We start from the raw sequence: 69,587 nt of genomic DNA, 5'->3' as shown, positions 1-69,587 counted from the left end.
GGTACAACAAAGAAAAGTTCACGACCGCCGGCTGTCCGCCTCTAACAACAACACACAAAGAAACATTTCGTCTTTAGCTGGCGGCACACAAATGGGACATTAAATGAGCTGGCTTTCCTGACGATGGCTAATTGTAGCATATTTTATATGCTCACGTGTAATAAATAAAAAGATGGCCATTGGGTGCACTGGAATATTGACATATTTAAAAACGGAGTGGTTTGTGGGTTCAATTTTTGAGAAATGTTGATTTATCTAAAATGGTGGGGGGAAAAAATGTGACAGCGCTGACATTTCAAAATGACGAGCGTACTCTACATAAGCAAACACACCAACACAAACTGTCCATAATTGTTCCCTCGGGTCACGCGGCTACCCAGACGTTGATTGACACCTGTCAATCTGGGAGATGAGGGTTGACTGAGGGGGTCAGCCATTGTCTCAGGGGCCCTCATGTGTCATCAAATAGGGCTAAGGCTGGAAGGGGATAGAAATAGACAAGGTCTGCTGTGGTCCACTGAGCTTTGTCACCGCACCCAGCGAGTGGAAGGGAGGGATAAGGAGAGATGGAGGAAAATGGAAAAAGTCCCCGGGGGATGTTAAGGAACTATTTAACTTTGTGACAGCAGGAAAGGCGTCTGTGAGGGATGTGTATGTTTAGATTCATAATAGTGGACTGCAATACTACATATTCAACTGTGTAGTGTGAATGAAAAACAAAAGAGATCTTTAAAAGCAACTAAATAAATAGAAGATGCCAATTTTAGTTTGACGATGTCCCTGATTAGATTGAAACAGATGCACCTCATGGACTGAAGGCGAGGCAGATGTGACGAGCAACTGTACATGAACAAATTACTAAATAGACAAATACATAAATAAATACTAAATAAAAAAATTAACAACCTGATGAATAAAGAAATAGATAGATAGATAGATAGATAGATAGATAGATAGATAGATAGATAGATAGATAGATAGATAGATAGATAGATAGATAGATAGATAGATAGATAGATAGATAGATAGATAGATAGATAGATAGATAGATAGATAGATAGATAGATAAGACTGTATGGGTGGGGATTGCTGGATCAATATGAGATATCGTGTTATTCTGCCTGGGGGCTTAAATGAGGGAATGTCAACTCACACACACCCACAGACCAGTCCCAGCACGGCATCACCTTCTCACCAATTCATTAAAAATAAGCTCACCGGGCGTCATTAACAGCATAGCACGCAATGTTGCATTCAAAACCACCACCCAAAGCCCCCCCATCCACTATCTTTAAATAATCGTAAAACCTTGAAGGGTAAAACAATGTCAGGAGGAAAAAAAAACAACAAAATGGCTAAAACAGTAGTGATGCCCCACTTCTTGCCTGACTGTTTTAGGTCTCTGCAGACTGAATGGATATGAGAGAGTTGTGTGGTGCGTTCAAATCCCTCCCTTGCACCCCAACCCTGCAGTGAGAGTATATGCTTGGCTTCTCCTAGTTCCTTAACATTCCTCGCCATCCTCCTCTAAATCCTGGGAGACGACTGAGGCAGACAGCAGCACTTGTTTTAGTCACAGGCCTCAATCCACTGTGTGTGTGTGTGTTTCCACGCGAATAGAAATTGTGGAAAATAAATTTCTATTTAACCAATTAATTTGGGTGTAACTCCCAAGATATCAGCTAACGTCGTGTTTTAAATAGTAATATTGATATGTAAATTTTTGTGGGTAATATTCCAAACAAGTTTTCATGGATCGATAAATGGATGGAAGGAGTACCTTAACTCATTAATTGCCATTCACGAATTTATTCGGGAATTCAAAATATGACGTAGAGTGGCATTCCTGAATTTGTTCGGGTTTTGGTTTATTCATGCTTGCTAAATGCTAAATTCACATTAAGTGGATACTATTAAATGGCAATGAATGTACATCAAGATATGAGTTTAGTCATCCTCAGGGTATACTGGAGTGATGTGTTCACTGTCAGTGAGAATGAACTGGAGGGCTTAACTGGTAGGCAATATTGGCAGAAAGGCTCCAGCGAATCAAGAAAGCTTAAAAAGTCTCACCTCGGACCTCCGTTGAACGCATGCAGGCTCTCCCGACAGTCGCCTATAAATTATTCACCAGGTCTCCTTAATGGGACAGACATTGTAATGAGAGAAACGTTACAGGGAGGCTCATCCGTGTCTGCGCACATGCAGTAAGTGTAAAACAGGCATCACGCGATAAGGCATACGAGGAGGGTGTTTGCTTGGTGTTTGCGTGCGCGCAGTTTGTACAAAAATGCTAATTGGGTTGAGGGTTGCAAGACATGATGAACAATTAGGTCTTGTGTTATCAAGTCTTCGTAGGAAAATTAAAAAAACACATAGATTTCACTGAGGTACAATTAAAAGGTAATCAAAATTGTTTCAACCGAGCTAATAGCTGTACAAGTACATAGATCAAGGTTGTCAAACTGATTTTTTGGCGCAGGCCACATTGTCGTTACGGTTACCTCTCGGGAGCCGTTATGAATTTGGGGAAGCCATGAGAATGTTCCAACCTCCACATATGACTTATAGAGTGCACAACAAACGAATGAATACAGTATTTTCCGGTGTACAGGGCGCACCCAAAAGTCTTCATTTTCAAGATGACTTATACGCAGGTGTACCTTATATATGAAGTCATATTGAGCCACAACAGGTCTCGCAAATACTGTCTGCAACCAAGACTCAAGACATTTTAAAAGTAGCCGTGCAAAACCGCAGCCTCTACTGTAGCACCTCATAATGTGGTGCGGCTTATAATTGGGAAAACACACACACACATGGGACAATTTGAAATTTTGGCTCGGACCTTAGCAAGCATTATGGAATTTGATTTGCTTTCGCGGGCCAAATAAAATGATGTGGCGGGCCAGATTTGGCCCCCAGGCCTTGAGTTTGACATCTGTGAAGTAGATAATCAACACATAGTTTTCCTTTACAGTATAAGTGAATTTTTTTTTTATAAGTGACAACTGCTTCTATTAAGTTCTTAGATTTACCACAAATGCTTTTTTGTGGCGCACAATCCTGAATCAAAACTAACAGTAGATCAATGTAAACATATTTTAGATAGAAAGAAATCCATCCCCTTATGATCTGTTTATAAAGTGAAGGAAAGTAGTTCCAATTATCTTAAAACATGCTCGGAGAACAACATGCGTTTTTTTAAAACACTATGATTGATGCCACCCTCTTTGCACGCGGCCGGTTTGCAGCGGGAAACAACGACACAACGAAGCAACCACATAGACGCGCAGATGACACAAATATGCTCCCATCTCCCTTTCCTGTCGACTTTTTGCTGCTCCTGCTAACAAGCCCCCAGCCCCCAGCCCCGAGCACCTCACGCTGTCTCCCTCTCTGTTACCTTCGAGTCTGGCCGTCATGCTCCTGTGGCTCCACTCGAAAGGTTACGCTGTGTACCCACCGTCACTGCCTGTCACCCCATCACCATCAGCCATACCCACACTGCAAACACACACAGAAACACACGTATGTAAACAATCACACAATGCTCCATCAGTCCCAGCGCCTGTAAACAACATAGTTAACGTTAAGGCTTTATAAAGACAAAAGTCGAATTGGATCTAAAAATCTCTTTTCAAATACACCTATTTAAAAAAAAAACTACCTTATGTAGTAGCAGTGGTACTCGCCCTGGCCGATTAACAAATTCAGCTTTTTACGTTTGACAATATTTTTCTTTTTTTCCCTTTTTCATGAGAGTCCAAACTTTATTTAAATGGTCGTTTCAACAACAAGCTCTGAATAATCTTGATCAAATTTCTGATCATTTGAAACACTTGGAGTAGGGAGACATATAAAACCGGCAGGAGAGCGGCACTCGAGGACTGGAATTGGATACCCCGGCGTTCGAGCGAGGAGCTCGAACGCAGAGGAGCTCAATGGCGGAGGAGACACTCCGCCATTGAGAGCGCTATTCGAGCACAATAAAAAAAAAACATGAGGAGAAAGCAGTTTTGGCCCGTCAGGGCCTGCTAGGCCTTCTCTGCTGGCCTAAAAATATCTGAATCACAGACGGATGTTAATCATATTTTGTCCATAAATTCTTATGAAATAATTCCAAATTGTCTTTCAGCTTTCTTTCATTGCTTTTTCCCTGTTATGCGGCATTCAGATGTGTGTTTTCGTATTTAAGCATTGAACCAATCACATTTCAGCCATCATTTGTTACCAGGGTAAGAAATCTACCTGGTCTCCTTCACAATTCGTTCTGCAGGCCCTGAGGCATTAAATGTGGTGTCGATGACTCTGTTGCTTTAACCAATCAGATTTCGAGTTGTATACGCGCATGGCCTGCTCACAGAGTTTTCGCAAACTATGATTGGCAAGTCACCAGTCAATCATATGATCACTTGCCGCTAGTGCCAGAGCATACTGGCCAGAGATAGCACATTGTATCTGGAGCAAGCTGCATAAGCAAATACATGTGTTGATTTAATTGTGGTTTTGTCAACCCAGAATGACTGAAGAAGATGAAATGGATTTGGTTTCAGATTTACTGTTGAAGTCATTTTCAAGATGGACTTTTCAAGATAAAAATGGACATAATTAACAAAGTTCGGCCAGCTCCGAATATGTCACATTTACAGTTGCACATTGATTCAGACGTAGCACTACTGAAGGCCCAGGGGTAATATGCACAAACTGCCACTGGGATAAAACGACGGAGAAAATTGACTGATGGGAAAAGCTTCATCAAGTATGGCTGCACTAAAAATGAATTGCATACAAATAAGATGCCCTTGTTCCTAATTTCTAATAAAAATCACATTCTTCTGCTTCTGCGGGCACACAATTTCAGCCCATTCTGTGTTTTTGCATTAATTGGACAAATTCATACATTTATTAAATCTCTTTTTCTCTTAAACTCTGGTGCGAACCCTCAGCAGAGTTTGATATTCAAGTAATGTTAAATGCAAAACATTGTTCCTTCACTCATCTTCTTCGTCTTATTCCTGCGCCGTCTTCTGTCTTTCCTGTTCTGTCCTGTTCTCTGCGGGCCGTCTGTGAAGTGTTCAAGCACTCTGACGGCACGCATCACCGACTCCTCAACATCTTGTCTCGTCATGGCAATTACACACAGGCAGGCGCTCACATACATAGCATTGAACTCCCCAAAATATTAGTAACACATATCTACTCCCCGGTATGTGGTTACAAGTTACGCGATTTAAATCTTGTAAAATAGTTCAAGTGGGTTTACCAAAGGTCTTTTCAGCTGGATTGACCTTGCCCGCTTAAAGCCAACAAACACTCACACGGACACCTCCTGCCCCTGTAGCAAACACGCGAGCTGAGACGCCAAAGACTGAAAGAGTGAGCAGCTGGTTGGAAGCCTCGGGGCACGGACCAGTCACCGACCCCATCCACATGACAGCAAGAGGATAAGGGTTAATTAACAGTCAACTTTAAGAGTTTAATAGTTTAATGAATGATTCATAGCTTGCCGATCTATACCCGGTCTTGAAAACACATGGACAGACTCAGAGCCTGCATGAATTATTCACTTAGTGTGATACTCACCATTTCACTCACACCGAGAGCCAAGATCAAAATCAAATTTTAACCGGTGCTCAACTGAAAATGTGGCAAAGAAACGACTTCAACAGGAAATCATGATTCCAAGTCTCCTTAAGTGACAAAATGAAATAAAGATACATTGGACCCTCCAAGATTGAACACAGAGTGTTCTTGCATATAAAAACAACCTTAGCCATCCATTCCAAAAATCATATACGCTAACTTTAGAGTCATCTGTAAAATAAAAATTCAACACACTACTATAGTGTAGCTCAAAGTAACAGCATAAAATTAATGTATCTTCTGAACAAGAATTCTCGAATGAAAGTAAACAGTATGATTGATTTCTTTCGCATACCCTGGTCCATGTTTTGTGTGATACACACCATGTAATCAAACAGCAAAGTGACTACTAGCATGTTGTTTGACCCCCAAAAATTATTTATTGCTGCTAACCAGGTAACCCCTACTAGCCAAAGACATCTGTGATAGTCTGCAACGCCCTCCTGGACCACTTTTTATTGTTGATTTTTGTTCCACTGTGCATCACAGTACTACCCATCTCTGATCCACAGACTACAAGAGCAGTCAGCTCCCCATTTTGTTCTGATGTTAAAACTTGGTACGTTTGTACGATTGTTTCGTCACTCATCTACAGCGACTCTACGTTCCGTACACCGTCTTGTTTCTCAGTGTCCAGAATGTATTGTCGACACATTGTGTAATCTTCTGTGGATTAGTCATGTCGGCTAAATTGCCACTCCATATGATATGTATGGTTATAATATACAGTAAAGTCTCGTTATATCGATATTCAAGGGAGTCCGAAAAAATATCGATATAACCGGGACTATCGATATATCCGACCCTGTTTGCATGTAATTTTCTCCGTGCGTGCATAGAAATAGTATCGATATAACCGGGACTATCGATATATCCGATATCGATATAACGAGACTTTACTGTATGTCCAATTTCACATGGCCACAACGTTTTCCTTTTTTACGAAGGGCTAAATCTGAAATAAGAGTACAACCCCTGAACACAAGACGTTCAAGGTGACGTCACCAGACCTTATTTCAAGCCTGCATCAGAAGAGAGTCTTCTAATCACATTGAGGCTTCTGTGCAGTATGCCTCTATGTTTATCAGCCACTACTGTCCAGTATATCAGACAGCTGCTGTCATGTTCATGTCGCAGCAGGGCCGCTATAGGCCGTCTTCTTGTCTTTTGAGTGATGCCATGGCATGAACAGCATGGTTTAAGAGCGAAAAGAAGGTCATCGATGTCTCGCTTCACGATCGCTCACTTCTTATCTCGTCTCTCTCTGTTGCTCCTGTCATCCCGACTAGACGTTCTCTCTCTCTCTCTCTCTCTCTCTCTCTCTCTCTCTCTCTCTCTCTTACTTGCACACTCATCACTGGACAACAACTAAACAACTAAATAAATAATAATTTCTTTAAATAGAAGATTTATCAGTTTTAGTGGGATATTTTGTCACTGTCACTCTATGCTTTGACAAGAATGTCATAAAATATTCACAAATGTGCACTTTGAGACCTGTTTTCAAATTTGGGCATTTTTATGATCCCAAACAAAATGTTTTTAAAACACTGCTGTAAAGGACACCTCACAAACGCTACACATTAAAACATTTCCTGCACACAATACAGCACACGATGATGTGACAGTGATAGTTTGACACGCTGTCAATTTGCAAAAGGAGTGAGACAAATGGGCCGCATGCAAACTGAAGCAACATGGGAGTAGATTTAAGTACGGAACCATGACACCATATGGGTAGGAAAAGAGACAAAATGGAAAATAATGTCTGGACTGTTGCCACGCTTGCTCTCCTAAATGTGACATCACCACGGTCAGACATGAAATTGAAGGAAATTGAACAGGTCTGGGTAAGCATAATGACAGTTTTAAATTTCGTCATGCTGTGACCGGAGGATATGGTGTTGAGAAGACCATGAAGATTTAACGAATCTTCAGCACAACAGGTGTAAAATGAGCAAGTCCAGGACAGGTTCGTGCATGGTGATACCGGTTGGAATAGTAGACGCTGGCGTTCTTATCTCGGGTGACACAAATCTCCTGCTTGCGAATGAGAGTCTGATTAAATCCCATATCAGCCAGCCAGATCTGATTACAAATATCTCCATCTGGAACTGCTGCTGAGCATGACGCAGAACAAGTTTGGGGCATGAAGTTGAATGTTTGAGTTGACCTGTGAATTGTACCATACTGTACTGTATCTTCTGAGTCGGTCAGGCGAATTTATTTGGAATGCGTGTGTGTGTTTATTTTTAGTGTGGACAAAAATGTTTTCGATGAAATGGAAGTTTTCCACAGAAGACTGCCAATGTATGATCACAAAGAGGTCAATTATTTTATTTTTATTTACTTGTTTATGTATTTATTTATCTATTTATTTGTTATTTGATTATGTACTTATTTATTTATGCATTTGTTAGTTTGTTTATGTACTTATTTATTTATTCATTCAGTCGTCCATATTTATTTATCTATGAATTTATTAGTTTTTTTTGTCTATTTATTTATCCATATATTTCTAATGGCAGAAAGACGAAATTTGGTTTCGACATCAAATAAGACAATCACAAGCGCTTAACCTATTTACGCTGAGCGTGTTCATATTAAAAAAAATCCTAATAAAATCAAAACAGTATCAAATAGGTTCAAACTGAGTATATAATGAACAATAATATAATTATATATAATTAACAAAAATTAAGTCATTCACTGCTATTAAAAATTATTCTGGAATTCAAAATATGACATAGTGTGCCATTCCCAAAGTGTATAGAAGATTCTATTTTAAATATGTTTAACTTTATTTTTGACTTTCTTTTAGTCTTGTGTCAATTGAAACGTCCTTTTTTCTTGGCAGTCACAGTTGGTCAGAGAGTACCTAATTGCAAAGTGCAAATCTTGACACAAATCTGAGCCATAATTCATTATTTACCATTGTGAGGGTGCTTACTTAACCTTGGGGAGCGAGCAGAATTAAAATGTGAATTTCAGGGCGAAGGCCCAATCAGTATGCCTCACCATGCTGTGGAGGGGGAGCGAGACACGAGGTTGGAAAAAAAGGAGTGTGAGAGCTGAGGATGGAGATGCAAGTTAAAAAAACCGTGGCAAAGGGAACAGGTGCAAGGGCCGCAAATTAAGAGGAGAGTATTGTGCAGACACTATAAACGGAGGTTCGTCAGGAAGAGATAAACGAACGGGATAGAATGGGAATCTAAGAGACAGGTAGAAGGAGAATAATGCGGCTAGGAGGGGAGAGAGGGCAGTAAGGGGTGGCAATTTTGGAGCACAACACCGATGACAAATTGTGATTAATAGATGGGGTCCGGGCCAGCAGTGTGGAGAGCAACTCATTAATAGAGAGAATTAGAGAGGCTGTGCAACTCAATCTGCACACTGTCACTCGCAATCAAGGCCTCTAATCAGGTCTGCATACCAACAGAAGGCAGGAGGGGCATTGTGAAATATTTGCACAACAATACATTCCCTCCCGCAAACTCAACTGTGTTTCCCCTAAAAGACAATTCTTCTTTTGACTGCTAAGGAGCTGCTGTACCTACATGATAGAAAGAGTTGCCGTACGACAGCCTCTCATGTAAATTTAATCACAAAACATGGAAATTAAGCAAAATATTATGAATATGGAACTGTCGCAGCTTGGAATTGATGCAGATTTACGTGGGACAGGAGATGTGAGACAATCTCTTTTCGTCAATGGATGCTACAGCTTTGTATTTGCTTTCAAAACTTAGCTTGTACATTCAACCGTGACGTCCTTGATCCACTGGTGAAAAGGAGGCTTTGATCCGCTCCTCTTTCATCTAGAACTGCTTCATACAACAACAGAAAGTGCTGAAGATTGAATGACTGACTGTCTTTGTGTTGTCATATTATTATTTTGTTGTTGTTGTTTTTACTTCAGGATGGCACCACGAGAGTGGCTGCCTTTACAGCAGGTCCCGTATTTTGTTTTTCTACTTCTTCTTTTCTTTCCTCTTTCTTTCATCACTTTGCTGCTGTGAAATGTAAATTTATCCACTGCAAGACTAATAAAGGCCAATCCAATCCATTCATGGATCAATTTTTCGCTTGACCTCAAAAGTGTCGCGAGTGTACTTGAGCCTATCACAGCTGTATTTTGGCAGTATGTGTAGGATGCCGTCAATTGGTTACCAGCTCATCACATGGCATATTATGAAAATCAATGTGTATTCATCTGATTGCATATTTAAGAAGTAGAAATATTAATTTACATTGACTTGAAAAATAGCATTTGTTGACTGCACCCATTTCCTGGAACAATTTTAAACAACTCGCCACCTAGCGACACATTAATACCATCCACCCTTCCTTTTTCTATTTTATTTATTTATGTTTTTTTTTTTACTTACAATGCCAATACAGATTCTCTGACCCCAACATTTCTATTAGCCTTGCAGCTTCAACATGCCCCATTCCTCCTCAAGTCTTCTGCTCGCTCCTCCGTGTTTACTCTCTGACCTGTGATATTGCAGGTCAGGTTGAGTCCTTTCCACTGCCACTTACTCAGTTTGTTTCTTGCCGCACTGGTAGCGCATCCACGGAAAATTTGATTCTGTGGAAAACTCTGATGTATAAGATGATGGTTTTCCTGTCTGCGCTGCGCATTTACTCCAGTCTATGTCCACTGAATCATTCCCAGCAGGATATGACTGGCTATATATGCTATTAACATACTTTAATTTTCCTTTTTTTACCCTATAAGGACAAAGATTTTTTTAATTCAAATACAATGTGTATTATAGTGGAGTGTAAACGTGAAATATTACTCATCGGTTAAATATGCTGTGCCAACATGCTTAAAATACTATATGTTCCGGTGTATAAGGTGCACCAGTGTATAAGGCCCCCAATGAATGGTGTATTTTCAAACGTTTTTCTTATATAAGGCGCGCCGGACCTATAAGGTGCACCGTCAATGAATAATGTTTTCCAAATATACTATATAAATATATACACGTTTTCCAAATATAAGGCAAACCATATTAAAATGTGCTACAGTGGAGACTGGGGTTACGCAGTACTTCTTTTACAGGGGGAAATGGAGTTGGTGGCTGCTGACAGTAGTTGAGAGACCTGTTGTGGATCAATATGACTTCACATATGAGGCGCAACTGCCTATAAGGCATAGAGTCATCTTTTGAAGAAAATCAAGGGTTTTGGGAGCGCCTTATACTGTACTCCAGTGCGCCTTATACACAGGAAAATATGGTAATAAATTTCAGTTGGTCTAAAATAAGTATGTACCCAAAACTCTTTCTCCCTGCAAACAATGACAGTAATTAATTTGATACGTGACTGATATACCACAATATCGTACTCACATGTCAGGAGGAAATCGTCAAGGAATGATATTATCACCTCACATGTTATATATTCATCGACTTAGTTAATATTTCATAGGGCTCTAAAATCCTCATTCTCTCTAAATTGTCTTCCCTGCTTGGCAGTAATCATTTGAATTCAGGTAGGCACCGTGTGTGTCGCCGCCGTGTCAGAGTCACGAGTAAATGATGTGTGCGTCCGGATATGTATGCATGTAGGCACTCACATGGAGGCCACCAAGGCGCATAAAGAAGACGTTTGCCCATAGAAGTAGTGATAAGTCTTGCACATACTGACTTAGGCGGACTATTTTCACTTCTCCCCTTCACATTTGCACATTTTGTTAAATATACAAGCCACATAGTTTGCCTCTTTTAGGCCCGTCGCACTTCTTTGGCAACTTCCAATGCAAATGTGAGTGGAGGCTTGGCACATGCCTCGGGGCGCTGCTGGCTGACAGTACGCATCCTGGGGAGTGATCTATTGATCCATATTCAATATCTCCTAGACACTCCTGCTCGCTAAAGTTGGGAGATGAATAAATGAGAAGCAGAACTGACAGCACATACAAGTCGAGTTTTACCCTAGAGGGCTGCCGACTGACTAAATGCTCCGACCCTCGGTTTCTTGTGCAAAAAAAAAAGCACCCATTGAAGATTTGTAATTGATCTGAGACGATGCCGGATGGACAGGATGGTGGCATAAATGTGACTCACAGATCAGTTGGCTGCGATGTCATCAAAACAATGTGCTATATGACGAGGTACACTTGTTTTATTCACGTCTCCTATGAACTGTGAAGTCAGAGGGAAGGAAGATAGAAGGTGTTGGCGCTGTGGTAGTGGGTGTCAACAGCGATTTATCTTTTATCTCTAACGAGGTCTGAAAGCGACACAAACATGCGCATCTTATTTTCACAAGTTGGCTCAATGTGCTATGTTCTCGGCTCACTCACAGTACATGCCCAGATCTTAACACCTTGCAAAAACTCTACGGAGATTTGTAAGCTTTTGAGGATTGCCGTATGGGTCTCTCAGGAGCAAGGTGAAAGACTACATCTGCCAATGAACCGACAATACTTTTTTTTCTCAATCCGTTATTGATTGACTTGTGATATTGAGATTGTTTGTAAAGATGTCATCCTAAAAGCTGCTGTCTTAAAATTATCCCAATATAAGTTATATTCATTGCATTCCAATTCTCAACACGCGGCAACTAAATGAAAAGTGTGTTTTGGACATTTATAATGTATGCAGATAATGTGGGTTTACTCAAACCAGAGCTCATAAAAAGAAAAACAGTGCCATGGCAATGATGCTTTCTAAATGTTCAGTAGATTTGTCACCTGCGCATGCTAACTGGCAATACAAGATTTTTTTTAACAAGTGTCAAATTCTGACTTGTATTTTCATCAACAGTTTTTTTTGCCCCTACAAGAAATTCAAGGTGGTTTACAATGAAAATCGGATGCAGCTCACATCTTTCTGAATCTGTTGTAGTCTATCATTAGCCGATGCCAATGCACTAAATTTAGCCTGTGACTGTAAAGTGTCCTTGATAGATTTGAAAGGTGCTTAAAAATGAAATGTATTATTATTATTATTATTATTATTATTATTATTATTATTAGTAGTAGTAGTAGTAGTAGTAGTAGTAGTAGTAGTAGTAGTAGTAGTAATATTATTATTATTATTAGTAGTATAGTAGTAGTAGTAGTAGTAGTAGTAGTAGTAGTAGTAATATTATTATTATTATTAGTAGTAGTAGTAGTAGTAGTAGTAGTAGTAGTAGTAGTAGTAGTAGTAGTAGTAGTAGTAGTATTACGAATAAAGTCATCAGTATAATAAATAGTTCAATGAAAAAAAAATCCAGGATATATACATTCAAAACAATCAACTGAAAAACAGTAGGAGGGTGTGAGCTGAGTGATGCTTTTTTAAACTGATTTATTACGTCCATGGCGTCCAAGTGCCATTGTGTGGTGTCACCGACTCTGTACTCTTCTATTGCGGTTTCAATTTAAGATTGGATTCTTTAATATTACTTGAACAAAGTTTACCTACATAAACATGAGCATCAAAATGAAAATCTGCGGTTTGTTTGAATGGATGAATTCTCAATTCAGATAATCTTTGACTCTGAAAAATTGGAATTTTAGGCAACAGCCTGCAAGCTAAGGTCATGACAGGAAATCAATAACGATGTCCTTGGAACTGACAGAAACATGCTATTTGAGGAATCAACTCATTATGGAGATTACAACAACACTGAAGCAAGTTAAAATGGCACGGTGGATGAGTTTTGTGCATACCTACCTCACAATTCAGAAAGGTTGAAGGTTCAAATCTGTACTCCGGCCTTCTTATGTGGAAATTTATCTTCGATTTGGCTTCCTACCAATTCTATTGAAGAATTTTGTCCTTTGAAGGGAGAATGAGTGTGAATGGTTGTTCATAGAATGTGATTGGCCGGCGATCAGTCCAGCATAATACCCAAAATTAGCTTGGAGAGGCTCCAGTGAGGATGAAAAAGCGGTAGGTGGTCACGCCAATATCTGTTTGTTTGTTTTTAATTAATAATTTTAAGTGCAAAAATCAAAAATAATCCATGTTGTCTGTTTTGTTGATTGTGGCCGTTAACAAGCTAACCATGTTTAGCTAGGGTGTCAAAGTTATTTTTTTTTTTTTTTTGCCGTGGGCCACGTTGTCGTGATGGTTTCCTCTCGGGCGCTGTTATGAATTTGGGGAATAATGACTGTTAGTGTGACTGAAAAATAATTACTGTTAGTGTGGTTTACATGGGACAATGTGAAATTTTGGTTCAGGCTAGCAAGCATCATGAAATTTCACAAGTTTGAGTTGCTTTTGCGGGCCGAATAAAATGGGCCTGATTTGCCCCCGAGGGCCTTTACTTTGACACTTGTGATCTTTAGTAATGCTCAGTACTAAACACCCAGCTCATGTAAACAGAACTAATTACAAATGTGTCATTTCTTCGTGTTCTATTAAAACCACGAAAGTCAGCACCCTTTTCGTTTCGTCGTGTTTTTTTTCTAGCTAGCCAGTTCAAAATACGAAAAACAAATCCCACACATTGATATCAAACAGTGCATAATATACAGTATCAAAAAAAGTCTACATTTTTGTCATACTATTTTACATACTTATTGGTCAATACGAGCTCTAATTAATTAATCTTACCACAATCCGGGAAAGGTCACATACATGTGGGGGTACGCGCGTGCACGTGTGCTAGCTCGCGTGCCCGTGAGCGATGGAGGAAGAGAAGGGAGGTACGATGGAAGAAGTGAGGGAGTCGTAGCCGGTTTTGTGAGGAACAGAGAGGAGCCGAGCACAAAACACAACAAGTGAGGAAACTGTTGCTCTGGCAGCAAGCTCGCTCTTCTTCGGAAAGTCTCGTCAAGTTCGAATTGAAGGCTTTGTCGCTTCCGTGCGACTTGGTGTCACACTCTTCTGATCATTTCCGTCGTTGTAAGCAAGAAAATAAGTTGACATCGTCTTTGGATGTTTTTCTTTTTGCACCATGAGGAAACAAACTAAAGAAGCATTCGCGGTGAGTTTATCTTGACTTGGTATTATAACTTTGCTACTTTACTTTATTGGAGCACACGATAAAAAAAATGAGACTAATTTTATGAAAATTACAACACTTTGTATTTAATTTCGAGATTTTATTGAACTGGGTGTGTCGAGTGTAATTGTTGAGGTGAAGACCCTGAACGCATCCCTGCATATTCTATATGTGTATTTTGTCTCTGCTTAGTATCAAATAAAATACAACTAATGTGATTACGAGTAAATTTTCACGGTAAAAAAATAAATATATATTTAAAAAAACATATAACATATCCAAGAAACACATTTGATACAAATATGATATATGCAATGCTTGGAATTAAAAGTTATAATTTTATTGCTTAACATTAATATTTAAAATGTTTTTCCCCTACAGATTGTGAAGACCATCTATGCTGTGATGTCCAAAATATCTTTAAAACTAAAACCTTCCTGTGCGCTGCATTGTTATGCAGAATCTCGGTGTTTATGAACCGTAAGCGATTTACTTTTGAAAAGGCAAAATTTGAGGACAACATAGTTGACTGATTTCATACAACAGTGACAGATAGCCAAACGAAAAAGAAAGCAATTTAGGTGGAATAAACAATCACATTTGTCAGTTGTCAGTGGACAGCCCAGTGAGCGCCATCCCCCAAATGTGGTGGGTGAGATGAACCCCAGTGGGAATACTGTAGACCCTACTTGACAGCTCTCTACCACAGCACACAAGAGTGTCGTGCGCTGAAACAAAACAACAACCATTCAGGAACTCTTGTCAGTACCAAAGTTGAGTGTTCATACGTTGTGTGAAGTTGACAGGAAATGTACTGACGCAAGAAAAAAAATCTGCCCCGACATACCCAGTCCCGCACACAAGCACACACGCTTGCAATATTGTTTCGGTGACGTTCCTCTCAGAGTTCAGCCTGGCCCACACAACCATTACAGCCAAGGGGGAGGAGGACTTCCTCACGCTGGCCGCCTCCCGCCTCAGCCGCAAGAAGCGAGTGATTGGGGCTGGGGTCGGCGTGGCCATGGTCCTGATACTGCTGGTGGCCATCCCCCTACTGGTCCACACCACCAAAGGGGGCGCGTCCGGAGGGGGCACGCATTACGAGATGTTGGGGAGCTGCAAAATGGTATGCGACACTTTCACCCCACCTCAAGGAGAGCTGACAGGCTCCTCCCCTCAACCCCCAGACTTGGCAAACCGTAGGGGCAAACAGGGTTTTAGAGGAAACCCAGGACTTCCTGGTCCCCCGGGCCCTAAAGGCCCACCCGGAGAGCCTGGAAAACCCGGTCCACCTGGGCCGCCGGGACCCGGGCCTGGTGGCTATGGCCCTTCCTTATACACCCCCAAGATCGCATTCTATGCCGGCCTGCGGAAACAACACGAAGGGAGTGAGGTTCTCAAGTTTGATGACGTGGTGACCAATGTGGGGAACTACTATGAGCCCACTACGGGCAAGTTCACTTGCCCTCTGCCCGGCATCTACTACTTCACCTACCATGTCCTGATGAGAGGAGGAGATGGAACGAGCATGTGGGCTGACCTCAAGAAGAATGGACAGGTGAGTGTATGACCGCTACATGTCTTTGTCATTTTTGTTTTGGTGCATTAAGACATCTGCCCACATCGGTTGGCTCGATATTTATCTCAGCTGACAGAAGGTGAGAGGGAAGACTGTTCTATTCAATCATAATCCAGATAGAAAAAAGTTCAACATGTTACAGGATCAAACTACTTCTAAACCCCCTGCAGAATTTGTGAATCGATAGCAGAGTATTCTTCACAAAAGTCACGATCCAAATATATCAGGTCTCTAATTCAAGGACGCCAATCGATTGTTTAATTTTTTTTAACAGATATGACTAGGAAGTAAAATCTGTTTCCATTATCCTGCTGAGGATCTCGGTGGAGGTGGAGACTATCACGTCTGAGCAAAACAAACAAACAAACAAAAAAAATAATTCAGTCAATCTCATACACGGGAAAGATTTGACCACCCACATTATTTTATGTGGCCCATGAAAGCAAATCAAGCGTGTCTACCTCCCTTTTCCTTCTAAATGAACTACTTTCTTTTTGACAGGAAATATGAACCAAATTCACAAATTGTCTTCATTTTTAACAGATGTGACAAATATTTTGCTTCCATCCCAAAACTCATCACAGCACCGTATTGGTGCCACAGCAGAATAAAAAGAAAAATTCACACTTCAACACTATCAATTTCACGTTGGAACGTGACAAATTTCCCATTATGCGCTAAATTTAATGTTTGAATATGACAAATGTAATGGGAAAAGTTACTGCATTACAAAGTGACTTGCGCATTTAGCAGAGCAAAACGAAGCAATTGCTTTCGGTGCCGGTTACCGGCAGAACCTTGTTTGGGTGTACTGTATGTGCTTTCTTTTTGTGTCTTATAGATCCAAGTTATGAGCATGGTAACACTCTAATATGATCAAAATCTAGCAATACACTTTTGTACCTCTTAACATAGAGTGAACCAAAGTCTGTATTTATATTTGGCTGTCACTAGAGACCATAAATGCAGATTGAAAATTCAACAAGTTGTCAAAAATATTGACAATAATAATCACTTGAAGGATCAAATATCTTTTGATAAGAATATAATCTGATGTGACTGCTACTCCTTTGGAAAAACAGTCAACAATAATTTGCCTTAAAGGCTGTTTTAGAGAATGTAACACGGTCCAAAAAGGAGCCACACAGGGATAGTATCACGTTAAGTTGTTTCTTTAGTGTGTCAAGCGCTCGATCCCGGAGCCGCATCATGTGTCAAGACGCTCTACTTGTGATTCAGAAGTAACATTTAATCAGAGTTAAGTGGGAATCAAAGCTGCTTAAAAATTGACCTCGACTTGGAAACCATAAAAATGCAAATAATTATCGCGATCGCGAGCAAGGAGAGTGAAGCTGTGATTGACAGCCAAGCGTCTTGGTGGAACAAAGCTGGCATGGAACAGCTGGCAACTGGCCTCCGAGGAACTGCGACTTCAACGCTATTAAATAAACAAGTAGCCGGCAATTTTCGAGTGAAACTTTCGAACGCCTCCATCTGGAAATCGGTGACAAGCTTGTAGTCTTCAACCCTCATTCTGTTGAGGATCTCTGATTCTGGCATGTGCAGTGGCATATAGAAATATGACTTCCTGGGGATTACCAATAGAACCCCCCCGCCCCACACCCCAAAAAATGTTATGTTTCTCTACAAAATTTACATGGTGCATCAACTGACAGCAGCTGCCAGGCTGATGGGTTTTAGTTCACTGCTCTACTGATTTACATACTTGAACCAGAAAAGCAGACAAAAGAAATTAGCTTAATGACTGTTTCACTGTTTGCATACTTTGTGATGTGGATCCTTTTTACAATTTAAATCAGCTATTTGAGGGTAGAATTTTTGAACAGCTTATTTTTTGCAAAGTCCTTTAGGGAATATAGTCCCTTATTTTGTAAAACCCAATTATCATTGCTAATTTAGTCTCTAATTCTCGCTGTACTGATTCCATTTAGTCTAAGAATGATCGTTGGTCTAGCAGAGGTTACGTTTCATAATTCCTTCTAAATGCAGGATTCTCTGTTGTAAGTTTCATGTAAATCTGTAAAAATTAACCTACAAAAAGATCTTCCACTTGGAGATCCTTACAAGAAATCCGCCATTTTGACTTCAAAATTCTGTGATTTTTTTTTTTTACCTTTTATCTTCGTGATGGATGGATGTTTTTGGTGGACAAGACCTGAGGAAAACATACACACATCAAACGTGGCAGTTACATTGATATTTTTGAGGACTGTTGTTGGCTTATTTGTAGCCTGACGTCAGCGTTGCAAATGGCTAATCGGAAAGCCATCATTGTTGTTTTTACAGATTGTGAGGCAACAACAAGAACTTGTTTGTTTGTTTAGCAGCAGCCCGACATTGAAATCAAAGAATGGAGGTTTTTGTGCCACTTGAACTGACAAGCTCCGTTTCTAGAAATTGAATCCAAAAATGAATCTTTCCCCTTTGCGCTAAACATAGCATGGATGCTAAACGTAGCAAAATATGTTGACGCTAACAATCAACCATACTATGTTTCCACCAAGCAATAAAGCTCAGGACCACGACAGACTGTAACTCATCAATGACTTTGTCAAAGCGAAATATGAAACAAACTTAATCTATCATATACAAGATTGTTCTAACATAGTGCATAGTGGCATTTTCCATAATCAATATTTTTCTCAGTTGGTTTTGAAGCTCTACTGGAATCAGCGGCAGCTTTTATTTGGTTGTACAGATGAAAACATGTCTTTTTATCGGGCTGGATTTATGTGGGCAGTAAAGTGCACAAAGAAACAAAAAAGATATTCCCTTTTTCATGGACGTGGCAAGATGTCCATAAAGCACAACGTAAAGGTACAAGGGGCAGTTCAATTCCACATAAAATTAGGAGACTTTCAAATTGTCATTCCCGTCGTCTCCAGCTGTTAAATCTTTGATAGCCTTTAGATGAGATCTTCTCCACTCAACCTGTGCCCCCTCCTTAGACATCCCCTTTTTCCAGCCCACACTGCCTATTGACTCTTTCCCCATTAATTATCTTTTCCATCAACTAAATTATTTAACCCCATTCAGCGCTGTTCTTTCCCTTCCATTTTACTGTCTTTTTTTTGTGTACACGTGAGGTCAAAAAAGGCAAAACCTTGAAAACTTGATCTACTAAAAGGACACAATCATTACAATTGCTGATCTAAATATCATAGTTTTCTCAAATGGACACTTTTACCTCAAAAATTTGATTTTTACAGTGAGATTGAACCAGTTCATTTGGATTGGATTTATCTTTATTAGCAACCCCCGCGACCCTAATGAGGAATAAGCGGTACGGAAAATGAGATGAGATGAGTCTCACAGTGGATACATTTACATTTCACAGCAGCAAAGTTATGAAAGGAAGAGGAAAGGAAAGAAAGAAGTAGAAAGACAAAATACATGAGCTGCTGGAAATGCTGCCACTCTCACGCACCATCTTGAAGACAAAAGAACAAAAAAAACTACATAACAATACCAATTTGTAATATTGAAGCACTGACTTTCCTCTTACTAAGAAGCAAAGATACTTTTGGAATTTAGAATAAAATCCACCAATGACTTGAAATAGAATCTATCACATTAATTTCCAATCTTTTTCCTTTCCTATCATCATCTCAATCTGTTCATGTTCTTTTACATAAAGTATTTTTCAAAATATAAATGGGTACACATGACACACTCATCAACAAAAACATCACCAAGATTACCCCAACATTTTGCATATCTTTGCTGTCAGGTGAAAACCTTTCATCTTTAAAAACACACACAAAAAGGCATTGTGCATCATTCAAGTTGGTCTTTTATCTTATTTTGTAATTATGTTGCTCACCATCATCAATTTAACAAGAAAATCATTTAATTGGCAAATATAAACCGCAGAAACAAAAAGCGTAACTTATTATGTTGTCATTTATTAAAATACTAATGGAAGATGGCACTGCCGCCAGCCGCCCTCATGGAAGTCTGCTCTCACGCCAACCCCCTGATGAGACAACAAGCCTTTAATACTTCACAAAGCAAGAAACGGTCGTTACATCATCATCACCAAACTCTTTTTCAAAAGTCTTATAGCCACGTGTGATGCAATTCCAAAAAAAAATGATGAGTTGAGTAGGCTGTGTTTAAGGCAAAAATGTATCTTCAAACTTATCTTCACGGCTGGCATGCAGGCCTTTTAATGTGGTTTGCTTTATATTTGGATTTTTTTTCTATATTTACATGTATTGTGTGGGGGACGGTCGAATGCTTCTCAACTGTAAATTTGAAGATTGCAACCAACTTTACTGATGCACAAGCACCAGTAGATGGCAGGAAAGCAATGTTGATTCTTATTTTTTTATTTAATGGATTCAGTGTATTGAAAATCAATTACCAAAAAATTAATTATGTAAACCTTGAAGGAGTCTGAATCAGGTGTAACTTTGCAAATGAATCACAAATGAAATATGTTACAAATTTAATTTATTCGGGCACGAGAACACACCCCATTGTCAGTTAAATCACTAATAACCAAAAATATCACAATTAACTCATTCACTGCCAGAAATGTGCAAAAATGTGTCCACTCCAGTACCAGGGTTTTTGTCATTTTCGCTCAAATTCCAGAACGCACATAATATTGAGTTTTAGGATTACATAAACATTCAATGCAATGTAAGAAACCTTAGACTCTCTTCTTTTTTCAGAAGAAAAATAGTTAATTCCTAAGTTATATGGGTCTGGAGTTATCTAAGCTTGAAATGGGGGAGGCTGTACAAAAGGCAAATGCTGCCCCCTCGTGGAAGGGAAAAAAACATTTCCAGAGGTCTGACCAACGTTTTATCGGCACCCCTCCCACAAGAATAAACAAATCCCGAACTAATTTGGGAATGGCGCTCAACGTCATATTTTCAATTCCTGAATACATTCGGGGATGGCAGTGAATACGTTAAAAATCTTACGACGAGTTGGACGTCGCGTAATACAATTTTACTGCAGTGCTTACCTTCGTCATTCGTCAGGGCTTGAGCATTCAAAGTAGGCCTAACGTAAAGTACTGCAACAAAGTAATAAACATCAAAAAGGGCTGTAATCATGTGCACGTATTTACACCACATGATCACTGTTTTCTCAGTGGGGGGCAAGAGTGAGACACAGGCTCGGGAGGGACGCCTGCAGAGACAGACAGCAGTCAGATCGGTGAAAGATGGATGGATTTCCCCATGACACTGGAAAAAAAGGAGTTTGTAAACACACCAGAAAAAAAGGAGATCGATTTAAGAAACAATCACAAACAGTGCTAGAAGTGTTACCGTATGAAAGTTGACTTTTCTGCTCTCAAGTAGAAGAAATTCTCCTCTCTCTTCACGTCTCTCCATAATTCAACATTCAGATAGGTGTTGAGGAAATCGACCTTTTCAATTGATATATAATTCACCATCCATTTGTACTTTGCCCTTTACACTGATGAGCATGGAGCGATAATAAGAATATTTATAGCCGGTCCGAAACAGGCGCGCAAGGTTGGTCATTTGGCTGTCCGGTAGCGCCTACACGCTGCCGCCGTCTTTTTGTGACATCACCGATCAGAACATTTCTATCTCTTGGCCAAAAAATGCATATGTGCTGTTTACATTGAGTGACCTCATTATGTGACTGTGACAACAGGTTGAATCAAACATGTACAGCACAAGAAGACTGCTGGATAAGCCTTGCCTTTAATAAGGCAGCAGCCTTATTAAAGCCAACAAAATGCTCTGACACGAGCTCCGTCGAGATTCAGCCTTAACAATGCAAGGTGTAAAAGTTGGAGGGAAAGGAAAAGATTGGGGTGTGTGGGTGAGGATAATATATGTGCCGTGTCTGCTGCAGGTGTCTTTGTTTTCAAAGACTCATTATTCCTAGCCAAGGCCGTGCATGTAAAGGGTTGCCTTCAAAAAGTCAACGATAACTGGTATGGCAAAAGCAACAAGATTTTAATGACTTCCACTGGCGTTGATCAGTGGGCGAAACAGTTTCCATGAATATAAATCGAGGGTCAGTAAAAGGAAAAAAAATCATATGATCATGCTCACTTTCCATAAAAATTATGAATGTTCCCATAAGACTATGATAACAATTTCAAATCAATACCTCTCATTGATTCAATTGTTAGTTAGGTTAAATATCACTATTTGCATTAACAGTTGCCTTTAACATTTCACGATTATAAACTTTTATAACACTTTGATCCTATCCTCTTTCATCTAGAACTGCTTCATGTAACAAAGAGGGTACAGAAAGTGCTTAAGAATGAATGACTGTGTTTTTGTGTTGTCATATTTGTTATTTAGTGTTTTTTTTCTTTTGACTTCAAGATGGCACCGTGAGAGTGGCTGCCTTTCCAGCAGCTCCTTTAGTTAGTTTTTCTACTTCTTTCTTTCCTTTCCTCTTCCTTTCATAACTTTGCTGCTGTGAAATGTAAACGTCTCCACTGCGAGACTAATAAAGGTAAAACCAATTCAATCCGAACGTAATTAAACAATTACTTTATTGCGGCGATATTGTAACCTAACAATTGGTGCGTTCGTTGTGAAAGAGATAACCAAAAAGCCGGGAAGTTACTCACAGAGAATTCATTAATTATAATTTGATATAATACTGAATTCTGGGTCTCAGTGCCCTAACACATAAAATGCTCTTGTGTCCTCAAAATTACTCATAGACAACACCCAAACGGAAGAGCCCAGATTTAAAGGGTACTGCATGCATATTCAAAATTGGCTCAAACAAATCAACTTTTCATTGGATCCCTCTCATTATCTGATCTGTGTTATTTTAGTGTTTATCTTGATCAATGTTTAATATGGCTAAATACATTTATTTATTTCCTTCCCAAATTAGCCTGACTGCTTGCAGTATTTCATATATGGATGTCATCATACTGACATGGCCAGCCCGCTGGTGTGAATAGACGTGGAATTGAATGTATGACCAGAAATTGAAAATTGGACAAGTGTGAATTTGGGATATAGTGCTCGCACCGAGTCGATGTGACATGTGAAAGGTGGGAGCTACTAATTAACATTTCTGAGATAGGGAAGCCCAAGCACTATACTGGCGCCTTTTTTATTATGCTGTTGGAATATTATTCAATTTCACTTTATTTCTCAAACGCTTTCATGCACGCTGTAGACTGATAACATGATAAGATGTCCACTGGCGTAAACGCTGTCCCTATTTATTAAAAAAAATAATAATAAATAGTATTTTTGTTCAACCACCTGCCAAAGACAGAGTGACAGGCAGAAAGAAATATCACATGCTCTTATCCATTTTATATGCTAAAAAAAAAAAATGTAGCATTTATCTCTAATTTAATCGATTAATCCGATAGTTACAGATTTGCGGTCCTGACAGAAATATTAATTTAAGGGGCACAGCGATATGGTTAACACATTCCGTGCTGAAATATTTTTTTTCAGAAAAGACCATTCAGCGGCATGAAATTTGGGTGTGGAAAAATATGCATGCAATTTAATTTATTTTCATTCTTGGTCAAAATGGTAGTTTGAAAAGTGCTCAAATATTGAAATTGTTTATATTCGAGCACTTAATGACGCCTGTGCTCTAAAAAACATGTACATAGAACAAAACAATGTAATGTTTGCTTTCACTTAAGTACTGGCTTTTTCCATTTCATGCAATTAATTTTTCTCCTTTAACCTCAAAGGTGTCCAACTCTAGCCAATTAGGGACTTTCTAATCAAAATCTTGACACAGAGGGTCTTGAGTGCCAGGGAAAAAAAATATGAGCATTTATATGCCAATTAGCGGGCGCCGGAACACCTCCTTGTCAACCTGGATAATGAAAACAGGAAACCTCTGACTGGTACATGTGGATAGAGGCAGAAAGAACACGGCACCTTTAACCAAATGGGAGGGGAAAAAAAACACTTTTCAATTGACCTTCTCATCCATTTCACCCTCAGAATTCCCTGTGGTGAGTTTAAGAGACCGCCGTCTCAATGGCCTCGCTCTACTGTGAAAGATCCGTACATCACAGTGAACGAATCTTGTCTTTTTTTATTACTGAAGGACTAAGAAGCACTGTGAAATAAATGAAAAAGGAAGAAAATATCATTCCTTATGGACCTTCTCCTCAATTCAGGTTTTAACCGGTTAATCTGATACACTAGCAACCAACATGGCAAAAAAACAGCTCTTTTTACTATAGAAAAAATAAACAATTGACTCGGTATAGCTAACACCTCAGATGTCTAATTGAGATGCTTAAAGGACAACCGACATCTCCGGACAAGTTGTGTCCATAATTTGTAAAATGGCTTCAAATGACTTCAACTGAGCGTATTTTACAAAGATTCCACCGCATATAGCTATATTTTATGTTTTAAGACTCGCTCTGAATATTCAGGAAGTCTTGTTTTTGAGTTGGTGACGAGTCCGTACGTGACGTCACGGAAGGAACGCCCCGAAAAAAAGGACACATTGTAGCAGTCCTTCCATCATTGTAGCAGTCCTTCCATTTTGTGAAAATTCCCAATTCGGAGCTCAATTTTTTGCAGATTTTGGACACTTTAAGTCATTTTTTTCTTTTCCACAAGGGGGCGGCATTTTCCATGTTAGTGCATTATTTCAGCTTCAGCTGTTGTTAAAGCGCTATATAAACCAATATGTATGTATTGTATTTTGGACAGCCACCCCCATTTCAAGCTCAGATAACTCCTGACCCATATAACCTAGGAATTAACTCATTTTTTTCTGATGAAAGAAGAGAGTTCTGTAAAGGTCAAACAAAGGTCTGTAATCAAGTTGTTGGAATTTTTGGATAATACGGGAATCCATGCCCATCGCCAATCAAATGTGACGTGGCATCTTGCTGTCATTAATGGACACACTGTAAATTTAGGAAAATATCCACCCCCACCACCCTTCAATATTTTTTTGGTACATATTAGTCATTGACAATCATCCAGAAGGGGCATCAACTTGGCAACCCCGAACCCTCCACCCTTTGACACAGTACTTTTCAGTAAATGCTGTTGTGAATTTGCCATCCACTCTCCTGTTATTTGAAAAGTGGAGGCAGCGTAATTTTTCTCGACTGTCCCTCGGGTCCCCCTTCTTCCTGGCGGCAAAGGATCAAGCGCCACAACTTCAGACTCACCAACACAAATCCAATCCCTTGTCACAATCACTCTACGCCGTTGTTAACAATAATCCTGATTTGCTTTTCCTCACTTGTTCTCGCTGTTTAAATCTCAGCAGCCGGCGCCCACTTTAAGGAAACAAGCACTTTCTTTGTGATTGGAAAGGACAGCCGAGCCAACTGCTACAATTTTAAGACAGTCTTCTGAGGTCAGCTTGCTCCACACATGAATGAACGTTTTTAAAGGTGTCTAAATCATGAACCAAACCCTAAAGAACCATGTGTAGTATATCAAACTTGAAAAGATCTTTTGGTTCTTCAATGCATTTATTTAGATATCGAAGAAAACATCACATCTCCGACCAACAAAGCCCAAATCTGCATTAAAACTTAAAATGCGGTAACTCCTTAAATTGACCTACTTCATTCAAATGAATATAAATTGAGGGAAACTGCTTGTAATTTGATATAATAGGTGCATAAAATATAGATATAATAGCCACCCTTTTCCCTGGTAAGAAAGCAGCCATGAATTAATCATAAAAATAGCAAAGAAAACACATTAAATGTCAGCATCACCATTGACCGAGTCGAGGCTAACTAAATACGCATGTTCTCTCAAAGAAAAGTCAAGCATAAAAAGCCGTAAATAACAAAGTGTCCTTTTAGGTCTTCTAATATAATTAAATGATGTTCATTTTTTGAAAAAGGTCATTTTCATCAACCACCATTAATATCATTGCTTGAATTTCCTTCTTAGACACACGCTATTAGGGCCAGCATTTAATCGTGATTTGGTTTCCATCACATTAAAAATTCAAAGAAAATTCATGATTTCTAATTAAAATAGCGTCATTTCCCCAAGCTGTAATTGTTTTAACGACATTCAACACAATCACTTCACTGGATACCATACATCCTGATTTGTATAGTCAAAGCACCTTACAAGACAGTTAACATGTAAATCCGCTTAAGTTCCAAGCGGCGACGCAAATACGCATTGGCGCTCCTCTCTTCTCATAGTCGGTTCAAAGAGCCAGCCATCTATTCACCCGCAAACTGTCCAACAGTGTGTCAATGCAAGGATGATAATGTTTGATTTGAAATGGCATCGTGTTGATATGTACAGAGGTACCTCACCTTATGAACTTAATTGTTTCCCAGAAAGTGTGTGTAAGGCAAAAAGTTTGTCTGCCAAACAGTTTTATCCAATAAAAAAATCATTAAAAATGAGAATAATCCGTTCCCAAGTCCCCATAAAACATAATTTTCTACTAAATAAGCCTTAAAACTACACAAAATATACCTTATTTTATGTATAATAAACATGCTATTGGATTATAATTAAAGAAATAAACTGTACTGTATAATAAAGTTGTTTTATTTACCTTTATTATTGTCGTTGATGTAGTTGCCTCTTGATGATATCCGAGTGAAGTTGTCGTGCTTTCTCTGCAATAATAACTTCACTCACAATGTCCCATGCTAGCTGCTTTTTGTGAATCCAAATCAACAGCAGTTTTTCAAGCTCTTCTATTGCCTGAAACCGTTGTTTAGACAACACAGAAACACCCTTAGCCACACGTAGCAATGGTCGACTTAGCATACTGGTACTGAGGCGCTAAGTCACACAAACGCACACCTCGTCGGTCCCATCATAGCAAAAGTATTCCACTCGATAGCAAACCACATCTTCACTCAAAGGGGGTGTGGAAAACTAGTCCGCCAGCCACCGTGGCGCTGTGTGGTTTGGTTCGTCCGCCAAAAACTAGTTCGTATGCCAAGATTATATTCTCGTAAATATGTTTGTTCGTAAGGCGAAACGTTCATGAGCTAAAACGTTCGTAAGCCGAGGCATCACTGTAGTCGGTTCCCGCTGCCTGTCAAGCCTGCAACTCAGCGGAAACGTCTATCAAGGGAATGGTATGGTTCAACCGTATATACAGATGTTGCATGTGCAAGATGTCAGAATCATCTCCTATTGTTCTCCAAAAATCCATTAGGCACTCCTACGCCCCCTTCCAAACAAAACAGTCTCCCGACTAAAATAAATAAAAAGCTACTCCATATGTCCTGCAAGACACTTCATTGTAAAGGACATGATGGTTTCATGTAGAGCTAAGGAGAATGTTTTTTTTTTGTTTGTTTTGTACCTCTTGCTACTATTTCAGTGTTCCATTCCAGCATATCCCACATTTATTGTGAGTGTATAGCGTTATTGAAGGGTTGGACCAGTTAGGCGCTGAGCTGCCATGACTGTCCGACTCCCAATTACGAAAGCCCGCGTGTGTATGTAGCTTACCCCGGCGCATCTAGACATAAGGAGGAGTGGGATGTGTGGGTGTGCTGTGATCCCCGGGAGACCTGCCACAGCAGCACGCCGTTAATCAATCCGATTTAGACCGGACAGGGACATGCTTAGTCGCTGCTCCCGCCAACAGCGCCATGGTGACGAGAGAAAATGTGTGCGTGACCGGCATCCCACTGAAGTGGAAGGACACAAAAAGATGGATAGATGGGCCCAGAATGAAGAGGGAGCGACGGCGGTGCCAACCGGTGAGGGATGACGGGGGGAGGGTGTGAGGTGTGGTCCAACAGGCAATAATTATTGTCCTGTGTGTGTGTGTGCGCGTGTATGTCGTTGTGTGTGTGCGTTGAATGAAAACGAAGGTGATGTATTGATTTGAATGAAATTACTCGTTTCTTTTTTTTTTTTAAATAGAGCAATTGTCCCCTCAGAGAAATCGATTGTGTAATGAGTTAAAATGATGAAAGAAGGAGAGGAAGCTAATCATTAAATGGAGAAGATTAGATTTTTCTTTGTAATCGCATAGAAGTCGGAAAAGCTTAATGACTGCCTGAGATAAGCCTAAGTTTCTACATTGCAGGAAATAAATGGGAGCACTGATGTTTTTTAAAAAAATGATGGAAGCGTGGTGACCATCACATGTCGAAAAGAACAAAAAACACATCGGCAGCAACAACGCAGCACACAATTATAAAAAGGAAAGATTAACTTGACTTGATCAACACTTCTAAAAACAAATACAAATGAAACATGTTAATGTTTTATTTTTTTGTTTGTTTGTTTTTTCTATTTTAGTTTTGTTTGTTGTTGCTTTTGACTATCAGATATCCTATATACCAATACAGTTTGTCTGTCATACAATACAAACAATCCATACAATACACATGTGAAAAAAAGGACTTATACATTGTAAATAGCACAGCCACCTTATGTAGAGTAAATACAGATACATATATTATACTGTATATGTATTTGCTTTATACTGTATTTTTATATTTTGCACTTATGTACAATTTATGTACAATTCTGCCATTCACGAATTTATTCGGGAATTGAAAATATGACAGAGCGCTATTCCCGAATTAGTTCGGGTTTTGTTTTTTTCACGCTTGGGTGCCGATAAAGCGCTGGCCATGGCCTCTGGCAATGTTTTTTTTCCACAAGGGGGCAGCATTTTTTTATGTTAGTGCTTTATTTCTGCTTCAGCTGCTGTTAAAGCGCTATACAGTATAAATCAATATGTATGTATTGCATTGTATTTTGGACAGCCGTCCTCATTTCAAGCTTATATAACTCCAGACTCATATAATTTAGGAATTAACTCTTTTTTCTGATGGAAGAAAAGAGTCTAAGGTTTCTTACGCTGCATTGATAATTTATGTAGTCCAAAAACTCAATATTCTGTGGTTCCTGGATTTTGAGTGACAATGAGGAAAACCCTGGCACTGGAGTGGACACATCTTTGCACATTTCTGGCAGTGAATGAGTTAAAGGCTTGCGGATTCTGATTTTATTTAGAATTTTTCAAGAGTGCAACATCAGTGCACATAGTGGAGACAGAAATAAATACTAGTAGTCAAAATATCGTCTTTCCAGTCATTAATACGTACATGCATTTATTATCCTTCACAATTGTGTGCTAGGGAGGGTGTTTCCTCGCCCCACGATGCTGCAATTCATTATAAACTGATTCGCTTACTGAGGAACTACCGCTCATTAGCATAATGAATACAGCTGTCCTATCTGCCATCGCGTTGACGATTTATTCTTTCCCCCTCCTTGAAATGTGTTCAAATAAATCCTGGGAGGAAATGTATCTGATTCTGAGAGGATGGAATGAACATGACAATCCATTCAGCAGCCGCGTCGGCGCATTCAGGTGCCTTCACGCTGGCCCTAATGAAAGCTTTTCTGGCATGTGGGCCCATTATTATCTGCGGAGAGATCATTAGATCTCATTTGTTTGCAGTTATGTAAACACGTGCGGTAATCCTCAGTTGACGCCGTTTCTTTGGTGGTTATTAATGTGTGACACACAAATTGATGAATTAATGCTCACAACTGATTTTTTTACAAATGTAGCGGTTCACTCACCTGACTTGTGTGCTGAGGGGGTGGGGTAATGTTCTCACTCAGGGCCGGCAAAGGGTTAATTTGCCTGTTGCCCAAAGTCCACTGGGATAGAGCCCAGCTCACCTCAACCTTCAGCGGGATAAATGAGGTAGAAAATGGATGGATGCACCTGCAGGAGTGATTCTACAAAATGTGAAGAACAATGGGGCTCATTCATGGACAATGTGACATTCACAAGTTTTTCATGAACACATCCCACAGAATACGTATACAAATTTCCCCCATCTTGTTATGGCGCTTGATAATTGCTAAATGCACATAAATAAGTAGAAAAAGAAAGAAATAGTAGTACACCATCAGTCAATCAATCAAGTTATATTTATATAGCACTTTTCATCAGTGACGGGTTGTGGATTTCATCGCTAGGCCTTCAGTAGTGCTACGTCTGAATCAATCCAGACTGAAAGAAGTGTGGTGTGATTTACTGCAAGTCCACTAGAGGGTGCCTTTAGACAGGAAATAACTGACCGACCTTTCTTAATGATGTCCATTTTTTCTTGAAAAGTCTGTCTTAAAAATGGCTTTAACAGTAGATCTCCAACCAAATCCATTCTTCTCTTTCAGCCAATGTGGGTTGAAAAAAAACGGCTATTAAATTAACACAATATATTTGCTTATGCAGCTCGCTGCCGATACAGTGTGCTAGCGCTGGCCAGTATGCTCTTCACTAGCGACTAGAGATAAGAGCAGTTTTCGCAAACTGATTGGCTAGTGACTAGCCAATCATAGTTTGTGATAACTGATGTTGACCAGCGGCAAGAATGCATGTGAGATGAGGCCACTTCATGGTTTTAATACGAATTTAAAATGCCAATGTTACCTCGGTACTGTATATGGGAGTAGTCAATTGGAAAACACTACAGCATATATATTTTACAGCTTGTCATAAAGTTGTTTTGGTCGCCTGTTTCTATTTATTGCGAAACCGCAAGGGAAAATTGTTTTCATCCATGTTATTTTTTTTCAAGCTCCCTTCTTCTCACCCATTTCCCCAGGTGAGGGCCAGCGCCATCGCCCAAGATGCAGACCAGAATTACGACTACGCCTCCAACAGTGTCATCCTGCACCTGGACGTTGGCGACGAAGTGTGCGTGCAGTTGGACGGCGGCAAAGTTCATGGCGGCAACACCAACAAATATAGCACTTTCTCTGGCTTCCTCATCTACCCTGACTGACACATTGCTCTTTCTCATCCTCGTTTTGCACCTAACAAGCTGCGATTTCATCATGCCGTAGGTCATGCCAACTCAAAGGAGAATTTCCAGCAAATGAATATCTAATTGTATTTTCATCAGTTAACATTTACCTCAGACAAACACCTGGTTCGTTGTAATTCTGTGCCATGAACAGTGTCATTTACGTTTGCTCAGACACAAACGCACACACACATGCACGCTCCGACACGTTACCTGGATGAAGACATTCACCCATCAGGAGTGTGTGTGCGTTAGCAGCCTCTGATTTCATCATATGCTGATACATTTTCAGCATAGACACCCCATAAAAAAATATTTAAAAAATATATATAAACATGTATGTGGGAGCTAATAATGTGTCTGACTTCGTTGCAAAAAATAATAATAAATAAAAAAGAATAAGGTATGCTTGTGTTGTCCAAGTACATTTCTATCCAATGTTTTAGTTTGACCTACACACATTACAGGGAATAGATCATTCAACATTTTGGGGTAGGGTAGGGTTGCTGATGAAAATACCATATTTTCCGGTGTATAAGGCGCACCGGAGTATAAGGCGCACCCCCAATGAATGGTGTATTTTGAAACTGTTTCCATGTATAAGGCACACCGGACTTCAATGAATGACAAGTTTCCCAAATATAATACAGTAAAGTCTCGTTATATCGATATTCTCGGGAGTCGGAAAAAATATCGATATATCCGATCCTGCGGCATGTAAATTTTCTCCTTGCGTTCATAGAAATAGTATCGTAATAAGCAGTACTATCGATATAACCGATATCGATATATCGAGACTTTACTGTATATGAATATATACGTTTTCCACATATAAGTCACACCACATTATAAGGCATGTGTGGTGTTACGCACTACTTCTTCTACAGGGTCAAATGGAGTCGGTGGCTGCTGACAGTAGTTGCGAGACCTCAATATTACTTTATATATAAGGCACACCTGCGTATAAGACGCAGGGTCATCTTTTAAAGAAAATCGAGGCTTTTGGGTGCACCTTTTACACCGGAAAATACGGCCAAAAAAATGTGTTTTTGTGCCAAAAATAGAACACACAAAGTATTCACGTTGTCTAATTATTGCTTTTTTGTTTGATATTTCTCCACCAAGAATGTAGCCGAGAACAAAATGGTGTAATGGAGATTTTTTTAATGTCATGTTAAAGTGAATGTTCAGATTGAGATTGTTGTTTCCTGGAAATGAAACTTCAAAAACAAACACACACACAGACATACACACACAAAAAAAAATCCACTTTTGATCAGGTGATTGTAGTGAATATGTGCCCTGAGTTTGTGAATGGTTTGTGTGCCTTCTTCTGCAACAATTTCAGCAACGACGGCAACATTTCAAAAAGAGTAACATGACCTCGCATCTTGAGGAAGGTTCGCGTGAAAGTTTAATTGGAAAATCCGTGCGAAACCAAAGGCTAAAAATTCAAAATTGTGTTTACTTTAAATGTCCTGATGTCGCTTTGAACAGAACTTACTTTCATTACTTTACTTTATGCTAAGCTTAGAGTTGCATTGATCGCAGTTACGGCATCGGTCTTCTCATCAAAATGAAGCAAAGTAAACACTCGACTACCTATTTTCATTCATTTTACTTGTGAATGTATTTCAGTCAAGATGTTTTTCAAATGCAGGTTTTTCAAGCATACACTAAAGGGTTTCTGTGCCTTAAGCGCTCTTTTTCCCTTTCATCTTTCATGCATGAGACTGTTTCTCACATCCAAGAGGCTCGGACAAAGCTGATCCATGTGATATAATAAAAGGCGATCCGACAAGGATTTTTTTTTTTTCCGGGTCGCAGTCCGTGCCAGTGTTCGACATTTGGGAAATCGGAGACTTTAACCAGGGACTGTGGATCTTTGAATGTGTATGGATGTTATTAGTGTTGATAAAACTGATGAAAAAAAAAAGGACGCGGGGTGTGCTGTGTAGCAGCAGAACTACTGATGCATGTCCTCTTGAAAAATTTGCATCAAGAAAAATAAGATGCCAGTGTACCCAAATGATTAAATCTAACTATGAAAACCGAAGTTTCATTGCGACACATGCGTTGTAGCACTTAACGTGCGTCAAAGACTTTTGGCCATGTGATGCTCAAATAGCCTGACTGTGGATGTGAATCTGTTGAAAGTCACCATTTCGCTGTGAGACGGTGATACACAAACATTCCTCTTTGGAACCATGCTGCATCCGGTGGTGTTTTCTGCCGCCGTCACCTGTGTGCGTAGCCATTGTTGTCACAGTACTTTGTAAGATTTGTTCTATGTGGCAATCTCAACACTTGAACAACATGAAACACAATAATAAAGAAAGTCATAATCTCAATACATACTTGGTTTCCATTTTTTTTTTTGTTACAAAACGAGGTTTACACACATTTCTTTTCATATTACCGTATTTTCCTGTGTACATATACGGTGCACCGGAGTCTTAGGTGCACTTCCAATGAATGGTGTCTTTTCAAACTTTTTCCGTATATACGGTGAGGTTCATGGCTGGTGAAGCACTGACGTCATCAATGACGTCACCGCTCGTCTCTACTTAGTATTTGAAGGGTAAATTCAGCGATTTTGAAAAAAATCCTAAAACGGTGAAGTTAAATGGACAAGAACTTTAAAGTACAAATCACTAAATACATCTAACTGTTTAATTTATTTTTTTATTTCATATTTCCATGACAGCTTTCCATGATGACAGGTGAGGCACTGCCTCACCTGCCTTCACTGACTGCACGTCACTGCCACACTGTAAGGCGCACCTTTAATGAATGAAAAGAGTTCCCCAAATATAATACTATATAAATATAGAAATGTTTTCCAAATATAAGGCAAACCACATGACAAAAATAATTATAATACATTTCATTTTTGAGCGCCTTTCAAAACTCTCACGCGGTCTCTTACAGTCGCAGAATAAGTTTTTTTGTGGGTGAGCAGCGCCAGCCAAAAACTCCAGCGTTCACTCAAACCGGAAGTAACTCAAATAGATAGAAAGCTAGCTAGCTAGCGAATAGATAGCCTGCTGGATAGCTAGCTAAGAGATAGCTGATAGCCAGCCAGCTAACCATCTAGATAGCAAATAGATAGTTAATAGATAGCAAATAGATTGCTAGCTAGATAGCTAGCAAGATAGCTGGATAGCTAGATAAATAAAAAGAAGTGGAGAGGAAAAAAAAACTAAAAATAAAGTCAAGAAAAAAGACAAAAAACGATAAAAGGGACAAAAGAAAGTATTAGTTTTTAACAAAGCTATTCACTCTTTGAAGCATGCTGTTTTTTTCTTTTATCTGTTTGAAATTGAACTATTAAAGTATTGACTCAAGAGTTTCTCACATTATAAATGTGGAGGGCCTCGCTATAAAAACAAAATATTACGATCAAGTACAGTAGTAGCTGCACTTTTTATCGGAATAAATGTTCTTTGCTATAAATCATTCAGACACCAAGAAATATCCATCTCTCTGTCTTGTCAATTAGCTAGTTAGCTTTGCTTGAGATTTTCCTTTTTCTGTGTTGTCCTTTGTTTTTCTACATGCTTTCAAACAAAAGAAAATAAAGATCTGGATCTTTAATCCCAGCCGAGAGTGCGTACCATTGTTGGCGAGGTTTGAATGTGATACAAATGAGAGCTTTCTGTGCTGTTGAGGGGGGTGTAGAGGTTGTCATGCCCCACCCTCCCTTCACCACTCTGTGAATCCCAATGCTCCCCCTTGCAGATTCCAGCGTTAAATTAATTGGACAGGGAGTGAGGGTTGAGGGAAGTGTTCAGCCCTATTAGCAATCCCTCTGTGGCAGGTCGATCCGAGAGGATCACAGACTCACAAATAGACGGATTAAAATAATCAATAGGCCTCTCTCTCTTTCTCACCCACACACACGCACACACACACACACACACACACACACACGCACACGCACACACACACACACACACACAAACATCTATGAGTCTGAGGAAAACCAGATGCACTACACTTTTCGATGTTGTCGATGTTGTCTTTGGACTTTACTAGTACTAGTTTTCACAATCACACCCTCCACACACACACACACACACACACACACACACACATACAGTTAATTTAAGCCTTGCATAAATGAAAAGAAATGAAAAGGTCAGTGAGATGAAAATAATCAGAGTTGTCATTACGCGGTCTACATTTCCTCTCATTTCATATTTCATGTTGAAAATGTTTTAAGTAATTAATAGTCCCCTGCAGGATGAGACTATAGCCATAGTACACTTGTAACAATGCATATACCTGTACATATGCTGCAATGGTGAAATTTTTATTCTTATACAGTATGTTCAGAGCTCTTGTCAGTTAAAATGTTTTATAATTGGTCCAGAGATATTATTTACTTTTCAAATTGCATGACAGGGTTGATCAAATCCCCCTGAGGGGCGTCTATCCCCATAGGCCTTAAGTTCCTCAGCCCTTATTTAGAGCATTACCATGAAATCTATCATAATGTATTATATTATTTCATATCACAATATGTAATTTAAAACCACCGTAAATTATATATGACTGGTGTCGGGTGGAATCCTCATGCCGCCAAAGTCGTCACTTTTCAGGAGATTCAAAACCGTCATGATTGTTCAACCATTAATATTGCATCATCAAAGAGAAAAAGGCTATTTTCCAAACGTTAGATTTGTCGATAATTTATTTAAATAAATTTGCTTGCAACAGCTTGCACTCTTTGACAGTCTAATATTAATGGTTGAACAAATGCGATGAGGACGATGATGATGGAAATCATTCATTGATCGAGAGTTACGCACACACACAAAATAAAATGAAAACTCCGACAAGGAAATCCAGGGGGTCAAGTTGGGCTACTCTGTATTCAGCTCCTGACATCACTTATTATACTGGCACATAAACAATTCCGAAGTTGTTATTGTTGTGATTTTTAACTAGTTTTCATGTACACCAATAACACTTCATAAAACCAGTTATTTTTTTCCCATCTCATATATTCCCCTCTCCCGGCAAATTGGCGTTTTCATGTTTATGTTTGTTAAGTAATTATAAGTACCTTGCATGCTGGGTTCGAGAGGACAGTAATTTCATCTGTGCTGTATGTCATGCATATTAGCATATTTGACAATAAAGCTGACTTTGACTTTGATATTGTCGTCGCTATCCTCCTTGTTTAAAAAAATGCAACATTTCAGAAAATTAATGTAGGAAAAACTGACTAGAATGATTGACTTGGTATTGTAATGTACCTTATACAATACAATACAATACAATACAATACAATACAATACAATACAATACAATAGTGTTATCATATACAGTTGCACACTAACAATAACACAGCAAACCCAACAGTTTTCCCGAAAACAATTCTGTTGATTGATTTGACATTCGCGAACATTATCTCACCGAGCAGGAACATGCAAACTCCACATAGAAAGGCTGGAATCGAACCCAGCACTTCAGCACTGTGGGGTTGATGTGCACACTCCGTGTTACCCACTGTTCTGTTTACAACAACAATAATTATAATAATTCTGATTATTTTTGTTAGTATTATTATTTTTATTATTATTATTATTGTTAATTTATTTAAATCTGCTGTTTTTCATTAAAAGACAAAAGTAGCCGCATAGGGAAACGGATGAATCATTAATCTTATTGCAATTGAAATTACTTGAAATTATTTGAAATTGCATCAATCATGAATGTAATTTCAATTAATTTCAACGGTGTCAACTGATTTGTTAAGGCTGAAAAGTGAATTAGATGACATGATTGGCCGAAGAAAGAACTAATCTTGCAAACATTTGCTGAAAATGAATTGTTCACAGATGCTTTATAATAAAAAAATAATAGATATCATTTATCATGTCTTGATTCACATTTTTTTTAATCTAGTCTGATGCCGTACGTGAATATCACATTTTTGGACTACAACAGCGACTCTTGTCGGACATTCGCATGTATTACAATACATTTGCTGCAGTACCACCGAGCTGCCTCGAGGTGGCGGCCGACGTCGTTCAGTTGTCTGCAGGCAAAGATGGCGGTACGGAAGAAAGACGGCGGCCCAAATGTCAAATATTTCGAAGCGTCCGATACAGTCTCTCAATTTGATAATGTGCGCGTCTGGCTGGGAAAGAATTACAAAAAGGTACTGGTAGCATGATTTATAGACTTCTATTTTTCACGCCGAAGACGTGGATACTGATCCACGGGCATGAGAGGCAGTGACAAAGAGGAGGGAGGGTGCTCAGCGTCCAGCTGCTCGCTGGCTTCACTCGAGTCAGCATACAAAAGGATGCTGAGCCAGACGCGCCGCCAGATGCGGATGCCCGTGCCTTTATCCTCGCTTGTTAATGCGATGGAAATGACGAAAGATGTGGCGCATGCACTGGCTTCTGAGCCATAGCTTCACGCACTGGGGTCGGACGCGAGCTAGCTAGGTTGCTAATCGGCTAACGGTGCAGGAGGGAGCAGATCCAGATGTTTGCTGGATGGCGCGCGCCACAAGCATCGGGCACCGCACAATGTTCACGCTGAGCGAATATAATTCATGAATAAAATCGTTATTATTCAAGTAATTCCAGAAAACTACAGCAAAGCGAACTGTTTGGTACACCCTCAAGGCTCATCTCTAATTGCAATCGAGCTTCCAAGGTCTGCCGTTGGAGCATTTCTGAGATATAATCAGGATATTGAATAAATACTCTAACGAGTTAGAACAGCAGCTTAATTTTTAAACATGAGAACAACTGATGGGGCATTTGATATCTGACTTGTGCAATGAATTAAGAATGAATACAAATGTGCTACAAATATGTGCTCAAACAATAATTTACACTTTTAAAACCCCCTGAATGAAATAATGTCCCTTCTCTCAGTACATCCAAGCAGAGCCCCCAACCAACAAATCTTTGTCCAGTCTTGTGGTCCAGCTTCTCCAATTCCAAGAGGAGGTGTTTGGCCGACATGTCAGCAACCCCCCGCTTACCAAACTTACTGTATGTCTCCACCACATGCTCTATAAACTTGTAACTTCACCCTCTAAAAGGGTTAACTTCTAAAAATAACAACATTGTAATATTTGTCTCCAGATGAAATCTTTTCTAGACTTCAAGGCTGGAGGTGCTCTTTGCCACATCCTGGCGGCTGCATACAAGTTCAAGAGTGACCAAGGATGGTAAGAGTTTCTTTCCAATTGGCATCACAACAATATACCTTGAACCTCCATTTATAGTAATCGCGGGGAATACATTCCAGACCCAAAAACTACAGGTAAAAATTCACAGTAGTGTGACCGTCTATTAATTTTGGGGGGGTTTGATATCGAGTAAAGTTTCCCCAAGCCACTCGCACAGCACAATTCAATTTCTTAAACGCTTAAAACTTATTTCAATGTATTTTTATTAAAATATAGTTTTGCCCCTCATTTTCTCATTTTCATACTTCTCCAAATGAAAGTCTTATTATGCTTGTTTCAAGTTGTTTATTTGTTACTCCCAGATAAGGTTTAATGATTAAACTAACGCATAAAAAAAAAGAAAAAGAAACATTCTATATACGCTACCGAGATGTTGTGGCGCAACCTCTGACTACATTGTGGGCAACTCCAAATTTGGACTTGCTTGTAAAGTGTCATAATAAATGAGTGATTGTGTAACTCCGGCCTGATTTCCTCCTCGCAGGCGCAGGTTTGACTTTCAGAATCCTTCTCGGATGGACCGAAATGTGGAGATGTTTATGACGATCGAGAAGTCCTTAGTGCAGGTCAGTCTTGCTTGATTGAGTCTTCCAGCATTACAAAATGTTTTTCAAATTCATTCAACTCTTCTTGCTTCAAATTTTTATGTATTTATTTACTTTACTCTTTTCACACTGGGAATATATTTTGTGAGATGCAGATAATGCCGTTGTCAAATAAAATCATATATTTTATATTTCAGAATAACTGCTTGAGTCGACCAGTCATCTACTTGAGCTCTGACATTGAGCCGAAACTGCTGGGGAAGCTCAAAGACATTATCAAGAGACATCAGGTGTGTTATCAACCACTTTGTTTATGGGAGAAACTCCACACCATTGTCCTTTGGAGGATCTTTACAGATCAAATATTCACTCTAATACTCTTAAAATGACGACTTCTTCATTACAAATAATGTGATATATACAGAGGGTTGTGTCAGGAAGGGCATCCGACGTGAAAGCTTGGCCAAAACAAACATGCGAATCAAACCTCTGAAGATGGAGGACACTGATTCGCTGTGGCGACCTGTCAGAGATGTTCGATCGGACACTAAGGACGAAGGCTCGCACCCAGAAAGATTGTGTTTACTGCCGGCAGGAGACGCAGTCATTCATGACAGACGTCTGAATTCTGCAGCCCTCTGCCAAGCTATTTATTGCGAGTATATGCAAATTTAAGTGATACATTAGTAAAACATAGTTTTCTTGTTTAGAATACCACGCCCCTGGAACGTTCTGAGCGCGAACAGCTCTAAGCAATAAAACATTGTCTCTTCCATGAACTGATAAATTTGTAACGTGGCTAATGAGCTCTTCCTGTGAAGGAGTTTTAAGTCGTAAATTGCTTCGGCTATAAGGGAGTATCCCAAGTCCTAAATGCTGTCCAAGGCCAGATCTCCCAGATGAAGATGACAGTTTAACTTGATGTGTCTGTTGACCTGATTGACCCCAGGGTGTCTGTGCTTCAATTGAGTATTTGAGTCACACATGTTGACTGAGCATGAAACTTTTAAACATGATAACTTCTTATTCATTCTAATCTCTATCACGGCCCTTTGAAGGGAAAAGCCGAAAGGAAAAGAAGAAGTTCATCTGTATATTCCAATGATGTCAAGTGGCTGGCTGTATAATTGAAATCTCTTTTAGTTGATTCCACAAAGCTGATAATGAAACTGTGTCCGATTTTTGTTTGTAAAAGTAAAATTACTTGTCTTTGCTTGTTTGGAAAGTTTCAAAAATATTAATGGTAGAATAAAAAAATGCAAATATGGATGCACTCTCTTGCAGGGCTCTGTGAGTGAGGATAAAAGCTCCAGCTCCCACATTGTCGTTCCAATTCCTGGCAGCTTGGAAGATGGTGAGGCTTCAAATGTTTTTGGAGGGAAGGAACAGACTTTCTTTTTATTTTTTTATAAAAATGTGGGTTTTGCAACTACAAAGTGTTTTTAAATAATCATAGAATGTGGGAAAAAACATCACATCTGAATCGATGAGAAGGTTTCTTCAGCCGTCATCTGTACTAAAGTGCCAAAAGTTCTCAGTAGTGCCAAACTTCCTCCGTCCAACATAACATTAGAAGAGAGAAAGGCGTTAACTACTCTACAAAAAGACAAAAATATTACTATTTTGCCAGCAGACAAAGGCAGATGCACAGTGCTTCTCAACACATTGGATTATGAAGACAAAATAAATAGGTTAATCAGTGATTCTAACACGTATGAGCAACTAAAAAGGGACCCTTCCAATAGATACAAGAAAGAAATGATTGACTGTCTCCAAAAGTTAGAGAAAGGAAAACAAAAAATCACTTTTGTACAGATGACGGCTGAAGAAACCTTCTCATCGATGGACCACTCCTGTACGACTGAGAGCTTACACAGACGGATCACATCTGAATGTCTATTTTTGTTTTTCCAGAGGAGTGGGTGCGCCCGGTGATGAAGAGGGACAAGCAAGTTCTCCTTCACTGGGGGTATTTTCCTGACAGGTTTGTTCCCAGTTTGAGCTCCATTCTAGAAATGTTGCACATTTTGGATGAGAGCAGAAGCTTTGAAAGCACCGTTCTTAGTTAACAGAGTGTCTTTTTCCTTCTTTGATCAACCTGTAGTTATGACACTTGGATCCCAGCTTGTGAGGTTGAGGCCTCTGTGGAAGATGCCCCCAGCGCAGAAAAGCCAAGGAAGGTAAATGATTGCCAGAATTTTTCATGCAGAAGTTTGGAACCCTTAATTTGCCTTCAAAATCCTTAATGTTGACAGTGTATTTTTTGTTCTATAGGTCCACGCGAAGTGGATTTTAGACCTGGACCAATATAACGAGTGGATGAATGAGGAAGACTACGAAGTGGGAGACGGCCCCCCTAAAAGGAAAAGGATATCAGCCAAGACTCTTACGGATGAGGTGACCACTCCGGATGAGCGCAGAGACAAGAAGCCCACGGGTGCCAAGAAGAGGAAGCGCTCGCCGTCACCGTCTCCCACGCCTCCACCGCAGGAGAGCAAGAAGAAGAACGCTAAAAAGGGGTTTGTGACAGTCGTCGTTTTTAACTGAAAGGGGACTAGCCATCACATAACATGCAAAATTAAATGTGTGTGATGTAACAGGCCGTCGACACCATACACCAAATCCAAACGGGGCCAAAGGGAAGAGGAACAAGAGGATCTCAATAAGGATTTGGATGAATCATCACCTGTTCCGGCATCAGAAGACGGAAATGCAACCAAAACAAGTGTGTAGTGGATTGGATTGGATTAGCCTTCATTAGTCTTGCTGTGGAGAAAATTACATTTCACAGTAGCAAAGTGATAAAAGTAAGAGGAAATGAAAGGAAGAAGTAGAAAAACAAAATACAGGAGCTGCTGTAAAGGCAGTCACTCATGCGGCACCATCTCGAAGTCAAAAGAACAAAAAAAAAACAAAATAACAAATAATGTTACGCAAAAAGATGCAGACAGTCATTCAATATTCAGCACTTTCTCCACCCTCTTTCTTGTATGAAGCAGTTCTAGATGAAAGAGAGGATCAAAGTGTCCTTTTCACCAGTGTATCAGGGACGCCATGTTGAAATGTGCACGTCTGCTACGAGCTAAATGTTGAAAGCAAACATGAAGCTGTAGCATTCATTGATGAAAAGAAATTGTAAATCCGCTTCAATTCCAAGCCGCAACAGTTCACTACACGCATCGGCGCTATGCTCTGACGCTCTTTTCTTCTCATCGCGGGCTCCTCAAGCCATGCATCCATCCATCTAGCCACAGACTGTCCAACAGCAACAATCTTTCCGCTGAACAGAGTGGGGCTGTGAAAATGCTGCCCATTACAGGCGCAATAACGCACAATCGCCCCAGAGCTGTCCAGCAAGGACAGTGTGTCTCTTATTCAATATTAAAGCAAAACTGCATTAATTTTAAGTTACAAAAAAGTCTGTTTTGCTTGTTATATTTTATAAACCGCCATCCAAGTCATCCCCTTTTGTCTTCTGTTTCTAGATAGCACCAAGAAGGATTCTGATTCCACATCAGTTAAGGGAGGAGCAGATATAGGTGACAGTGAAACAGCTGGAATTTCTCGGCGCTGGCGTTGGTTGAACAACTTTGTAACTTTTTTCTATCTGTTTGTGGCATCTATCTGCCATTTCTAACAGATGAGCAAGAGGATGAGTCCATGGAAGTAACAGGGAAGGTAAGATGGTGTGGAAAGTGGGACCCTTACATGCTAGTTATTAGTTGAATGGGGAATCATTGAAACAGCAGGTGTGTAAAAAATTCCTGCTTATACAAAAGCTTATTTTTCTATGAATGTGTGCAAAAGCCTGCCAATGTGGAGTCAAATACAATAAAGTCTCGTTATATCGATATTCTCGGGAGTCGGAAAAAATATCGATATAACCGGACTATTGATATATCCGATCCTGCGGCATGTAAATTTTCTCCTTGCGTTCATAGAGATAGTATCGTAATAAGCATTACTATCGATATAACGAAACTTTACTGTATGTTATACAGACGCTCCCCAACTTACGAACAAGATATGTTTCAAACGGTCGTTCGTAAGGTGAATTTGTTCATAAGTTGAATTTGTTGCTCCAGTGCTCTATTTTGTATGGAATGTACAGTGAGACCTCAACTTACGAACTTAATTGTTTCCCAGACAGATTGTGTAAGGCGAAAAGTGTGTATCTCAAAAAAAAAATCCCATAGAAAACCATTAAAATGGGAATAATCTGTTCCCGGGTTTCCATAAAATATACTTTTCAACTAAATCAGCCTTAAAACTACACACAACATACCTTATTCTATGTATAATAAATGTGCTATTGTATTGTAATGAAAGAAATACACTGCATTGTATCATAAAGTCACTTTATTTACATTTGTGATGGTCATTTATGGCTTGATGGAATGGTGTTGGAGGTTGAAGGACAAAGGGAATTGCTGTTTGGAAAGAGAGGCGCATTACATGACGAATGTAATTAAAGAAATAAACTGTGCTGTAAAATAAAGTTTTATTTACCTTTTTGATGGTCGTTGACGGCTTATGGAAGGAGAGTCACCTTCCATAAGGACTGTTGGTAACTTAACCTCTGGTGCTGTTCGGTCGTGTGCTTCCGCCGAAGATCACTCCGCCAGCCGTGGTGGGTGTGTATTATGAAAATAGTGCTTATTATAAGGTTTGTAAGACAAAAAGTTTGTAAGTTGAGGTGTTTGTAAGTTGAGGTCTCACTGTATGTTTAAAATGTATATAAGTATGTTTAAGGCTTATATAAGTAACCTGTATTGGTTTGTACTGGAAAAAAAAAAACATTTAATAAAATACATGGTCGGGCATTGCGACGAATTGGGCACAGGAATGTGGGGTAGATGCTGGGCGACCTCTCACAGCGCCTCACATTGGTATTAGCGGTGGAGAGCAGCACTACTCCGAAAAAGGCGCACAATACAAAATTTAACGTACAGCATCTTTGTCCGAATATTTGTCGACATACCCTCAAAAATGTTTGTAACTCGAATGTTCGTAAGTCGGGGGTGCGTCTGTAACGTATTTGCAAGTCCATTAGAATACGTTTGAACGTACTTGTAGGCTAAAATGCTATAAACGTAGCATTTTCCCCACATTTGTTCAAGTCCCCAAATGTTTTATTCCTTTTTTTTAAACATTTGAATATTACTTTCTTGTGGTACGTCATTTTGTGGCCCATCAATGACTATTTTATGTTCCCGTAGGAGGAGGAAGAGAGTTCTCCGAGTGTTAAGGGGGAAACGGTCAAAGGTGCGGATCTTCACGAAGATAATGTGACGGAGCAGACACATCATATCATCATACCAAGCTACGCTGCCTGGTTTGACTACAACAGGTAATACCAATTTCAAGATGATCACATATACTGGGATGCTTTCCTTGTTGGTATGAGCTCACCTATGACTGAATGCCATTTTGTGTCATCCCCTTCAGTGTTCACGCTATTGAGCGCAGAGCCCTTCCAGAGTTCTTCAATGGCAAGAATAAATCTAAAACTCCAGAAATGTATGTTTTTGGAACTCATCTTCGGTTAAGAGTCTTGCAATGTGCATTTAACGATGCACAAAATTGTATTGCTGAAAATTTCTCTCTGTTCCCATTCCGCTAACAGCTACCTGGCATACAGGAACTTCATGATTGACACTTACCGACTAAACCCTCAGGAGTACCTCACCTCCACCGCCTGCCGCAGGAACTTGGCGGGAGATGTCTGTGCAATCATGAGGTGGGTGAGAATTTTTTTTTCCCTCTATAAGACGTTATTAACATTTTTTTAAAATGCTTACAAACATTTTTTAAAATGCTCATGCAGTATTATTACTACTTTTTGATTATTTATATATTATGCAAATTTCCTCATTGTGGGCCAAATAAAGGTTTTCTCATTCTGATTATTACTATTACTTATTTATATATCACAATTACTTTTTATTATTATTTTTATTTATATTACCATGTTTTCTGCACTATAAGGCACACCTAAAAGAAAAGATTCTTTCAAAAGCTGACCATGCGCCTCATAATCCGGTGCGCCTTGTGTATGGAAAACCTTTTAAAATATGTCATTAATTGAAGGTGCTCCATATAATGCGGTGCACCTTATAATAATAATAATGACGATAATAATAATAATAATAATAATAATAATAATAATACAGTAAAGTCTCGTTATATCGATATTCAAGGGAGTCCGAAAAAATATCAATATAACCGGGACTATCGATATATCCGACCCTGTTCGCATGTAATTTTCTCCGTGCGTGCATAGAAATAGCATCGATATAACCGGGACTATCGATATATCCGATATCGATATAACGAGACTTTACTGTACATTGTATTTATAAGCGCCTTTCAAAACTCTCAAGGTCACTTTACAGTCACAGGATCACTCTTAGTTTTCCAACTTTCGTGGATGTGTACAATATAGACAATGGTTCCTTCCCGGTCTGTTGACACCATGTTGCTCACTTGAGCTGTCTAGCTATCTAGCTGGCTCTCTAGCTAGCTATCTAGCTGGCTACCTAGCTAGCTATCTATTTTCTATCTATTTGCTATCTATTGGCTATCTAACTAGCTAGCTAGCTATCTTATCCCGTGACTGTAAAGTGTCCTTGAGAGTTTTGAAAGGCACTTAGAAATAAAATGTATTATTATTATTATCTATTAGTTATTTATTAGCTAGCTAGCTAGCTAACTTTCTATCTATTCGAGTTATTCAGGGTTGAGTGAACGCTGGCGCATGTATAGAAAAGGTTTCCAAATATGTCATTCGTTGAAGCTGCGCCTTATATTCCAGAAAATACGGTACTTATTTTTATTATTACTTGAAACTATTTTCTGTTGTATAAGGCTCACCCAAAAGCCTTGATTTTCTTCAAATGATGAACCTGCACCTTATACGGAGGTGCGCCTTATATGTGAACTAATATTGAGCCACAATAGGTCTCGCAACTACTGTCCCTGTGTAGAAGAAGTAGTTCGTAACCCCACCTCTACTGTAGCGCCTTATAATGTGGTGTGCCTTATATTTGGAAAACTTTTGTATATTTATAGATTATATTTGGAAAACCTTTTTCATTAATTGAAGGTGCGCCTTATAGTCCAGTGTTCCTTATACTTGGAAGAAGTTTGAAAATACATCATTCATTAGGGTGCGCCTTGTACACCGGAAAATATGGTAAATCACAAACTATAATCTGCTGTTGTGATGTCATTTCAAATTTATCTTGCATCATCGAGGAAATGGCTAATTGAATTGTCCCAATTTTCCAGTTCTTCTTTAGAAACGGCTTAGGCATCGTCAGAGTGTTACAGAAAAAATAAACGCAAATCAGAGGGTTGTTCAATGAATAACAGACTCTGGAAAAAAAAAATCAAAATGGATCCATTCCACTTCTCTTTGAAATGAATTCAATCGGGACATCTTCACTTACAGAGTCCATGCCTTCCTGGAGCAATGGGGACTAATCAACTACCAGGTGGACTCCGAAAGCCGACCCACGCCTATGGGCCCCCCACCAACTTCCCACTTCCACGTCCTTGCAGATACGCCATCCAGTCTGGTGCCCTTACAGCCCAAGACGTCCCAGGTCTGTGCATGTATGGAAAAAAACACAACGCGCACATTCACAACAACCTTATAATTAACATGTGGTTGGTGTAGACTCCTGCGCCCCAGCAGATGATTTCCTTCCCAGATAAAGTGAAAGATAAACCAGCAGACCTGCAGAATTTTGGACTTCGGACTGATATGTACAGCAAGAAGATGGGCTCCTCAAAGGTATTCGCTGAAAACATGACAGATGTGGGTTCCTTGGGTTATTTATGACAAAATAATTCTTTGTGCACAGAGCAAGAGTACAGCAAGCGCCATGAGGGATTGGACCGAGCAGGAAACATTATTATTACTTGAGGTATATCAATATGTGACATAAGCCTGTTTTCCTTCATCACAATCTCATTACAAATGAAAAAAAAAATAAAGCACAGGATATTGTAATTACAATTTGAACCCTTGTTTTTAGGGATTGGAGATGTACAAGGATGACTGGAATAAGGTGTCAGAGCATGTCGGCAGTCGCACACAAGATGAGTGCATCCTCCATTTTCTTCGTCTGCCTATCGAAGATCCTTATCTGGAAGAAAGCTACTCGTCCCTGGGGCCGCTGGCTTATCAGCCGGTGCCTTTCAGCCAAGCAGGAAACCCCGTAATGAGCACAGTTGCATTCCTTGCTTCCGTAGTGGACCCTCGTGTGGCCTCAGCAGCGGCTAAATCGGCTCTGGGTGAGATATTGCTCTTTTTTTGTAAAGAATAAGAGCTTGTCTATAATACATGACACATTATTTAGAATTTTTATAACAGTGCAACCATAGTAGGACTGAAATGATTAAGTAGATTTGTAATTAAGAAAAAAAAGTTTAACACGCGGACAGCCAAGACACTAAGGTAACTCAAGTTGTATCCGATCAATGGACATGATAATCAGTAGAATTATTGATTGTAAAAATAGTGAACAGCACCAGCCTTAAAGGGCAACCGACGCCTCCGGACAAGTTGTGTCCATAATTTGTCAAATCAATTGAAATGACTTCTACTGAGCGTATTTTACAAAGATTCCACCGCATATAGCTATATTTTACGTTTAAAGACTGGCGCTAAATATTCAGGAAGTCTTGTTTTCGAGTTGGTGACGATTCCAGACGTAACGTCACGTCTGGAACGCCCCTGATAGAGAATGTGACACACAATGCATTTTGGGTACTTTGTTTGGTCTGAAAACATCGTGTTGATCTGTGTTGATGGCGAAATTAGAAGGAAAACACATAAATAAAGCGATGGTGAATCGTTGTGTGTTGCACCAAGATAATTTGATACTAGTTGACACTCAGCAGACAAATCAGCCCAGTTCCAACAGAGCTTGGGCGCCATCTTGTGCATTTTCTGGGACGCTACATTGGAGTCCTGACGGCTCGAATTGATCTGGGAAGACTTCTGTAAACGATTGCAAACATTTGTGCTTTCCTCTTCAGAACTATTTGAATCATATTCATAACTGGATGAGTAACAATAAAGCATCTTCTCCGAATCTGAAGCCATTGTTTTGATTCTAGAGCAAAGCAAGACGTCCAGGCGTGACGTCACGAACAAGGGGGCGGGACCTTCTGAAACTGAAACTTTCTGAGGTCATTTTGAAATAGTTTTGGGACACTTTAAGTCATTTTTATTGGTGTTTTGCATTTGACTAAAAATATCCGCCTACGTGTTTTGGGTATTTTAGATGCTATAGAACGTTTTTCTGATGTCAGGTAGGAAACAAACAAATTGTGTCGGTTGTCCTTTAAGTCAGCATTAACTTCATTTCTGTTTTTCTCAGAGGAGTTCTCTCGTATGAAAGAGGAAGTTCCCACGGCCCTGGTTGAGGCTCACGTGCGGCGTGTGGAGGAGGCGGCAAGAGTCAGCGGGCGACAGGATCCTCTGTATGGCCTCGAAGGGAGCGGCATCGCCGGCACCAGCCCGGAAGAAGGCGAGAGAACTGGTGAGGAAACATTTTTACAACACAGTCATACAACAAGGCAAATTGAAAACAATAACGGAGGTTTGAATGGTTTCTTACTCAGATGAGAACAATGATGAAAGTAAGAGTGACAGTCAGTCAAACGAGGAGAAGAAGACTGCGAAGGTAAGATACGTCCTCTTTGTTATGTTACTTGACGGTCGGAAATCTCACCCTTTGAAACTTCTCTTACAGGACAGCAAAGATGGAGCAAATGAGGAAGAAGCCAAGGTGACAGAAAATGGGAAGAAAGACGAGGAGAGAGGAAGAGAAGCTGAAGGCGACAGGGAGGCGGACAAAGCCGATTCGGAAATTGGTAGGAAAAGGCTAATGGGTGCAAAATGGCTCCAAAATAACCTCTCACACACAAATATATATATATTTTTAAAAATCACGCAACCTAACCAGAACAACCTTAACCATAACAGAGGTACCAAACCCAACCTGTGACTATGCACATCCACAGAACCCTTCATGGATGACAAATAATTATATACTTGTTTTTTTTAATTCAAAAACATTTATTAAAAACAGAAAAAAGTAAATACAATTTCAAGAGTTACGTATACCTTTTTTGTAGTTATACAACATATTATTGCAAAAGTAGCACATTGACTACCAAGTGAGCTTCTTTTCCCACAGTCTGATTGGAGAAGCAATTTCATGTGATCATCTGCAGCCAATGATAGCCAAGCGGCGTGTTTATAATCAATTAACAAGAACTCATTTGCTGCCATTCCCGAATTTATTGTAGAATTGAAAAATGTGACATGGAGCGCATTCCAGAATTTTTCGGGTTGTTTTTTATTTTGCTGGGGAGCTGATAAAGCGCTGGCCATGCTTTTTCCTCTTCCACAAGGGGGCATCATTTCCCTTTTTTCCATGTTAGTGCTTTTTTTCCAGCTTCAGCTGTTGTTAAAGCGCTATATAAATCAATATGTATAGATTGTATTTTGATCATCAGCCCCCATTTCAAACTCAGATAACTCCAGACCCATTTAATTTAGCAAACTCATTTTTCTTATGAAAGAATAGAGTCTAAGGTTTCTAGCGCTGTCTTGAATATTTATGTAGTCCTAAAATTCAATATTGTCTGGGTCCTGCAATTTGAGTGAAAATACACATTTTTGCACATCGTTTGGCAGTGAATGAGTTAAAAACAGAAAAATGTAAATACAATTTCAAGAGTTAAGTATACTGAGGTAAAAAAAAAGTCTCACCAAAAAAATGACCACATGACATAAATATTTGACCACTAGAACCCTCTTAAACTAACAAAACATACACACATGCAAAATACTCCTCACATTAAAAATGTTTACATAGAACCATTTCTTATTCTAAATCAGACATGCTTAAAAAACCTCATGTTCACACCATAGACATTTCCACTCATGAATAAAAGTCCTCATAAGGTGACAAACCTTTTCTTTCTCAGGTGACAGCGAGAAGGAGAAGAATGGAAAAGAAGGCGAGGAAGGGCAAAGAGAATCTGAGAGTGAGGGAGAAAAGAAGGCCAAGGTGGAACGAGATGTGGGCGAGGGCAACTTGGCCACTGCCGCTGCATCGGCGCTGGCGGCGGCGGCCGTCAAAGCAAAGGTACGTACGTGACTGTAATTGTTTGACAAATATTATGACGAGTCATACAACAATTCTCCAAGTCATTAATTTCATATAATCTGTTATTATATGAGTCAAATAAGGTTACTTTCGCTACTCTTTTCTTCAACTCTGTATCTCGGAAATGTGTACCTCATGCATGCATGGCACCACACTGCCCCCACGAGGCCAAAGTTCATACAACCAAAACACCCAATACTTATCTGTATTTCTTGTTATGATATGATACGATATGATATGATATCAGAATCAGAAAACCATTATTCGTCCCACAATATGATATGATATGATATGATATGATATGATGTGATATGATGTGATATTTATTATATTATATTATATTATATTATATTATATTATATTATATTATATTATATTATATTATACAGTAAAGTCTCGTTATATCGATATTCTCGGGAGTCCGAAAAAATATCCATATAACCGGGACTATCGATATAACCGGGACTACACGCGCGCATGTAATTTTCTCCTTGCGTTCATAGAAATAGTATCATAATAAGGAGTACTATCGATATAACCAATATCGATATAACGAGACTTTACTGTATTATATTATATTATAATTTATTATAATTTATTGTAATTTATTATATTATATTATATTATAATTTATTATAATTTATTATAATTTATTGTTACTATATTATATTATAATTTATTATAATTTATTATAATTTATTGTTATTATATTATATTATATTATATTATATTATATTATATTATATTATATTATAATTTATTAGAATTTATTGTTATTATATTATATTATAATTTATTGTTATTATATTATATTATATTATATTATATTATATTATATTATATTATATTATATTATATTATATTATATATGTAATTAGTCTCACTGTTAAATTGCTATTAACTCAATCACTGCCATCCCCAAATTTATTCGGGAATTGAAAATATGATAAAGAGCGCCATTCCCGAATAGATTCTGGTTTTGCTTTTTCTTGCCGAGAGGTGCCGATAACGCGCTGGTCAGACCGCTGGCAATGTTTTTTTTTTCACTTCCACGAGGGAGCTGCATTTGCTCAGATAACCCCAGATCCAGTTAATTTGGGAATTAACTTTTTTTCCTCGTGAAAGAAGATATTCTACGGTTTCTGACTGAATGTTGATGTAGTCCAGAAACTCAATATTCTGTGGTTCCTGCAACTTGAGTGAAAATGACAAAAACCCTGGCACGGGAGTGGACACATTTTTGGACATTGTCTGGCAGTGAATGAGTTAATTTAAAATTAACACACACTGAATTGTAGAGTTATAACTTTATTATTTATGTCATGAAAAGCACTTGGCTGCAGTAGAGGAAAGGAAGATCAAATCTCTGGTGGCGCTATTGGTGGAGACCCAAATGAAGAAACTGGAGATCAAACTGCGGCACTTTGAAGAACTGGAAACCATCATGGATCGAGAGAGGGAGGCTGTGAGTGTTGGACTGCGGAAAGACGTTTTTCTTTCTCTGCAAGAGGAGTCACAAGTGTTTGAACGCATGTTTTTTTTCTCTACACTTCCAGCTGGAGTACCAGCGACAGCAGCTTCTCGCTGACCGCCAGTCCTTCCACATGGAGCAGCTCAAGTACGCGGAAATGCGAGCTCGTCAGCAGCACTTCCAGCAGATCCAGCATCAGCAGCACAGCCAAGCAGGGGGTGGTCCTCACCCCCCTCAGACCGCACCGGGTTCTCAAAACTCGGCCTCGGCGCAGCAATCCGCCAGCACACCGGCGCCCAGCCCCGCTCCGTCAGCTTCCGCGGGGTCGGCCTCGGAATCCCATCCGCCTCCGGGTGCCCATGTGTCACCCCCGTGTCCTCCGAGCCAGCCCGCGACCGGCCACTCGGGTTCTGGCGGTACCCCTTCACATCACGGTCAGTGAGAAGTCAAAATGGCATATGACTTGACTGCCATTGATTCATTTGAATCGAGCTGTGGGCTCTTTTTGTTCTGATTCAACGAAGCTGTGTGACGACAGAATCTAACACTCCTCGACACGTCTGTACAGTGATACCTCGGTTTACGAACTTTTCGGTTTACGAACGTTACATTTATGAAAATGTTACCTTGGCATACAAACTTTACCTTAGCATATGAACTTTTTTCATACACGGAGCTGCCTCAATGAGTGAAGTGTCTTTCGCGAACGAGCCCGTTCTAACAACAAAATGGCAGCCGACTGTTTTTGTCCCCTATTTCCTGCCCCAGTGAGGGGGGGAGTGGTTTAAACATTAAAGAGACAGGCAGATGACAGTGAGAGTTTCAACTTTGTTTTCAACTTTTTTCACACTTGCTGCAAAAAGATAAATCCAGCTAAACAGAACACAATTGATGAGGAACTAGATACAATTATAACAGAGAAAGCACCTACAAAGGATCATTCCAAGATGGTGAAAGGTTACGTTCCTCATCAAGTGTTTAATGCTGAGGAAACCGGCCACTCTATTCCATCAAGTCATCAATGACCATCACAAAGGTAAATAAATCGACTTTATTAGTTTATTTCTTTAATTATAATACCACAGCACATTTCTTATACATAAAATAACGTATATTTTTGTGTTGTTTTAAGGCTTAGAAAATTAGAAAGTAAAAAAATTGTTTTATGGGGACCTGGGAACGGATTATTCTCATTTTAATGGTTTCCTATGGGAAATTAATTTTTGGGATACACACTTTTCGCACTTATACACTGTCTGGGAACCGATTAAGTTCTTAAGCCAAGGTATCACTGTACTCCGGTTCCAGCTCCACAGTAATAGATGAAAAAAAATCCCTTATGAAGAAAAAAAAACTTTTTTTCTTATCCAACTGGACAATTGGGGAAAGACGACTTGTTTAAATTGGCTCAAGATTTTCACACGACATGATTTGATTTTTTTGGGTGAGCTATAACATGTTTGTTCTAAAGGAAATCAACAGTCATCATCTTTGTGATTTTATTTTATTTTCCGCAAGAGTCCATTTTGGATGTGTCTTGAGTTCCCCGTCGGTACTAATTGACATTTACAAGTATGGAAGAAAAAGATGAAGAAATGCACTTTTAATCTTATTCTCATTTTAAAGACTTGAAGCATCCATGAAATTGAACGTAAGCACTTATAAGCCTTTTGCTGTCTTAAATACAGTTTCAGACTGAATGATTTGATACTCTCCTGTCAATTGTGTGAACACTCCGAAGGATGCATTTTCATCTATATGTTACCTGACCTTCGTCTGGATGGCATTTCAAAAACAATGTACTGTAAACTCGGTCTTCTGTTACAATTTCTTTGTATTTGTATGAAAACTGTTTTCAAATACTGACAGTGTGTCCGCCAGCTATGCCTGGAGACAATTAAAAACACTTTTTGAAGTATTTCAAATCATAATGTTACAGCACTTGGGAGAGTTAAAAAAAATGACATTATGAGGAGCTTAGGATGTGTGGAATGTACCGGAATGCTGAAGCAGCAACTGCAAAGTTTGACATTTTGTGTTGATCGCTAAACCAAAACATTTTGTTTTTGAAATCATGTTCTCTCACACTTCGTGAGTTTTATTGGGGTTATTTGTGGAAATGAAAAGGATTGACCTGTTTTATTTGAAGTTGCAAAATGAAGGAGAAAAAAAAAGACAAAAAGATCCTTTAATATCTGCAATGATATCCTCACTTTTTATCCAATCCATTTTTATATTTTTTACAGTTTTTTTTTCCATGATCTTTCTTTGATATCAACATTGTAACGGAATATTGTTAACTTTGTAGCCTCTATTTACCCTTTGTGTGATCATGCGAAGGCATGCCTTGAAACCCTGTAAAACGTTTCTTACTACCATGCAGTTTTCTTTCCAGTGCCATTTGGTGTATGTGTGAATGTGCCATGAAGTAGAACACGTTCAACGGGTCAACTTGTTTTGTCAGTATTTCACATCTCACCTGAGCCGTGAGTCAAGTTACCGAAATCTGTGTTATGAAGCTATCACGTGGACTTTGTGAAGAAAAAAAAAGATACATCATTTTTATGTGTTGGGTTCCTGTATGTTTTCACACAGCTGAAGGAAGCAAATCTTGCAATTACAGTATTCTTACAAAATGTCTCATCACTTCAGCGTGTTTTTAATCTGCCAGTTTGGATCGCCAAATCTGAAGAGGGTTTAATTCCATAATGTTGAGGGAAACTAAATAAATAAAAGAATGTGGAAAAAAAACACTATGTTCGGTTATTTTGGAATGCTCTTGAGTAAGAAGTGTCATTGTTTTATTTGTCATAGTTGAAATGCAGCCCATTATTTTAAAGGACAACCGACGTCTCCGGACAAGTTGTGTCCATAATTTGTAAAATGGCTTCAAATGACTTCTACTGAGCGTATTTTAATAAGATTCCACCGCATATAGCTGTATTTTACGTTTTAAGACTCGCGCTGAATATTCCGGAAGTCTTGTTTTTGAGTTGGTGACGAGTCCGTAATTGACGTCACCTAAGGAACGCCCCTGACCGAAAAAAAAGGACACATTGTAGCAGTCCTTCCATCACGTCAATGCTTGTTTGGTCTGAAAACCTCGTGTTCCACCTGAAAGAGCCAGAAGAGGGCGTCCAAGCTCCATGGAAGGAATTTATCAGCCTGTGGAAACGGGCTGATTCATTCCTCATAACAGCTCGGTGGCCATTTTCTGCCTCTTTTTGGGTGAGACATTTCCCCCCAATGTTGCCTCAAAATGGCACGGAATAAATTATTTAATCGATTGCAAACATGTATGCTTTCCTCTTCAGAACTATTTGAATCATATTCATAACTGCATGTGTAACAAGAAAGCATATTCTCCGAATCTGAAGCCATTGTTTTGATTCTCCAGCAATGCAAGACATCTTGGCGTGACGTCACGAACTGGGGACGGGACTTTCTGAAAATGCCCAATTCGCAGCTCAATTTTTTTGTAGATTTTGGACACTTTAAGCCATTTTTATTGGTGTTTTGCATTTGACTAAATATATCATACTGCATGTTTTGAGTATTTTAGATGCTATAAAACGTTTTTCTAATGTCAGTTAGGAAACAAAAAAGTGACGTCGGTTGTCCTTTAAACACTTTTTATGAAGAAAAACGTTTCCTACAATTTAACTCATCGAGTTTGGATTTTCATGCACACAAATCGAGACTGTCTCTAAACTTCAATTGGATATGGAAGCTGTCTTGGTGAAAACCAGCAAATAAAAGTAATTTGTAAATAAATTTGGTGAAATCAGAAAAGTGCTCTCAGGACCACTTTTCATTGTGCGCTCATGGGGATAGAAAGCAGTGCATAATGTATGCAGAGCAGAGGAAATAAAATATGTAAATTGGCATACCTGGTGCTTTCCACTATCTTTGTGACTGCTTTATTTTTTTATGTATATGATAGTTTTCCATGTTCAGTGCTTTGTTACAGCTTCAGCTGTTGTTAAAACGCGATATAAGTTATGCATTGTACTGTATGGTATAGATTTCATCATTTTTGGTAGTCATGGTACACAAATACGGATTAAATCGCCTGTCATTGTTCAGTATCATCAGATTATTAGTAATCTGTGAAGCAAGCCTGTTGTTGGTTGTTTGAAGGCATTTTATTTTGTATTTCATTTAGAAAAAAAAAAACATGTCATGTGATTTTGGCCTGTACTGAACTTAGCAGAAACTTGACATTTTGGAAAACCAAAACAAGGTTTTCTTATTTTTGTAGATTGCATTCAGTGGCATGGCTGTTAAGCATTGTTAGGAGTCAGAACAATAAAATCCATGCACTATATACAACAATAAATATACAGTAAAGTCTCATTATATCGATATTATCGGGAGTCAGAAAAAATATCGATATCACCGGACAATCGATATATCCGATCCTGCGCCGAACTTCATTAAAAGTGGGCAATAAAATGGGGGATCTTTGATATGGCATGTAATTTTCTCATTGAGTTCATGGATTGCGTATCTAGCATGCTTTTGTACTGTAGTGAAAAATAAACTTATGCATTAAAGGACAACCGACCTTGTTTTTTAACTGACGTCATAAAAACGTTTTATAGTATCGAAAATACCCAAAACATGCAGTATAATATTTTTATTCAAAGGCAAAACACCAATAAAAATGACTTAGTGTCCAAAATCTGCAAAAATTTGAGCTGCGAATTGGGCATTTTCAGAAAGTCCCGCTCCCAGTTTGTGACGTCACGCCAAGACATCTTGCACTACTGGAGAATCAAAACAATGGCTTCCGATTCGGAGAATATGCTTTCTTGTTACACATCCAGTTATGAATATGATTCAAATAGTTCTGAAGCATACATGTTTGCAATCGATTAAAGAATTTATTCCGTGCCATTATGAGGCAACATTGAGGGGGGGAGGTCTCAACGAAAAAGAGGCACAAAATGGCGACCTCCTGTGGCCACCTCTGTTTCCACAGCCTGATAAATTCCTTATATGGAGCTTGGACGCCCTCTTCTGGCAGCTTTTGGGTTCAACACGAGTTCCCCAGAACAAAAAAAAGTACAGCAAAATACATTGACGTGATGGAAGGACCGCTACAATGCGTCTTTTTTTTTCGGTCAGGGGCGTCCCTTTCGTGACGTCACGTACGGACTCGTCACCAACTCAAAAACATGACTTCCTGAATATTCAGCGCGAGTCTTAAAACGTAAAATATAGCTATATGCGGTGGAATCCTATTAAAATACGCTCAGTAGAAGTCATTTGAAGCCATTTTACAAATTATGGACACAACTTGTCCGGAGACGTCGGTTGTCCTTTAAGCTGTGCTTGTATCGATATAAGCAGAGCAAAATGGCTGGCGGGAGATGAAAAGGGCACCGTAGTAACCGGATTATCGTAATAACCAGGTATCGTACTAACAGGAACTAATTATACATAAAAGACTAGAAATTTACCAGGAAATGAAAATAGCAGTACTATCAATATAACCGTCTTTAGCGATATGAGACTTTACTGTATTGAATATTGACTAACATTTTTTTCTTCCAAATACTGTAGTTACATTGTCCAAATTCCATGATTTTTGGTACTATGCTCCAATAGTCCTTACACCAGCGTGGGTAAAGTAAATTTTGCTGGAGGACGATGGACAATAAAAAAATGATTAACAATAAAATTCATGAAGAAAAAAACAACATTTCATTATTAAACAAATATCATCACTTTGTTTCCTCGCCAACGCTCTCTCCACAGTGAAACCTAACAAAGTCCAACACTCGAGCTTGCTGCCCCTTAAGAAACTGGGCAACAGTCCTGCTGGGGTCTCCCAGGAAGGTCTGAGGCAGGAAACGCGTCTCGCTGTCACCACATGGCAGGTCATCCATGTTACCAAGCGACGTGGGAGCCTCCCCCACAATGTGCTGTCCCAGTTTGCGGCCCAAACTTTGACATTGTTCTTCTTTTCCACCCTGAAACACAACCATAGCGGCGTAGCGTCCCATGGCCACCTCGGTCTGTCCTGCCACGCCACCGTGAACGTATGAGCCGATGTTCCACTCGGCGGGCACGCTTAGGGTGACTGCCCGCCTCACTGACATGTTCTCACCCAGGCGCCCTGATAGGATAGGACACAAAGTCTGGTAACAGTATTTCATGCTGAGTAAACAATAACTGTATACATCATACTGGTCTGGATAGTATGAATGCAATATTGCAGCAGTTTGGAAAGCTCCGAATAAAGAGCTGCAATGTATTGCATTGTATTGTATTCCCTTTAGCATCACTCCATCTAGTGGATGTATAATGCAAATGCAGCCACGATTGGAACTTCTAATCTCTGTGCCTTCTCATGCAGTGCGCCTTAATTGTAAAAAAACGTATTGATGACACAGTCCTATTAACAATGATACATATCATTTATAAGCGCCTTTCAAAACTCTCAAGGCCATTTAACAGTCACAGGATAAGTTTTTCTGTGGATGCGCAACGGTAGTCACATCCGTCAGCGTTCACTCAACCTGGAAGTAACTCAAACAGATAGAAAGCTAGCTAGCTAGCTAATAGACAGCTAACTAGCCAGCTAGATAGCTATATACTAGCTAATAAATATCTAGCTAGACACTCAGCTAGATAGCAAATAGTTTATAGATAGCAAATCGCTAGCTAGCTCAATAGCTAGCAAGATAGCTGGATAGCTAGACAAATGAAAACAAGTGGAGGGTAAAAAAAAATAATGTTGAGCTAGCTAATAGATAGCTAACTAGCCAGCTGTATAGCTAATAGATAGCTAGCTAGACACAGAGCTAGCCAGCAAGCTAGGAAATAGATAGTTAATAGATAGCAAATAGCAAGCTAGCTAGCTAGCAAGATAGCTGGATACCTAGATAAATAAAAAGAAGCGGAGAGTAAAAAAAATAAATAAAGTCAAGCTAGCTAATACATAGCTAACTAGCCAGCTATATAGCTAATAGATAGCTAGCTAGACACAGAGCGAGCAAGCAAGATAGGAAATAGATAGTTAATAGATAGCAAATAGCTAGCTAGCGAGCAAGATAGCTGGATAGCTAGAAAATAGTCGAGCTGGCTAATAGATAGCTAATAGATAGCTAACTAGCCAGCTATATAGCTAATAGACAGCTAGCTATACACAGAGCTAGCCAGCAAGATAGCAAATAGATAGTTAATAGATTGCAAATACCTAGATAGCTAGCAAGATAGCTAGATAAATAAAAAGAATTGGAGAGTAAAAAATAAATAAAAAATAAAGTCTAGCTAGCTAATAGATAGCTAGTCAGCCAGCGTGATCGCTAATGGATATATCTAACAGGTAGCTAATAGATAACTAACAGATAGCAAATGGATAGCGACGTAGATAGCTAATAATTGCAATTAGCATTACTGACCTATGCTTAAAGCCACCTTATCAGCGAGGGTGATTCCATCCGATACGCTCAGTTTGCTCAGCTCGTCAGATGATAGAAGACTCTGGAAGACACACAATGAATGTAAAGCGTACTGAAATGCATCTCAATGAATTAGGCTGGAAAAACTGGATTTATTTCAGTAGTTCAAAGAACAATGTCGGAATCATATTTTATAACTTCGTTGGTAGCCCACAGCTAACAAAAAACCCAAAATACAAAATTAAGATAGAATATTAATGAAAATAAAAAAACCTGAACAACAATGTCACACATGGCCCACCTTGAGGTATCCAGTTCGATTTTGGCTTTTATTTTGGTGGTGAGCCAAGGCGGAGAAGGCGACATCTTTCACCAGCTGCTGAAACTTCTCATTGCGGGCGACAAAGTCTGTTTCGCAGTTGACCTACGTCGCAAATATTGAAAACACATCTAGGTGAACTGTATCCATGGTTATTGTCACCTTTCCACTAGGTCGCCAATTCTGGATGTCTTCATTCATAAGGTTTGTATTAAGGCCGAGTGTGATTTTAACAAAATGTGTGATAACAACAACAACAATAATAATACATTTCATTTATACACGATTTTCAAAACTCTCAAGGACACTTTACAGTCACATAATTTTTTGTGCAAGTGAGCAGCGGCAGCCATTCGCGCCAGCGTTCACTCTACCCGGAAGTAACACAGCCAATTGTTCCTTAAAAATGAAAATAACGCACTAGGATCCATTTTGCTACCAGGGGGGTCATACTAAATGTTTTAAAATGATTAAGCAATGATTTATATCTATTTGTAAACTGAATTTCTGCATGTCTGAGAGCGCTTTGGCCAATAAAATTGCTGACAGCTCATTTTTTTCCAGGTGAACTGTAACCATGTGCATCCAAGTAATTTTATTCCTAAGAAAAAAATATAGACATGCATTTACACTTAAGACATACTCGTGTGTATTATCCGGAATTCTAGAATCCTTTCAAATTAATTCTCATTTAGACAAGGCATGTGATGTGTTTGAAAGGGGAAAAACGTGCAAATGAGTGACTTTAGGAATAGAGATATGAATGTGCAAGCGATTACTCTACCTCGACCATAACTGCTACTTGGTCTCTCATCAAAAGGCCAATGAGGCCATCTGTGGCTTTGCGACCCTCCAGTTTGCTCGCTTTGCTCCAACCTTCTTTCTGTGCCTGCTCATTCAGCCAAGCCTCCGCCTGATATTTGGACATCACACACTATCATTAAAGAGCACAGTCACAAGTAAAAAAAATCGAATGCAAACCTGTGCGATGTCATTGTCAAACTTCTCCAGCGCTTTCTTGCAGTTAATAAAAGTATATCCGGTGCTTTTTCTTAGTTTGACCAGGAGGCTCTTGTCAGCAGCCAGAAGACGACGGCATGTGTGCAAAGGGTGCCGGCTGGCCTGAAGGTGACAAGGGATCGCGCAAAAACGTGAAGCCCAACTTTAAGTATCCTTATCGTAAACCAGCGCAAAGTGGACATATTACAATCATCCATTAATTTTGTTCAAACCTGAAGTGATATGCAAAGTGAACGTTTCTGGAAAGAAGCCTATTTATACACGGTCTACGACGTACGCGAACGAACAAACCTACGTAGTAAAAAAAAATAAGGTCGGAAAGGAAATAGGAAAAGCAATTGGTGTCAGTCCACTAACCTTTGCAAAATCTTGATTGAGAATCCTGAATAAAAAGCGTACTGACATCTTAGAAGCATCCACTCGCACCGTACTTACGAAATCACGAGTAGGTGAATGTCATTGACATCCACGCGGTGTATGGAAGCCGAAGCGAGTCAAACTTATGTGCGTGTATATGTGGTATTTCGCTACCTGGCGTCGAGGAGGCTAACTGCAGCGTGTATAAAAAATAGAACACCGTGTTTATTTTGCAGTACTCTATAGCCTTTATATTACCGTATATGGTTACTTTTTTTACGTGTTACTCTTTAAATTCGCCCTATAATGACTGTCATGATGTAAATCATCATATAATATGTAGACATCGGCACTGTATGTAGATTGAATGTAAATTTCTCCACCGCGGGACTAATAAAGATACATCCAATCACATCCAAAAAATGGTCCATTACCTTCCTTTTACCTCAGAAACACTCTTCTCCTTTTAGATATGTGTGTAAAAATATGGAGCCCCTTGTCATTACATATTTTAATGCTAAACAGTAGACTATGTTATATATATATATATATATATATATATATATATATATATATATATATATATATATATATATATATATATATATATACTGTACAATACAATAATTCGATATTTAGTTTTTTTTTTTTTTTTTTTTTACTTCAAGAGTTGCTGCCTTTCCAGCAGCTCCTATATTTTCTTTTTCTACTTCTTTTTTCCTTTCTTCTTCCTTTCATAACTTTGCTGCTGTGAAATGTAAATTTCTCCACTGCGAGACGAATAAAGGTACGGCCAATCCAATCCAATATTATTTTAAAAGATAAATTGCTTTCTTAATATTTACCACCTACAAAATTTACAGGGAATGAATTAAGTGTCAACTACAAACAGAAGAGTTGGAGAATCATTCTTCATAACTATGAATGCATTGGCAACTCTAGAACATTGGAAATCAACTAAAGTTTGAGTGTAAAGAAAAAAAATAACATAAGTACGCTGACATAAAGAGAGCAATTGTCAAGGAAGAAAATTTAAGAGGTAAAATTGGTGAGGCTGAAGGCTGCACGTGAATAAACTGAAGTGAATCTGTTCAGTCAGAGCTCCTTTGAAAAAAAAAACGCTGTGAAGGACAACATCTGACACAAGGACAACCCTAAAACACATGTTTTTATATTCTGTATTTGTCATGGCTGGACATGAAAGTTTAATATAAAAAAAAAATAATTCTTCATTATGACGGATACTTCCATCGATGAAATTTACAAATTCAAAAAGTCATCACAGCTCAATTCTTATATCTTTTTAAAAAAATATATTAAAGTTGTGCTAGGCCAAGCAGGTGTGGAATTTCACAGAGAAAAGCTATCAAGTCTATTTGCACATTAAGGAAAAATATCTGGGTTCAACCAAATGGAACAATGATTAAACCAAGACAAATACTTCAGAGGGCTCTTTTTAGACATTTTGTGAGGTGAATCCTACCATGTGGGCTGGTCGACGAGTGACATAGGAGCTGCTCTATAAAAGATAGAGCACAGGAGTGGTACCTTTACCTTGTTCCCATTGATTCAGGATGAAAATCATTGCTGTCTTCGGACTTTGGGTCACTTTGCTCTGCCGGGCACATAGTAGTAAGATGTTCTTTCCTTCATAATTGTCACTGCTGCAGCACAAGGTTATTAGCGGCGGACTAAAGTATAATGTATCATGTTACTTTCTAGACTCTCTTGATTCATGTCAGGGTCGCTGTGGCTTCGGAACTGACAGTGATTACTCCTGTCAGTGTAATCCATCCTGCGAGCGCTTCAAAGACTGCTGTTCAGACTATGAAGAACTTTGTAAAGGTAAATGCTTGTTTTCTAAACTTGCAGAAAAAAAGGCATTTGGAAATATATCGGGTTTCACAGCAAAATAGAATAGCTTCTTTCCTGGCCCATGCTATTTCTATTGAGCCACTTAAAAAAGTTAAAATGGTCTTAGGAGCACTGTCAAATATAAAAATAAACATTCTGCCTGTCACTATATGTCACTGGCATACATAGTTGGGAATCAATACATTAAATTACCATTAGCAATTTACCAGTATGTTTGTTATTGTAGCTGTTTCTTGTTTTTGTTTTAGCTGGATCCACTTCATGCAAATGCCGATGCAATGAGAAATACAACTCCCAAAATAAGTGCCACTGCAACTCCAAGTGCACACAGTATAATAACTGCTGCAACGACTACGTAGACGTATGCAATGGTAACCCAGAGATGCAAACAAGCTCACTCCCGTATGTCGCTCTGTTGCCTCGCGGAGAACACCTGCTCAAATTCACTCGATGGAAGATGACCATTTAAGTCGCGGGAGGAAGGGCAAAAAGGCAGAAATTAAATACATGTAGTTAAAGCATGCATGCATGGATGGGTGGGGTAGGTATGTAGGTAGATAGATGGGTAGATAGATATCTCCTTTACTTAGCTAGCTAGCTATTTTAAGCTGGCTAGCTAGATACCTCGCTAGATAGATAGCTATATAGCTAGATAGATTGACATATCATTTTTTTTTAGCGAGTTAGCTAGCTAGATAGATTAATATATATACAGACAGACAATCTTACATTTATGACTATGAATTAAATTGAATTACACTGGTTATAAGAAAATAAATAATAGCATTTACTGCAGTGTGTTTTTATAAATTAGAAAAATATTACAGCACACCAACCTCCTAAAAAAACTAACAAAAAGTACACATTGTAATAGTGATGAAGGCATCTTAACGTTTGCTTTACTGTGAAATCTGGTTTTCTGCATTTGGCTGGCAACCAGTTAAAGATGGACTCAGCTGATAGACCACCTCATAATGAGAAAAAAAAGCTGGGAAATGGTTACTTAGTTTTGTTTCATGACGTCAATGTAACTTTAAACCACAAATGAATGTTAAGCCTTAATTTTTCTGTACGATGTATCGTAATAAATCATAAATACGTTTAAAATTAGCAGTACAGATGGCTTGGTCATGATTATGTACGAGTGTCTATACAACGAGGCAGAAATAAAATACCACATATGGCCGACAGGTGGCAGTGCAGTTCGAGATAAGACGTATGTCAGGAACATATCGATGCTGTCGATGCACAGGTGGCGAAAGTGGCGGCGGTTCCGTGATCACCGACGCTGAGCTCAAGTCTATCTCTGAAGCACTTTACGCTCTGGACTCCAACCGAGCTTCGGCCTCCCATTTGGAGATTGACCCCCAGGTTTTGATCTCAGGATCTCAAACCGGGTCCCAGGAAGACCTTTCCTCTCGCCCGTAAGGCAAAATTACATTCTTTGATAGCGTTTTCAAATCTATACCTCGTTGCTTTGACAACAGTTTGTTTTTTGTGCTTTCAGCTTTTTCCGCTTTGTGGATGAGAGGGCTTTGTTCTCCCGGCCCCCCTATGAGGCTTTCCTGGCTCTTTTGGACAACTATAACAGGATGACGGGACAGACAGAAGACGTTAGCTCCCAGGAGATGGCCGAGCAGGATGTCTTCCTTAGGGAGACCATGTCCAACACTGAGCTGGGCCGAGAACTCTTTGCCTTCTTGTACACTAAGGGTGCATCACCACACACACACACACACACACACACACACACACACACACACACACACACACACACACACACACACACACACACACACACACACACACACACACACGCACACACAAACACACACACACACACACACACACACACACACACACACACACACACACACACACACACACACACACACACACACACACACACACACACACACACACGTTTTTTCCCCCCACCATCAAATAAATACTATTTTTGTCCTTAAAGGAGTCTACACGTCAGAAGAAGAGTTCATCTACGACTTGAAGATGATGTGGTTTGGCCTGTACTCTCGAAACAACAGGAAATTGGATTCCAGTGGTTTTGAGCACATTTTTGCAGGTTGGAAGCGCAGTCATGTTATCAAACTAATTTACACCCAGTAAAATGGAGGGATACAGGGAATATAATGATATGATAAAACCAATCCAAATATGTGGGGGCCCGATTTGGCTCTCAGGTTTAGTTTGAAATCAGTGCGACCAACCAACTGACCACATAATACCAAAAAAAGAAATTATTTATTCAAGACTGGTGAGTTGTTTTTTATGGAGTTGGAATTATAAGGATCACAACACACTTTATTCACTTTACAGGCTCTTCGAACACATAACAAAAATGCACTGGGATTAAAGCACTGGTGAGGCCTCTGGCAATGTTTTTCCCTCCCACAAGGGGGCAGCATTTGCCTTTTGTACAGCCACCCTCATTTCAAGCTCAGATAACTCCAGACCCAGAGAACTTATGAATTAACTTTTTTTCTGATGAAAGAGGACAGTCTAAGGTTTCTTACGCTGCATTTAATGTTCATGTAGCCCCAAAATTCAATATTCTGTGGGACCTGCAATTTGAGTGAAAATGGCAAAAACCCTGGCACTGAAGTGGATACATACAGTAAAGTCTCGTTATATCGATATCAGATATATCGATAGTCCCGGTTATATCGATAATATTCCTATGCACGCACGGAGAAAATTACATGCAAACAGGGTCGGATATATCGATAGTCCCGGTTATATCGATATTTTTTCGGACTCCCTTGAATATCGATATAACGAGACTTTACTGTATTTGCACACCGTCTGGCAGTGAATGAGTTAAGAAGTCTGAGCACACGGTAAAATCGGAAAAAAAAATGGAAATGTTTCTGTGTTCCAGGAGAAATCAAAGGCGGAAAAATATCAGGCTTCCACAACTGGATCCAGTTTTACCTTCTTGAGAAAAAAGGACTTCTGAATTACTACAGTCACAGCTTTGACGGGCCTGTAAACACATTTTTTTAAAATTATTTATCATGCTCTATCCTGCGTAATTGCGCTTTTGTCACCTTCTCGATTGTACTTACTCACAGTGGACGACCTTCCCGGACGTGTTCGGCATGCAGTTTGAATGGGACGGTTACTTTAAGGAGGTGGGCTCGGCAGTCATCGGCTGCAGCCCCGAATTTGACTTTGCCATTTACAGTCTCTGTTACATCGCCAGACCAGGAAAACAGTGAGCGTCGTCGTCCTGCATTATCAGCCCGCACGGGCTGGATTTGAGTTGCCATTTTTGTCTCTCTTTGTCAAGATGTCGTTTGAGTCTCGGCGGAAAGGAATTGATCATCCAAACATACACCTGGAATAATTCTTACTACGGCGACGGGAAGAAATATATCGGCACTGCTTATCCCACAACACCCAGGACCTGAAGAAGCCGCACGGGAAGGAGTCAACAGTACTCGATGTCATGACACTCCTGCACAAACAACGCATATGGACTGATGGGGGATACTGAGGAAACACTATTTTGTCAACGTTTAAAGATTTGACTCAGAAATGCTTCAATAAAGCAATTACGAAGTGATGCGGTCCGGGAAGCGGCTCATACTTGCATTTACCAATGTAAATGTGGGACCTGCAATTTGTATCTATGCTTACCTGTGACTGTAAAGTGTCCTTGAGAGCTTTGAAAAGCGCTTGAAATAAAATGTCTTATTATTATTATTATTATTATTATTATTATTATTATTATTATTATTATTACAGTGAGACCTCAACTTACGAACTTAATTGGTTCCCAGACAGAGTGTGTAAGGCGAAAAGTGTGTATCTCAAAAAAAAAATTCCCATAGGAAACCATTAAAATGGGAATAATCCGTTCCCGGGTTTCCATAAAATATACTTTCCAACTAAATAAGCCTAAAAAACTACACACAACATACCTTATTTATGTATAATAAATGTGCTATTGTATTGTAATGAAAGAAATACACTGCATTGTGTCATAAAGTCACTTTATTCACATTTGTGATGGTCATTTATGGCTTGATGGAATGGTCACATTCAGGAAGCAGCAAGTAAGCAAATATTTTTTGTATCTTGAAATTTGTTTTACAACATTGTATCATAACGTTGGTGAGAAGAGGTACCACCGCATCAAATTGTGACGCAACCTTTCAACGGCGCGACACAGAGCATGAGAATGCGGCGCTCTGGCACCCGGGCAGGATCCAACTGCGCCTAATGGGCCACAAAATGGCCATTTGCACACCCCCGAGCTGCTACAATACTGACACCAACCCTTAAGTAGAGCGAGCATGTGTCCATTTAACACAATTGCTTATTGTCTTACACGAAAGCCCCCCAAAAAAACAGTCTTTGCGGTCCGAACCGCAGAGACAAAAAGACATTAACCGATGCTTTTATGCTTGACCTGCTCCAAACAGTAGTCATCGGCTAAACCTGCTCATATCAGCTGTCTATAAAGCTGCCGCGTTGATGTCTTGTGTGCGTGTGGGTGTCCAGCTGGGATGGGGGGGTTGATTTTAGTTCTTTTTTTTCATTCATCTAGGGTGACTAACAGGATAAATTCTGGTCTGCCGACAGAACAGGGGGGACGCACTTGCAGCCGTGTTTAAAGAAAGCATTACAGGAGATGGATCTGCCACTGATCCCATTGTCCACTCGTCTGTGTGCATTCATGCACAATAAGAGCACAAGAGCTGCCAGTTTGCTGCAAAACTTTGAGCCTGGGTGGGTGGATTCATCTGCTCCGGGCCCTCACATGCAGTCGGTGTCTTGGTGGTGGTGGTGGTGTGGGGTGGGGGGGGGGGCAATATCTCCTGCAAATTTTGTGGCGGAATATTGAATTTGCTGAGTGGGTGTGCGCTAAATTGAAAGAGTAAATCTTTCTTTTCACGCTGCCATTTTAGCAGCCCAAATGGAATTGAATTAAATCACAGTGGGGCAAATAAAAGAAGGCAGCAAAAAAAAAAACCAAAAAAAACGATTCAATTGTTTCTTTTGTCATTCACACAACTTGATAATCGAATTATAGCTGGCCACCCGCCAGCGTGTCCTTGCATCTCCCCCAAATTGGCTTCTCCTGGCAGATCTCGTGAGCCACCTGACTTTTGTTTTGTAATTATATTATCCCGCTCTGTGTGTAGCGTGTTGCGGCTAATGGCGGCGCGGGCTAGCCCAGCTGCACATGCAGAAACAAAGCTGCTTACGGGCCCAGACAATAGGCCCGTGAAAAAGGGACGCCTGAAGGCGGTCAGCCAATGAGCACGCTCAACGGGGGGCCAACAGCGGCTTTAGGGAAGGGTTAAGGGGGGTTAGTGAGGCGAGGGGGCGGGGGACTATTTTATCCTCCAGTCGCGGGGTCCATCAATGAGATGGTTTATGGGGTGTTGAGGGGAGGGGGGGGGGGCATGGTCAACATCACCCCAGTCTCCCCCGGGTCGGCGCTGGGCTGGAGGGAGGTTCAAGTGTGGCATGGATGTGGGTCAATTCAAAAGTTGATGAGGGACCATGAAACTCATGGCAACGTTCATTCACTGCACTTTTTGTAGAGTCTCCATATTGTTAGCGCTATTAGCATATGAACATTTTTGAAGTGAGCGGACACATATGGAGAGTCACGGTCTGGGCTGAGTTGGGTGTATGAAAAGGTTGAATTTATCCACTGTTGGTAAGAAACGACTACCCTGGAGTCGCATTCAAGGAGGTGACTTGACTTTGACAGATTATGGACGGCAGAGGAAAAAAAAAGCGTGACTTTGAAAGATAAAAACAGCCAATGTTGGTCCCTTTACTGGTAATATTCTTATAAAGTGATGTGTTACAAAGTGATAAGTTGTTGTTGAAATAGTCTTGTTTTTTCCTTCCTGGATGTCATATTTTATTTTGTGTTTTTTAATTTATTTATCTGTTTATTTATTTAGATATGTATTTTGTATGTGCTCGAGTTAAGATCCGTGGAACGTATGTAATTGTAAACGTGAAGTATTTTGAGCCTCTTCTTTTTTTTTTTTTTTTGGAGAATCAAGGCAACATCAAAACATTTCATTTGACTTGTTGAGCTAAATATCAAATGTAATTCGGACATAAAGAAAAATGGTGCAGACTGCGGGATCAGTGCTTATAAATAAATGTATATTATTATTATTATTATTATTATTAGTGTTGATGATAATAATAATAATAATAATAATAATAATAATAATAATAATAATAATAATAATTATTATTATTATTATTATTGGTGTTGATAATAATAATAATAACAATGACAATAATAATAAAATAAAAAATAACAATAAATAAAAATAAAATAAAAATAATCACGATCCTCATAATTATGATAAATTATTATTGTTCTAAATATTATTATAATGATAAATTATGATTGGATTATTGTCTATCCCAGCCATTTTAGGGCACGAGGCTGGAGACACCCTGAATTGGTTGCCAGCTAATCGCAGATGATAAATTCTTATATTTTTAAATATTATTATTACCATTAAAAATGTTATGATAAATTATTAGTATTATCATAATTATTGTAATAAATGTTATTATTAGTATACATTGTTATACATTATTTTTGTTAAACATTATTATTGTTATACATTATTATTGTTATTAATATTATTATTATTATGAATCAATATTGTTATAAATATGATAATTTTTATTATAGATTATTATAAATTATTAATTCATTATTATTGGTATTTTATTATTACTAATTTATCATTATTAATATTATTATTACTTTTTATTATTATGATTAATTTATTATTATTATAATCATCATCATCATCATTTTCATCAGTGTTGGTGGACAATTTGGGGGGGGGGGGTGCAGGAAGTGAATGCCTTCAAATGCATTCAGCTGAAAGCCCCGGTGTAGTCATAAATGAATACACATGCCCACTCACATATAGACACGGATGCAATTCTCACGCTATGAAGGCAACTATACTCTCATTGGACTTTGAGTACAACAGATGGACCTAAAGTGTCCCGCCACGTAGTCACACTCGGTGAATCACAAGGGATTTGAAGGGAGTTGGAGTTAGTGCGTGTGCTTGTCTGTGTCTAAAAACAGTATGACACTAAACACCTCCACACTAATCAAAACACTGAAATGATTGAATAAATAAATGGTCAATTAATAGAGAGGGGTAGTCAGATGAAGCTTAATTATAA

At 39.2% G+C, this 69,587-nt stretch overlaps 4 protein-coding genes and 1 long non-coding RNA gene across 6 annotated transcripts in view; 3 read left to right on the top strand and 2 right to left on the bottom strand.

Annotated features, from left to right (window-relative positions):
- Positions 1–3,488, bottom strand: part of LOC148890245 (uncharacterized) — a 3,665-nt gene extending 177 nt beyond the window's left edge. Inside the window, exons 1-2 of the long non-coding RNA XR_016116606.1 lie at positions 3,407–3,488; positions 2,074–2,139 (exon numbers count right to left, since the gene is read on the bottom strand). This is a non-coding gene — a long non-coding RNA (uncharacterized LOC148890245). The remainder of the gene's footprint in view (positions 1–2,073; positions 2,140–3,406) is intronic.
- A 10,839-nt stretch (positions 3,489–14,327) lies between these two features.
- On the top strand, positions 14,328–33,301 carry c1ql4b (complement C1q like 4b). The gene is made up of 3 exons (XM_089010923.1): positions 14,328–14,580; positions 14,980–16,156; positions 30,756–33,301. The coding sequence occupies exons 2-3, from the start codon at positions 15,620–15,622 to the stop codon at positions 30,933–30,935; spliced, it is 717 nt and encodes a 238-aa protein (XP_088867049.1). The 5' UTR covers positions 14,328–14,580; positions 14,980–15,619; the 3' UTR covers positions 30,936–33,301.
- Positions 33,302–37,006: 3,705 nt separating this feature from the next.
- On the top strand, positions 37,007–54,516 carry smarcc2 (SWI/SNF related BAF chromatin remodeling complex subunit C2). The gene is made up of 25 exons (XM_089009719.1): positions 37,007–37,128; positions 37,859–37,978; positions 38,072–38,157; positions 38,663–38,744; positions 38,921–39,013; positions 40,008–40,077; positions 40,638–40,707; positions 40,828–40,903; positions 40,998–41,242; positions 41,324–41,448; positions 42,209–42,262; positions 42,364–42,401; positions 43,943–44,073; positions 44,172–44,243; positions 44,350–44,463; positions 46,177–46,330; positions 46,405–46,521; positions 46,592–46,654; positions 46,766–47,024; positions 48,116–48,277; positions 48,360–48,421; positions 48,491–48,611; positions 49,734–49,894; positions 51,246–51,380; positions 51,472–54,516. The coding sequence occupies exons 1-25, from the start codon at positions 37,018–37,020 to the stop codon at positions 51,826–51,828; spliced, it is 3,078 nt and encodes a 1,025-aa protein (XP_088865845.1). The 5' UTR covers positions 37,007–37,017; the 3' UTR covers positions 51,829–54,516.
- A 144-nt stretch (positions 54,517–54,660) lies between these two features.
- On the bottom strand, positions 54,661–60,625 carry tsfm (Ts translation elongation factor, mitochondrial). The gene is made up of 6 exons (XM_089009723.1): positions 60,495–60,625; positions 60,099–60,239; positions 59,902–60,030; positions 59,100–59,222; positions 58,799–58,880; positions 54,661–57,510 (listed from the first exon to the last, which is right to left on the bottom strand). Exons 1-6 carry the CDS (start codon positions 60,540–60,542, stop codon positions 57,116–57,118), a joined length of 918 nt encoding a protein of 305 aa, XP_088865849.1. The 5' UTR covers positions 60,543–60,625; the 3' UTR covers positions 54,661–57,115.
- A 1,361-nt stretch (positions 60,626–61,986) lies between these two features.
- Positions 61,987–66,091, top strand: endou (endonuclease, poly(U) specific). Of its 2 annotated transcripts, XM_089009721.1 has the most exons (9): positions 61,987–62,126; positions 62,217–62,339; positions 62,618–62,740; positions 63,622–63,793; positions 63,877–64,082; positions 64,339–64,452; positions 65,269–65,375; positions 65,462–65,604; positions 65,680–66,091. In XM_089009721.1, the coding sequence occupies exons 1-9, from the start codon at positions 62,069–62,071 to the stop codon at positions 65,798–65,800; spliced, it is 1,167 nt and encodes a 388-aa protein (XP_088865847.1). In that variant the 5' UTR covers positions 61,987–62,068; the 3' UTR covers positions 65,801–66,091. The 2 variants fall into 2 exon arrangements, with proteins under 2 accessions (XP_088865847.1, XP_088865848.1); XM_089009722.1 differs by lacking the exon at positions 62,618–62,740.
- The last annotated feature ends 3,496 nt before the right edge of the window (positions 66,092–69,587 follow it).

The sequence above is a fragment of the Hippocampus bargibanti genome, linkage group LG12 (genome assembly GCF_051943395.1).
Source record: "Hippocampus bargibanti isolate YZ-2025 linkage group LG12, ASM5194339v1, whole genome shotgun sequence".
Lineage (NCBI taxonomy): Eukaryota > Metazoa > Chordata > Actinopteri > Syngnathiformes > Syngnathidae > Hippocampus > Hippocampus bargibanti.
The sequence above is the reverse complement of the archived record's forward strand: the minus strand, read 5'-3'. Positions and strand labels throughout refer to the sequence as shown.

Coding starts and splice junctions, on each gene's coding strand:
- tsfm (XM_089009723.1), bottom strand. CDS start 60,542: ATGTCAGTACGCTTTTTATTCAGGATTCTCAATCAAGATTTTGCAAAG. Junction 60,031..60,098: donor TTGACAATGACATCGCACAG/GTTTGCATTCGA, acceptor TCCAAATATCAG/GCGGAGGCTTGGCTGAATGA. Junction 59,223..59,901: donor AAGTAGCAGTTATGGTCGAG/GTAGAGTAATCG, acceptor TTTGCGACGTAG/GTCAACTGCGAAACAGACTT.
- smarcc2 (XM_089009719.1), top strand. CDS start 37,018: ATGGCGGTACGGAAGAAAGACGGCGGCCCAAATGTCAAATATTTCGAA. Junction 40,708..40,827: donor TGGGGGTATTTTCCTGACAG/GTTTGTTCCCAG, acceptor ATCAACCTGTAG/TTATGACACTTGGATCCCAG. Junction 47,025..48,115: donor AGCGGCTAAATCGGCTCTGG/GTGAGATATTGC, acceptor TGTTTTTCTCAG/AGGAGTTCTCTCGTATGAAA.
- endou (XM_089009721.1), top strand. CDS start 62,069: ATGAAAATCATTGCTGTCTTCGGACTTTGGGTCACTTTGCTCTGCCGG. Junction 62,127..62,216: donor GCTCTGCCGGGCACATAGTA/GTAAGATGTTCT, acceptor GTTACTTTCTAG/ACTCTCTTGATTCATGTCAG. Junction 64,453..65,268: donor TTTTGAGCACATTTTTGCAG/GTTGGAAGCGCA, acceptor TCTGTGTTCCAG/GAGAAATCAAAGGCGGAAAA.
- c1ql4b (XM_089010923.1), top strand. CDS start 15,620: ATGGTCCTGATACTGCTGGTGGCCATCCCCCTACTGGTCCACACCACC. Junction 16,157..30,755: donor ACCTCAAGAAGAATGGACAG/GTGAGTGTATGA, acceptor CCATTTCCCCAG/GTGAGGGCCAGCGCCATCGC.